Source organism: Malus sylvestris, chromosome 5 (assembly GCF_916048215.2).
Source record: "Malus sylvestris chromosome 5, drMalSylv7.2, whole genome shotgun sequence".
Classification (NCBI taxonomy): Eukaryota; Viridiplantae; Streptophyta; class Magnoliopsida; order Rosales; family Rosaceae; genus Malus; species Malus sylvestris.
In genome coordinates, this window is record NC_062264.1 from 24,589,686 (window position 1) to 24,648,293 (window position 58,608).

The window sequence follows — 58,608 nt, forward strand, 5'->3', positions numbered from 1 at the left end:
TCACATGTTCATGAAAACGACACAGAACAAGTGCCAGAAGTGACCCCTGAACAAGTGGAGATGGTTGACCCGTTATCCACTTAGGCCTCAAGATAAGAAGGCTTCAAAGAGAAAAGGGAGTGTTTCCAAGAATGATCATGCATAATATATGGAAGAACTTGCTCGCCAAGGTGAATTGACTTTGGCGAGGGAAATGGCTAAATTTGAGGTTGATAAGGCTAGATATGAGGCAAAAGTTGTAGCTGCTGAGAGATTATTTCAAGCTAATGAGAGAGAAAGAGAGCTACTTAGGCAAGAAAGTGAAGAGCTTAAAGAACAAAGAATGGCTCAACAAGATCGTGACATTATGAAGGAACCTGTAGATGCGATGTCTTTGAATTCTAAATATTTTTGGAATTCGGAGAAAGTGGACGTGGTGCGAAGGAGGCGTGCAAGAGATGAGAGAGCAAGTAGAGATGGTTCTAGCACCACAAATTGGTTAGGTGATGATTTTCCATTCACAAGGGACTAGGGAATTTGTTGTGTCATTGAAGCCCATAATTTTCCAATCACTTTGAGTTGTAATTTCGTATTTATTTAATTTGGTACTTTATGTAATTTCGTATTTATTGAATTGAGTACTTTATGTAATTTTGTATTATTTTGTTTGTACCATACTTGACCAATCGCGAAACTACCAAGCACCGGTCAACGTTATACCGTCAAGGACCTAGAAGAGTTTCCCTCCAACCAGGAGGCCAATCACAGCGCAACACGTGTCAACACCAAGAGGCCAATCACAGGGCGACGCGTGTTAACATCAAAGGCCAATCACAGCATGACACGCGTCAAGGCCAGGACAAAGCTAGAAACTCTCTTCTATAAAAGGAGATCATTCTCCCATAATAACCCCAAATGTCATTTGTACTAAATCATTCACTAGTACTCACTAAAGGATAGCTTAAATCTATGTACTTGTGTAAACCGTTCACAATTAATGAGAACTCCTATACTCCGTGGACGTAGTCAATCTGGGTGAACCACGTACATCTTGTGTTTGCTTCCCTGTCTCTACTTCCCTGTCTCTATCCATTTACATACTTATCCACACTAGTGACCGGAGCAATCTAGTGAAGGTCACAAACTTAACACTTTCTGTTGTACCAAAGTCTTCACTGATTTTGTGCATCAACATTTGGGGCCATTTGTGGGAAATGCACTTATTCCTACCTTCTTCAGCTTTGTCAAGCTGGTTTCCACCATTCGTACACTCCTTTTTGACCAGGCATCCCTCTTCAACATGGGAAGTGAAGGAAGCCACATCACGCAGAACGACACCCCTCTCGCACCTGGTGCGAAGCAACGAAAAAAGGAACAAAAGAAGTTTGCTCTTCAGGCTAAAGTCAATGAGCTGGAGGCTCAGAACAACAAGATAGCGATGAAGAATGAGATCCTCCAAGAGCAGTATGAGAAGGTCTTCGAAATGCTCCACGAGGCTAGATATACTAAAACACACAAGCTCATCACCTATGTGGAAGTCAACCATAAACTGGGTGCCCCCCAACACGGAGGGTCATTTGCCCTTGACATAGGTATTCATGTTGAGAAGTGAGCTACTCATCGAAATGGTGACCAACCTGAGACTTCTCTCAACCCAGCTGCTTTGACCTGAAACAGGAGGAGTGGAAGAAGACACCTCCTTACAGAAGGAGTGGAATGATTGAAAGCTGTCTTTCATGACTGTCGAGACTTCCTAAAGCAACGTCGAGATAATCTCATCCATGTAAGCTCGAAGATCAATAACCCAAGGGTCTCTAAAAGACTCGGTCTTATCCCATGTCCCAGGCTGGCTACCAATTTGGGGAAGGGGCAACAAGTCCTAGAGAAACACGAAGGTATAGGGGACTCAGAGATGTTCCGACAGATATACCTTGGAAGTCAGTACGGCGAGTCTAGGGAAAAATCACATGCTCTTGATCAAACCTTCCTACTTCTAAGAGGAGATAGAGATTTACGAAAGAAAGCTCCAGTGGTACATGACTCCACTCAGGACCCTCTTGTTCTACAACTCCTTAAGGAAGTAAACAAGTTGAAGGCCGAACAACAAGCTGAAATACCTTATTGGAACCAACCTAAGCCTGGCCCTCTTAGAAGGAGGATCCTCGACACCCCCTCAAAGCAAAGACAAAGCAGAAGCCTGGCTTGCAACTCTATACAGGAAATGAGGATTTTTACTCTCAGCAAGCCCATTACAACAAGAGGGATAAAAGTTCATATCAAGACAACCAGGGGTGAACGTACTGTCGACTATTATAACTATGGGGCCAAGCCTCACTCTTTCAAAGTGGAAGACTAGGTACTGAAGGAAATGCTATTATAAGAAGGCATACACATTACAAATGTTTTGACTCTCAACCGCTTGAGATCTTTTATCACACAAGCCATTCGGCAAATATTTAAAGAAGAGGGAATTCAGACAACTTTTTCTGAGTCTTTTTCATTCCTAGCACTGGAACACTTAGTCTATGCTGACCTACCTCTATACTCCAACTTAGAGCTTCAACATGCGTACTTTGAAACAAAGTATGTGATACTAAGTGTTACAACCAACATGGTTCACATATCGAAAGCATAAATCCCTTCATGCATGGCAAAACATTCATAAGCATCATTCATGTCAATTAACATAAACATCATACACTCCAACACATTCATACATAAACATCATACATTCCAACGCATTCATACATAAACATCATACATTCCAACACATTCATACATAAGTCAACTGTTCTTTGAAAGGGTTCAACATACTTTATATCATTCGACATTTGCTCAATGTGCCTTGGCACCTTGCCCTTATTCTCACCAAATAGGTGATGAAGGAACACATCTTCATACCACCAACTAGGTGATGAAATGTACAACCTGTACTCTCCTTCATGCCACCAACCAGGTGATGAAATGTACAACCCGTACTCTAATATTATTTGGCAACTTGCCACTATTATCACCAACCAGGTGAAGAAGGAAATCATCTTCATACCACCAACCAGGTGATGAAATGTACAACCCGTACTCTCCTTAATGCCACCAACTAGGTGATGAAATGTGATGAAAGGTGATGAAGGAACTCACCTTCGTACCACCAACCAAGTGATGAAAGCAACTCACCATTCATTCCACCAACCAGAAGACGAGTGGTACAACTTGTACATGTGAACTCCTAGCATTCACAAATAATAAAAAACCCTCAAGCTTTACAACTCAACTAAGGGAGCACTTATGCCTAACAAGAGTTATAGTCACCAACAAAGTCTTATTGCAAGCCAACAACGGCTTCAGTGCATGGTATAAGAAGATCAAGCTCTTCAACTCTCTTGCATCTACTTCAGACATTTCTCCTCTGTAACAATGCAAACACTACAACTCGTATAAAGCTTCACACACTCTTAATCAAGACTATTCAAAGCAAATTCAATTTATATAGTTCATCCAAACCTTCGACTGTTACAAGGTGTGGCTTGCATCACAATCTCTTGCTTAACAGTGTGGAAGCAAAATTTGTATATGTTGTCTCTCCCACATTTTCAAATTTCTAGTTTTCCAAAAAAAAACAAAACAAAACAAAAAGGAAATTGGGAAATTCAACAAAGCTTCATCAATGGAGGACAACTACAATTCTTAAAAGCTTCACACACTCTTGATCAAGATAGTGTCAAGCAAAATCAATTCATGGTACCCAACAAAGCTTCAACCTCAAAGCTTCACCTACAAAGCTTCAACTACAAAGCTTCACCACAAAAACTTCACCACAAAAGCTTCACCAACAAAAGCTTCAACTCCAAAGCTTCACCTACAAAGCTTCAACAAATGGAGGGCAACTACAAATGCCAAAAGCTTCACACACTCGTGATCAAGATAGTGTGAAGCAAAATCAATTCATGGTACCCAACAAAAGCTTCAACTCTAAAGCTTCACCTACAAAGCTTCAACACAAAAGCTTCACCTACAAAGCTTCAACTCCAAAACTTCACCTACAAAAGCTTCAACACCAAAGCTTCACCTACAAAGCTTCAACACCAAAGCTTCACCTACAAAGCTTCAACACAAAAGCTTCACCTACAAAGCTTCAACTCCAAAGCTTCACCTACAAAAGCTTCAACACCAAAGCTTCACCTACAAAAGCTTCACCTACAAAGCTTCAACTCCAAAGCTTCACCTACAAAAGCTTCAACACCAAAGCTTCACCTACAAAAGCTTCACCTACAAAGCTTCAACAACAAAGCTTCACCTATAAAGCTTCAATATATATATATATTCGAAAATTCAAAAAAAAAAATTCAAAAATTTGAAAGTTCGAAAAAAAAAATTTCGAAAATTCGAAAGGAGAGCCTAGGCCTCCCCTTCTTTGGGTCTAACAACTTTCATAACAAATGTACATAAAAGAGGAGTTTTGAGCTACCACTTAGAAAGGAAAATGGTGAAGTTTTGTTACTTTGGAAACTTGGCTACTAGGAAGACACCTCCTTCGTCAACTCCCTCGACCGGAGACTTGGGGGACTCCTACCATATGCTACTGTACCTTGATACTCGGAAGTCTCACTACCACTCAGTGACTTGGATTTCTCAAGTCTCCAACCGAGAAGTTTTCCTCACTCAGGAAATTAAGGGAACACTTCCTCAACCTACATGCTTCACTCACAAAGCTTCAACATACAAGCTTCAACAAAATAAAAAATTCAAAGAACTTAGTGAAGAAGGCTTTGGTGTATTTAACACAATACGTTGAAATGAAGCAAAACTTATTTATTGATATCTCCGATAAGTTACAAATATGTACATATTCATGTACAAATATGTACATGAACCAAAATAAACAAACAAAAGGGAGCATTCACAAAGGTTGCTCAGGAGAAGTCTCAGCAGTCGGCAAAGCCCCAGAAAGAAAAGGCACCGGAGGGTGATCATTCGGAGCCTCAATACTGGGTAGAACCCCAGAAGGAGAAGGCACCAGAGGTTGATCATTTGGAGCTTCATTACGCGGTACAGCCCTAGAAAATGAAGGCAATAAATACCTTTGGAATAAACCCACAAACCTTTGATGATCAAGTAAAATCTAACCATCAGATTCCTGCAGCTGGTCAAGCTTCCTCTTCATATTTGTAGCATAGCCATGTGCGAGCCTGTGCAATTGTTTATTCTTATGCTTGAGCCCTCTAATCTCCTGTTTGAGACTTATCACTCAGCCGCCAATGATTCAACTTGGCGGGTTTGAGCAAATAGGCGTTGGGCCATATTAGACACAAAACCTGCACACTGAACACTGAGAGCCAGAGAATCCTTAACAGCCAATTCATCAGACCGTTTGGAAAATAGTATGTTATCTTTGGGAGTGAGAAGGTTCTTGGCCACCACCGCAGCGGTCATATCATTCTTCATCACAGAGTCCCCAACGGTAATAGGACCAGTAGGGGATAAGAAAGATGGGCGCCATATGTTGTCTTGAGGAGGCATGGCTGCCTCTTCACCAAAGTTCAAGTTAAAACGACGATCAGATAGGCCAGACATTTTCAGAAATGAGGTCCAATAAATATCTGAAGTACAAAAATAAGGGGAAAATTCATACAAGCAATAACTCTCTGAACGTACTTCTTGCACACAATTGGTGCCCCTATAAAAGAAAGGGCAACAGGGTCATTTGTTCAAAAATTAAAGAGGCACTACTCTCCAGATTTCGAGAAGCAGATTTTCCTGAGTAAAATATGTCGACAATCCCCACATGCAACATCAGCTCCTCGGGTACCATAGATAACTTTGCCAAAGATCTCTGACAAAATTTAGACACATAAATTTTGAAGGTCCAGTTACCCTACCATTACCCACAAGGGTAAAGGAACAACACCACTGCTTGATAACTGAAAAATCCCTATGTGTGTCAACCAATGTGCTCTGTGGCAAGGCAGACTAGCAAAAATTGTGAAATCCCGTTCCTGGATTTCACTGTTATAATCTACATATTTGTATGATTGAGATTTTATATTATTTTTGAGAAATTATATTAATTTATTTGGATTTAGATTTTAATTAAATTAGTTATGAAGTTTGAAGTTTGGAAGGTAATTATCAAAAATTCGTTGACCTTTTGAGATCACAATAACGTTTTCGAATAGGTCTCGAAGCTACGAGCGCATAGGCGAAAGCCGTTTGTGAGTCCGAGTTATAACGGTATAGTTACGGACGTTTGAAATTGTGAACTATAGATTGTGGGAATTATGTAATTCTCACATGTGGGTTAAAGGTTAAGGGAGTTTAATAAAAGAGGGAGGGACCAATTAGAAAGGGGGAGTTTTCTGGAAAAAAAGAAAGAAAGGAGGGGTATGATTTTTTTTGACCCGTTTTGGGGCGTTTTCGACCCATAAAACCACAACCTTGACCCGCTTGTATCTCCTTCATCCGATCTCCGTTTTGGGTGATCTTGGTGTCCATGGAAAGCTCTTGACGAGCCCTACAACTTTGTAGTGTTAGATTTTCTATTTTCTTATCCATTTTTCCAGTTTGAGGCAGCAAAGTCCCGTGGGTTTTCCGACGGTTTTGTCATTTTTCCGGCGATTCCGGCAACCATTTCTTTCAAGTGAGGTATGAAACTTCATCTTCTCTTCATAATCTTCAAGTTGGTATGCTTAGTTTGTGATTTCGTATTCATTTTAGAGTTGGGTGTGTAGAACCTTAGAAATCCGGTTTTCACTGATGAATTTAGGCGGTTTCCGGTTAGAATTTGTCGTCGGCCTAGTTGTGAAATGTGTTTCCCTAGCTGAGCTCTAGCTACCACGTAAATTTGAGCTTATTTAGTTAATATTGAAAATTTGGGGTTTCTAAACCCTCCACCTTGACTAACCCGCGTGTGGCGGTGCATGGGACCGTCCACGAGTGTTGTTTAAGTACCAAATACCTTTTAGTGACCCTGTGAACCTATGTCTAGCCCGGTTTCTCGAAATTCAATTGTTTGGTGTGGTGATCAAATTGGACCGCCACTTATTTGTGTGATTGATAACAATCAATCGTTGGTTCGTTGTACAATTTTGTGAACACCCTAGTTGTCAGTTGTTGGACCTTTGAGAACTTACAGATCGAAAATCCAATGTACGGATCTTCTGGATTGAATAACCGTAGGTTGTTGACCTTAATGGACCTACCTTATCGACGGTTGATGTTCTAGTCAACATGCTCTACTCTAGGGTGTCACTTATCTCTAGTTTGTTGTTGAGGCTTGATGGAGCTTAGTTGGCTCATCACGATGACATGTCGTTTCCAGTTGACGTGTCTCAATATATGTATTAGCGGCACCATATTCAATTATACTTGTTTATTAAATGTACTTTATATTGAATTGTTATCTTTATTTTTTTTAGCATCGATCTATGTTTATTAATTGTGAATCGACTATAACTTGGAAACGTTTATGAAATATGGTTAGATATGTATGATTAGTATGATGTAAATGATTGTTTTTATGACGATGTGAACCTAAAATCTTATGAGAAGTTTATGTAGAACTTTTATGTTTGTATGATAAGATAGTGGTCATGAGAAGTTGATAGTGCAAGTGATTACGATGTAAATCATAACGGATGAGATAAGGGTACGTGGGTTGTGTGTTGATCTTACTACACCATGTAGTATTTGTACATTGATGGTCCTGCTTGGTATATCCGCATTGGGGGACCATACGCATTCTAAGAGTGATCATGCTTGGTATATCCGCATTGGGTGATCACTACCTACCTGATTATCTTGACCCTGCTTGGTTAATCCGCATTGGGGGGGTCACTAATGGTCCTGCTTGGTTAATCCACCTTGGGGGACCATACTATATATGGATCGCGCTTGGTTAATCCACGTTGGGAGATCCTTATGATCATGTATGCTTAAGAGTGATCATGCTTGGTTAATCCGCATTGGGTGATCACTTTCTAACAGTTGTAGGAGTGACTCTGCTTGGTTAATTCGCATTAGGGGGCAACTTCCTATTTGGTTGCTTATGTAGGCTTCGGCCAAACCGCGTCCCTCTAGCCCTAGTTTTTAATGCACTTATGAACGATGGTTTTTGGGAATCTTGGTTGGTTGAATGGGAAAAGCCGTTGGATGTTGGGTGACTCCTACGGAGTTTACAATGACTTGATTATGATTCCATAAAGCATGATTCTATACTTGATGTTTATAGATTGTGATCGATAGTCTATTTTTATTGAATATCTCATACTTGAATTATTGTCACTCACCCGAGCTCCGCAACTTATCCGAGTTCCTTTTGGCTAGTGCACCATTTCCATGATGTAGGCATTGATTTTACCTATAACAGGTCTGAGTAGATTGTGAGAAGCCGCTTAATATTTTGGTTTCGTTGAGTGGTCTGGAACCCGATGTTGTTGGATTCCGTTGAGTGGTCTGGAATCCTTACTTTTGCTAATTCCCATAAAATTAGTCTAGAACCCTAGATTCGAGTGAATGGGAATTACCCACAATGTATTTTGTGAATACAAATTAGAATTACCATGTTATTATTCATAACCCAAGTAGGGATTTATGTAGAGTTCTTTAATTAAATTCGTGAAATGATATGCTATCTCACTGATTGATAACGTAATTAAATATTAATATTGTGCTTCGTGATTCCTTGATATGTTACAAGCTATGGATTGAGATATAATGTTGGAAACATAGTGATTGGTATGATGTAGTGAAATGTGATTTGACTTGTGTATTGGAAATGGTTGTGACATGTGATTGAAATTCTTATTGAATTGCTTGGGTGATGTGAGGTCTAGTAATAGACCAATAACCCATTGTGATGGGGATTTGTTGCTCGATATAGTTTCGTTTCGTTTAGTCTTTGTGAATTGACTAACTTGAATCATGTCTTGTTCCTTCGAGCCGTAGTTATGCTTCTTGGACTTCCATTCGGTTCTGTTGAGTGGTCTGGAACTGAGTTCTGCTTGGATTCCGTTGAGTGATGGTCCGAAATCGTATCCTAATTTGGATTCCTTTTAGTGATGGTTCGGAATCCCTTCTACTCAGCAATTCCATTGAGTGATGGTCCAGAATCGTATCTTGATTTGGATTCTATTGAGTGATGGTCTGAAATCCCTTCTACTTCACGATTCCATTGAGTGATGGTCTGAAATCGTATCCTGATTTGGATTCCGTTAAGTGATGGTCCGGAATCCCTTCTACTCCGTGATTCTGTTGAGTGATGGTCCGGAATCCCTTCTACTCTGCGATTCCGTTGAGTGATGGTTCAGAATCGTATCCTGATTTGGATTCCGTTGAGTGATGGTCTGGAGTCCCCTTTGATGCTTTGATTCTGTTGGATGGTCCAAAATCCCCTTTCAAAAAATGTAGTCTTCGGCCAAACTGTGTCGCTCTAGCCCTGCATTTCGGTCTATGATATGTGATATTGATTGATGTGATTATGAATGATGTTGGTTGTGATTGTTGCCATTATGATTAGACTTGTTGACCAATGTGGCTAGATAATAACATTGTGCTTCGTTGACCGTTCTTTGAGATGTTGCATACTATGATTTGCGGTGATATGTGAAACATGATGATTTATGTGATGGATCAAGTGGAAATGTTAATCGTCATGTGGGATTGTTATGTTGGATATCATTGTATTTGTTATGATTAGACTTGTTGATAAATATAGCTAGAAAATATGTTGTGTTTCGTCGTTGTTCTTTGATATATCGCATAATATGCATTGTGGTATATTGTTGGGACAAAACGTTTTATGTGATGGATATTCGATTGTAGTGAAACAATGAACTACGAATGGCTTGATCCCTATTAAGGGTACGTAGGCAATCTAACGAGGAGGTTAGATGCAGCCATAAAATATACAAAAATTTCTATGAGATTTGAATCTTGAATTATGCTATTTACATATCTTGGAGGCGGGGTGGGTTGAGATACGGGTATTTGGTGATGTCATGTGTCGATCATGGATGTATGTCGGGATCGGGGCGTGATAAAAATGCCTAACCTTTACTCACATCGAGAAAACACTCCCAACAGGATTACTTTCTCAAAAATCAAAGAAGTACCGCTCCCTGAATCTCGAAAGTCAGACTCCCACCAGGATTACTTTCTCAAAAATCGAAGAGGCACCGCTCTCCGAATCTCAAGAGCCAGATCCCCAATAGGATTGCTTGTTCAAAAATCGAAGAGGCACCGTTCTCCGAATTTAGAGAGCCAAACTCCCAACAGGATTGCTTTCTCAAAAATTGAAGAGGCACCGCTCTTCGAATCTCGAAAGCTAGACTCCCAACAGGATTGCTTTCTCAAAAATCGAAGAGGCACCGTTCTCCAAATCTCGAGAGCCAGATCCCCGACAGGATTGCTTGTTCGAAAATCGAAGAGGCACCGCTCTCAGAACTTCGAAAGCCAGATTTCCTTGGATAAAGCTTGTTTGCAATCTTCACACGCAACATCAGCCTTCCAGATACCACATACCATTTTTTCAAAGTGCTCTGACAAAGTTAAAACACGTGAATCTTGCAACTCCCACTATATTGCTATGACCGAAGGGTAAATGAACAGCGTTACTACTCGTTGTTGGGACAATTCCTATATATGTCGACCTTTATCCTCCACAGCCTGGCAGACCTGCAAATAAAAAAAAATGCTCAACTTTTCTTCACATCCGAGAAGGCACTCTCAGCAGAATCTCTCAAAATACTCAGCTTCTTTTCCCCCCGATAATACATCTGCAAACATGCCACACCAGAGCAAAAGTATCTCATATCATCAGGGTTAAAAGCAAGAGTATCCCATATCATGCTTTTTCCCTGTCTTTTCCTTTGCCTTTGTTCTTACTTGCAAGATAAGGAGAAAGAAAGCAATCAGTCAGCACTTGGAATCAAGCTTCCAGTCAAGAACTGACTGCCTGGAACTCCTTGCCTAATTACTTACCTGGCATTGCTCTCGAGTACTCATTTTCAACATCTTATGCTTTCATAAAAGATACCACATCTGCCTGAGGAACAGATAGGGCAAGTGAGAAGGATACAAGGAAGCATGTGAAGACAAGAGCAACAGAACACATGCCGATTTATCTATTACTTTGTCAACAGCAAAAGTATCCCATATCATCAAGGTCGAACGCACTCTTAATTTGATGGACTTGTTCTGACCCTCAAATTGTTGAGTCGACATTATACTCTGGAGGAAACCAGAAAACCCTCCAGCCCAGTTCAAGAATAAGCATATGGAAACTTACTTCTTTAAAAGAAAAAGTATCTCATATCATCTCTTCTCCATGTTATTTTCTTTGTCCTTGTTGATGTCTACAAAACAAGGAGAAGGAAAACAATCAGCCGGAACACGAGATCAAACTTTCGATCTAAGACTGACTGCTTGGAACTCTGATTGCTTACTTTGTCTGTCACCTCTTTCGGTAGATCTCCTCGTTCAGAGACTTGGGGGACTCCTACTATAGGGTTTGTATCGCGCTTGACCAAGCCCGAAACTACAAGTAAGTTTCAAGTGAAATTGATACATTACCTTGTGCATCTCCATCGGTTAAAGATACCACCCCTGGATGGAGGAAAAGTACTTCCAGAGAAGATGTCACATCTACTTATGAGACAAATACAGCAAGTGAAAACGATACCACACTTCAGTACTTAGAAGTTTCATGATTACTCAGCGACTAGGATCTTGCAAGTCCCCAACCGAGGAGCTTCCCTCACTCGGGAACTTTGGGGAGGACTGTTTGTACCATACTTGACCAATCTCTAAACTACCAAGCATCAGTCAACGTTATACCAGCAAGGACCCAGAAGAGTTTCCCTCAAACCAGGAGGCCAATCACAGCGCAACACGTGTCAACACCAATAGGCCAATTATAGGGCGACACATGTCAACATCAAAGGTCAATCACAACATGACACGTGTCAAGGCCAAGACAAAGCTAGAAACTCTCTTCTATAAAAGAAGATCATTCTCCCACAATAATCCCGAATGTCATTTGTACTAAATCATTCACTAGTACTCACTAAAGGAGAGCTTGAACCTATGTACTTGTGTAAACCCTTCACAATTAATGAGAACTTCTCTACTCCATGGACGTAGCCAATCTAGGTGAACCACGTACATCTTGTGTTTGCTTCCCTGTCTCTATCCATTTACATACTTATCCACACTAGTGACCGAAGCAATCTAGCAAAGGTCACAAACTTGGCACTTTATGTTGTACCAAAGTCCTCACTGATTTTATGCATCAACATATTTAATTTAGTACTTTATTTAAACTAAGAGTATCTTTATTTAATATGGTACTTTATTTAAACTAAGAGAATCTTTATTCAAAGAACATAAACACACCAAACAAAATTACATAAACACACCAAATTAAAAAAAAAACACTAAATGAGCCTAAAAAACACACTAAATGAACTTATAAAACACACCAAACAAACTAAGAGCATTCTTCTTCCCCCACAAGCTTGTTTTTAAGTTTTTTGAGCTTGTTTCAATCCCCACAAGTGTTCTATCAAGTCAATTTGCATGGATTTGTGATAGTATAAGGATTGGAGTAAAGTATATTGTTCAATGAGCCTTTCATTATAATGTCCATCTCTTTCTAATGGCTCGTGTTCCATGGGTTCTTCGGTGGCATCATGAGCACAATATATTTGTGTTTTGGAATTGTTCATCGGGTCTGGTTCAAATTCATCAATGGCATCATAATCATACTCATCTTCCACAATCATGTTGTGCAGAATGATACAAGTCATCATGATAGATCAAAGCGACTCTAAATCAAACAATCTGGTAGCACCCTTGACAATCGCCTAACGAGCTTGGAGGATAACAAAACAACGCTCCACATCATTCCTACACCCCTCTTGATAGCTTGCGAAGTGTTTTTCCTTTTCACTTCGCGGATGTGGCACTGTTTTGACAAACGATGTCCACCTTGGGTAAATGTCATCTGCTAGGTAGTATGCTTCGTGATATTATGTCCATTGACCCAATACGTAACTTTTGGTGCTTTTCCTTGTGGGACATCGTTGAACAATGGGGATTGGGTAAGGACATTGAGGTCATTTTGAGCTCCTAGAACACCAAAAAAATCATATCAAATCCATGTATCAAATGATGCCACCGCCTCCAAAATGATACTTTTTGCTCATTTTTTTGTCCCCATAAGCTCATTGTCGTGCACTTGGACAGTTTTTTCAGGTCCAATGCATACTATCGATGCTTCCAATCATACCAAGAAAACCTAGCATCTCATCCTTCTTCAGAAGCCTTTGCAAGTCCATTGTCGTAAGTCTTAGAAGGTACTATTTGGTGTAGGTAGATTCGATTGCGGAGCAAAACCTCATCAGGGACTTAAGAATGGTTGATTTCTTCATCCTTGCTATCTCATCCACTTGGTCTGCATATGCTCCATATGCAAGCATTCGTAAGGCATCAGTAATTTTTTGCTCATGAAGGAGACCAACGACACCAAAAGCATCATTCTTTTGCACAAAGTAAGAATCATGGTTGCAAACAGCAATCACAATTTTATTGAACAAATGTCGTTGCATTCTAAAACGACGTCTAAAGTACATATCAAGGAATGCACTGTTACGGACAAAATAATCGTCCAATAGATCTTACCTCATCATTGCCTGCTTCTATCAATGTTTGCGGAATAGTTGGGCCTGGAGATCTCAGCCACAGCTTGGATGACTCGACAGGAATGTGAGGCTCTTTGGCTTCTTGCTTCGTCATCTTTCCTTCTACACTCCTCATCCTCTTTCTCCTCCATCTCATTTTCGCCCTCCTGGAGATTGAACATTTCTTCCCCTTACTTAAACAATTCTTTCTCTTGCTCATTGATTTCCCACAACATCCTTGAAGAAGACATTGTAAGAAGGAAGCAAAAAGTATGAATAAGGATAGAGATTTTGAGAGATTTTAATTTTGGTGTGTGATTTCTTAGGATGGATGGTGGGTTATATGGAGAAAAAAGAAAGTATCAGGTTAGAGATAATGTCATGTGGCATGTTGTGATTTGTTAAAAATCTTATTGAAATCTATCCTCAAAGATTCTAAACAGATTGTGACATGTGACGCGACGGGATTGTTTAAAAATTTTATCGGAAATCTATCCTCAATGATTCGAAAAAGGTAACGACACGTGGTGCGACGGAATTGGATAAAAATCTTATCGAAATCTATCACCAAAAATTGTACTTTCGAATAATGACAAGTGGCGTAACGAGACCGGTTAAAAATCCTATCCGAAATTACAAATAAAATTATTTTTTATTATTTTATAAAATAAAAATACTAATATTTAATTGCCTATTGTCATGGCTATTTAGTTTATAAGTAGATATGCAAAAGGCAATTACTGTTCATTGAAGACAGTTACTATTCAGTGGAGGGCCTTCCTACACTAGAAGTGCTCTAATGGGCAAGAAAAATGGATATAGGATGACGTCCAATTCCTTCAAAATGAGGAATTGGATTCCTTATTTTCTATAGGTCCCACCATTCGTTTTACTCTCCAAGTTTAGTAAACGAAGGCATATCCTATCATCGGAATCCAATTTCGTATTTTAATTTCGATTACGGATTCGTAAACACACCATAAGAGTTATTTTCCGAATCTAAAAGAGGATGCTTAATTTCAACTAAGAGGGTGCTTGATTTCAACTAAAATTTAAAAAGTGAATCATTGCCTTAATCTAACGAGAGAAACGATAGTTGATGGAGAAAAGCACACTTATACTTGTGAGATAAAGAGTTGATTTGCTTGACATATACTGATAAAATTTAAGTCTCAGCATGGTCCACCACCAACGTCATCAATGTTGTACCAACTTAATTAATCACCTAGTAAAAATTTTATCACAAAAGATCTCAATGATATTAAGGTCATGGAAAAGATATAATGTTGTTCTATTATCGCGCTCAAATACTGATTCATTTTCTTTTCTCTTTAGTTGTTCATCAGGGTTCCGATTCTTTCAATAGTCTCATAGTTGTATATGTGGTTTTGTAAAATTTCTTCTAAAACTTTTCTCTTTATTTGTCAGCATCATTGCCTGCAATTAAATTCCATAGCATGGCACTATTTTGCCCAAAAACAGGCATGCCCATTGAGATAGAAAGGCTCATAACAGCCACAACAAGTTTTACAAATTTTTATTGCCAACCATCCAAAGACTACAAGGCAGACTACAGAAAGCAAGACAAAAGGACCACAAAGTAAATTTAAAATACAACGAAACACTTATTTGAGAATACTAATTCACATTATTAACTTTGTGCTTGTTAAATTCAATAAAGTAAATGCTGGAGGAACCACAATTTTTATAATCACGTTAGTTTTGTTGATTTCATATGTTGAACACTCGTAAAAAAAAAAATCCCTTACTTCCATTGGGACTGTAGCAAAGATTCAACTACCCAATTTTCAATGTGTTAAGGGAGACTCTTGTCTATTATTGTTATTGATGTATCTTATTTACGGGAATCAACTAAGAGGGTGCTTGATTTCAACTAAAATTTATAAAGTGAATCATGCCTTAATCTAACGAGAGTTGACGGAGAAAAGCACACTTATACTTGCGAGATATATATAGAGTTGATTTGCTTGACATCTACTGATAAAATTTAAGTATCAGCATGGTCCACCACCAACATCATCAATATTGTCTCAACTTAATTAATCACTTATTACTAGGTGTTGAGTTTTATTACAAAAGACCCCACTGATATGAAGTCATGCAAAAGATATAATGTTAATTCTACTATCAAGCTTAAATACTGATTGATTTTTTTTTCTCTTTAGTTGTTCGCTAGGGTTCCGATTCTGTCAAGAAAACTAATCCTTCACAGATATTGCATATGCCACCTATTTTAACGTAAAACACTTTCTTGCTAATGACCAGTCTTCTGTGGCTGCTTGTAAGCAGAAGAAAACTCTCTTAAACGATGACAAAAGTTCAAAGTCACCTCTGAAAGTCCAAAGCCATGTTATTTTTGCAAAGAGATTGGTCACCTAAGGAAAGATTGCAATGGTTTTAAAAATTGGCTCTTTAAGAAGGGTAATGAAATCAATGTTTTTGTTTGTTTTGAGTCCAATTTAATTTGTGTTCCTCCTTTTAATTGGTGGTTTGATACTGGTTTCTCAATTCACATCACAAACACCTTGCAGAGATTCACAAAACTAAGGGAGAAAATAAAGATGTCCACAATGTTTTCGTTGGGAATGAAAGCAAAGTGGTTGAGTCCATTGGCAGTGTGCAACTTAAGCTTTCATCTGGTTTTATTTTTTCATTAAGTCTTCCAAGCAAGCAAAATCTCACCCCAAATCTTGATTTTAAAAGCCTTCCAGACTGCACCGATTGCTGTAAGGGAAAACTAACTAATACAAGAATAATGCGATCAACAGAAGTAAAATTCTTTTGGAGATCATACACATTGATGTGTGTAGTCCTTTTCCAAATAAAACCATCTGTGGCAACTCTTATTTTGTAACATTCATTGATGATTTCTCATGGTATTGTTATGTGTTCTTGGTTTCATAAAAATCATACGCGCTTGACTGTTTTAAAATATATAAAACTGAGGTGGAAAGAAAACTCGAAAAATATATTAAAATAGTGAGATCGGATAGGGGTGGTGAGTATTTTGGCAGGTTCACAAAAACTGGTCAACATAAAGGTGCTTTTGCAACATATCTTGAAGCATATGGCATTGTAGCTCAATATACAACTCCAGGGACTCCACACCAAAACAATGTTGGAGAAAAAAAGAATAGGACCTTAAAGGACAATGATTCAATCCATATTTTCAAGGTCTCAGTTACCACTTTTTAAAACAGCCAATTACACAGTGAATAGGGTTCCCAACAAGTCACTTCAAGTAATACCTTTTGAAGCTTGGGCAGGTAGGAAGCCTGGCTTCAATCATATTCACATTTGGGGCTGCCAAGCAGAGGCTCGTTTGTATAACCCTCATGAGAAAAAGCCGGATCCAAGAACTACAAGTTGTAGATTCATTGGATATTCTGAGAAATCAAAGAGTTTTAAGTTCTACCGCCTTAATTCCCATACCAGACTACAAGAGACCAACAATGCTGAATTCTTTGAGATTGGAAGAGGAATTGGTGCAGCATTCAAGTTCCGAGTTTGAAGAAGAAAGCAGCAATAAAGTACAGCATCCAAGTATCAAGTTTGAAGAAATAAGATGTGGTGAGAATGATTTGATTGCAGCACAAGACTTTTCAATTACCCTCCCTGTCATATTGGCCCCTGATAATGCAACTCTACCAAATGTGGATATGACAACGAATTTGGAAGAACTGATCCCTACAGACATTAATGATCACAACTTTGCAGCACAAGTCATTGAAGATCATGCAACGATGCAACCTGTAGAACCAGCATAAATGACATTAATGCATTCGACTAGGCAAAAGAAACATGTGTTATTACCTGATTTTGTGTATATGCAAGAAGTGGAGTATAACATTGGAGATAAAGATGATCCATTGTCATTCAAACAAGCTTTCAACAGCCATCAAGCTAATCTTTGGCATGCTGCCATGACAGAAGAACTTGAAGCAACGGAAAAGAATCATGTTTGGACACTGATTCCTCTTCCACCAAATGCAAAACCCATAGGCTGCAAATGGGTGTTCCAAACCAAAAGAAATGCACTAGAAGAGATTGAAAGAGACAAAGTCAGGCTTGTGGCTAAGGGATTCACGCAACAAGAAGGCATTGATTACAATGAGACATTCTCTCCTGTCTCATCCAAGGCCTCCATGAGAGTAATAATGGCCTTGACAACTTAGAACTGCATCAAATGGATGTTAAGTCAGTCTTTCTTTTGGTGATTTACATGAAGATAAAGTCATGAATCAACCACCTGGTTTTACTGAGGAAGGAAAATGATCCATGGTTTGCAGGCTCAACAAATTGACCTATGGTTTAAAACGATCCTATTGGCAGTGGTACATTAAATTTGATCAAGTTGTTACTACTTTTGGTTTTGAAGAAACAAGACAGATGACTGCATCTACCTTAAGGTCAGTGTTTCAAAGTTTATTTTTATAGTACTATATGTGGATGAAATCTTACTTGCGAACTCAGATTTGTCTTTACTGCACTCAACTAAAGGCATGCTTACTGAGAGTTTTGATATGAAAGATCTTGGTAAAGCTCATTTTGTACTAGGTATTGAGATTAAGAGGGACATATCAAAGAGAATGCTAGTTTTTTTCCAAAAGACCTATATTGATAGAGTAATGAAGAGGCTCAATATGGACAAGGGGTGCAGGTGGAGAGCTTCCCATTGCAAAGACAGACGAGTTCAGCACTGACCAATGCCCAAAAAAATGATTTGGAGAGGACATGGATGAAAGACAAGCCTTATGCATCACTTGTTGGCAGTTTTATGTACGCTCAAGCCTGTACTAGGGCCTGACCTAGCATTTGCTGTGAGTATGTTGGGTCGTTTCTAATCCAATCCTAGTGTTCTTCACTGGACTGCTGCAAAAAAAGGTACTTAAGTATCTTAAAAGGACTAAAGACCTTGTTCTAGTGTTATACACAAGTTCAAAATCTTGAGTTGGTTGCTTACTCAGACTCTGACTTGGCTTGCTGTGTGGATGATTGAAAATCAACTAGTGGATATGTTTTCTTGTTGGCTGATGGTGTTGTCTCATAGAAAAGCTCCAAAAAAAAGGTAATAGCTTCCTCAACCGTGGAGGCTAAATTTATTGGCTGCTATACTGCTACTAAGCTTGCAATCTAGTTAAGAAACTTTATCAAGGGACGACTGAAAGTTGTTGATTCAATTGAGAGACCAATAACTATATATTGTGACAATAGAGCAGTAGTCTTCTTTTCAAGGAACGACAAGAGACCTATTACTTGCAGGCTGATGGATATAAAGTATCTGGATGTTAGAGATGAAGTGAGAAAGGGTCTTCTGAATATTGAACATGTAGGCACTGATCTCATGACGGCTAATCCCATGACCAAGGGTTTGGCAGTTGTAGTGTTGAAGAAGCATAACTACAATATGAGTATGCGAGAGACTTTTGATTCTGTTAATGAGAAGGAGTAAAACACTCACATGTTCCTCTTCTCTCTCTTATTGTTATGTTTCCTTAAACTGATATGTTGGATTTCTTATACTGATTGTTTTGTTCTCACATTTTTGTTTTATTTGACAAAATATGAGCCATGCTTTTATTTGACAAAATATGAGCCATGCTTGCTTGAGTCTCAGTTCAAGAGTTGGTTTTCTGCTTATCAACCTGAATTAACGAAAGATGTTAGCAACATAGTGCTCATAATTTAATATTTGTGGTAATAGAGTACACATGTGGAAGCAATTACATGTTATTTTCTGTAATCCAATATTTAAACTACTAGTGAAAGGTTGTTAAAGGTATATTTGCAAATTTGAGGGACTCAGTGATCACCTATCACTTTAGTCAAGTAAGGATCATGTTCTTGGACACTCAAGGGAGAGAATGTAAGTTGTGAGTGTCAAAGAACGAGTGCTCGCTGTTTCTTGACATACAAGCAACTCGGCCAATATGAGTTTATAGTTGAAGAAATCATGGAGCCTTATCTAGTTAGGTTTAGGAGTCCTTATTTAGTGCAATTAATCTTGAAAACCTTAATTAGTTGACAAAGAAATCATTACCATTTAGGACTCTTATGATACCCTAATTGATATGGAATGTCTCATATAATCAGCTAATAGGTCAGATTATAGGGATAGTCATTAATATATTAGGAAGTCCCTGCACTCACAGTAATCATCTTTGCTTTGTGCTAAACCCCATTTCCCTAGCAAAAGGACTTACGACTGCTTGAGTGGAGAAGACTCTCCATGGCAGGAGCTTCCTCAGGTAAGTTCTCCATTCATTCTACGTTTCATGCATGCTCATGGTTGTCGTTCTTAATGTGTCGTGTTTTAATATACGCCTTACAATGATACCTTAAATTCTAAAGTAGATAAAAGATGAAGGGCGAAGGTCTAATTTTTGATGTGCATGTTGGAGTGTTTTTACTCCTCAAGCTTTTAGTCTCATAGTTGGATAAGTGGTTTTGTGAAATTTCTTTTAAAACTTTGCCCTTTATTTATCAGCATCATTGCCTGCAATTAAGTTCCATATTCGCATAGCACCATATTGCCCAAAAACATGCCCATTAAGATAGAAAGGCTTACAACAGCCACAACAAGTTCCACAAATTTTAATTGCCAACCATCCAAATACTGCAAAGCACACTACACAAAGCAAGACAAAGGGACCACAAAGTAAACTTAGAATTACAATGAAACACTTATTTGAGAATACAAATTCACATCATTAACTTTGTGTTCGTTAAATTTAAGGAAAAGCTTGAATAACAGAATATTGGATAGCAGGAACAGGTGTGATAGTGTGTCCACTAAAGCCAGCCCCCCCAAGAACATATTCCCATTCCTTCAAGCTCCTTTCTTTGCCTTTGTTAGTATGGGCAATCATCACCATATCTAACATCAATTTCAGATTTGCTAGCTTCTTGTCTTCTTTCTCATATTTTTCGTCGATAACGGCATCTATGATTATCACCTTCCCCGTGTCCTTAGGAACGGCTTCCCGGCACTTTTTAAGGATACGAATGCAGTCATCGTCACCCCAGTTATGAAGAACACCCTACAATCAACCAACTCGCACTGTGTATCATAACACGATTTTGTTGAGCAAGAAAATTTATAGCGAGATAATAAGAGAGCAAGGCTAGAAGAGCCACCCTTAACATTATTTTTTTTCTTCTCAAATTATGGCATTAGCAGACCACTTGATATGTGAAAGCTGACGTATTAATTAACATATGACGAATTCTATTAGTATTACCATAAACAAAAGTATAAATGCTTATTGCTTACCTTGATGATTACTGCATCAGCCCTTGGAACGCGATCAAACATGTCACCTCCAACATTCTCAACGCGATCACAATCCTGAGCAGCAGAGACAACATGCGGAAGATCAAAGTTAATGCCACGAATCCAAGGGCAACCCTCGACCAACAAGCGCAACATAGTCCCATTTCCCCCGCCGACGTCTACTATTGTCTCAAGGCCTTTGAACACCTCTATACAACTTTTAATCACTGCAGGCACAGCTTCCTTTACATCACAAGTCATTGCATCATTGAAAAGCTTGCTGTGATCAGGATTGGCCGCACCAAAGCTCCATAAGTCCTCCCCATGTACTTCCTCAAACAATTGATTGCTAATATTTCCTCGAATTCGGGCACTTAAGCCGTGCCATGGTGCCAGCATTACCGGACTACTCTCCAGCAAGATCAGCGCCACCATGCTATTTTCTCCGGATTTCAGTAGCCGGTGAGACAGAGGTGTTTGTGCATAACCTTTGGAGCCTAATTGGTTTGTGGTTATTTCTTTGAATATTTTGAGGTGGACTAGTACCCTCATGACGCGGTAAAGGTGAGAAGGATCACAACTTAGAGCAGATGAGAGCTCTAAGAGTGTCATGGGGCTTCCATGGCTTTCAATTGCTTCAGCTATTCCGAGCTCAATGGCACATTTTACCACCGCGATTTCAACAAACCCAAAAACATATTTCCACACATCCACCTTGGCATGTTCTTCTTCCTCTTCCCATGTTAACACTCTTTGAGTATCTTCCATCTCTCTATGTGTGTGTGTCTTGGGCTATAAGCTAGCACTGTATATATAATATTTAGGAGAAGAGATTGCAGTTTATGCTTTGGTTAATTACATGTGATTAGCATTGATGTAACCCATCAATTTGATTGGGTTTTACCAAAGATTCAATTACTATATGTTTAATATAAATTCCTATCATAAATAGTATATATCCCATGGAATCCTATGCGCGGTTGGTTCAAATCCTTTTCCACAATTGCTCAATCTTTGATAAAAAATTTACCAAAGTACTAGGTACATATGGAAAATGTGCTTGCTGAAAAAGTATGTGGTCTAAGAAAATTGGATTAGAGTAAATTAGTTAAGGCACTTTATATAAGCTGTAACATCAAGCTCCACAAGATACATGTGATGAGGTGGATGTTTTGGGAGTTTAGTAAATTAAAACAACAAAAAGGAAGGATCTATGTAGATACGGTACCGACTAGACATCACTAAATTGTAAATAAAGCTGATCAAAATAAAGCTGTTTCATGTTTAAAGGAAAATTATAACCGGTCCCCTCCCAATAATTTGTATATGCTATTTTGAACGGAAAGCACTTTTTCGACGATGCCTAGTGTCTGAAGAAAAGGGTTAAACTAAAATGCAATCAATGTAGATTTCGAAAGATTTGACCACTGAAACTTTTAGTCCCAAGGAGAATAGTTAGGCATAAACTACAAGAGGAGTGAAATAATAATGAATGCATCAGTTCCTACAAATGAACCTGGTATTGGCGCCAAGTAACCGGAACAATAAATAAGCATAGATGCGCAGGGCTTTGTTACTTGACATCAGTTAATGTGATCGAGCTACACGTGTTCGGATTAGGGTTTGGTAAACTGAGTGCTTCATTCATTCACCAGCAGCTAGATTGTGGGGGAAAAAGAAATCAAAACCAGCATCTACTTTGTGCAACGGAGCAAGCTGAGCTTAATTAGCGTCTAGAAAATAACTTTTGAAATCAACTTCACGCTCACAGCCTCATATCAACATAGAAAGCCTTCTGTTGAGTTTTTATCATGACAAAAGTATGAAATAAATTTAATCTAAAACGTCGGTATTCTTGGGCAAAGGAAATCCAATTTTGCTAATAATAACTCCAAACTGGTAGATCATAACGGCTCATGACGCATTACTATGAAAGCTTCTAACTAGGTAAATCAAATAGAACAATTACCGTAAGGCTAAGCTTTAAAAGAAAAGGAAAAGTTAAGTGGCCAAGTAGATCACGTTTTATCCTTTGTTTTTGTCTCAAAGGACATCAAAAGACAAAGCTAACGCAAAAAGACATTGGAAAAACTCATTTCCCAAAAATATTCCTACTGAGATAGAAAGGTACATAGCAGCCACAACTCATTTCATAAAATTTATTGCCAATCTTCGAAACGCTACATACAGGTTACACAAAGCAAGAGTAATAGGTAATTAACTTAACAATTTTGACAATCTTACAAGTTTCAACAGGAAAAACACCACAAAGTAACTAGAAAAATACAAGGAAACACTTATTTGAGAATACAAATCCACACCCTTAACATTGTATTCTTTAAATTTAAGGAAAAGCTTGAATAACAGATTGGATGGTATGAATAGGTGTGATTGTGTGTCGACTAAAGCCAGCCTCCCCAAGAACATATTCCCATTCCTCCATGGTCCTTTCTTTGCCTGTGCCAGTATGGGCGATCATCACCATGTCCAGCATCAGTCTCGCCTTTTTTAACTTTGAGTTTGCTTTCTCATCTTTTTCGTCAATAACAGCTTCTACGATGATCACCTTCCCTTTGTCTATAGGAATAGCTTCCCTGCACTTCTTCAGGATACGGATGCAATCATCGTCTCCCCAGTCGTGAAGAACCCACTGCAAATGAAGAAAACGTAAATTAACGTAACATATCTTGTTGAGGAATAACCCTCTTTTTGAAACTTGTTTGTACCATACTTGACCAATCCCGAAACTACTGAGCACCGGTCAATGTTATACCGTCAAGGACCCAGTAGAGTTTCCCTCCAACCAGGAGGCCAATCATAGCACGACACGTGTCAACATCAGAAGCCAATCACAACACAACACGTGGCAATGTCAAAACAAAGCTAGAAACTCTCTTTTATAAAAGGAGATCATTCTCCCACAATATTTCCTAATGTCATTTGTACTAAATCATTCACTAGTACTCACTAAAGGAGAGCTTGAACCTATGTACTTGTGTAAACCCTTCACAATTAATGAAAACTCTTCTACTCCGTGGACGTAGTCAATCCGGGTGAACCACGTATATCTTGTGTTTGCTTCCCTGTCTCTATCCATTTACATACTTATTCGCACTAGTGACCAAAGCAATCTAACGAAGGTCACAAACTTAACACTTTCTGTTGTACCAAAGTTCTCATTGATTTTGTGCATCAACATTTGGCCCCGTCTGTGGGAATGACACTTATTCCCACTCTCTTCAACTTTGTTAAGCTGGTTTCCACCATTCGTACACTCTCTTTTGACCAGGCATCCCTTTCCAACATGGGGAGCGAAGGAAGCCACAGCACACAGAATGACACCCCTCTTGCACCTGGTGTGAAGCAACGAAGGAATGAACAAAAGAAGTTTGCTCTTCAGGCTAAAGTCGATGAGCTGGAAGCTCAGAACAACAAGATAGCAATGAAGAATGAGATCCTCCAAGAGCAGTATGAGAAGGTCTTCGAGATGCTCCACGAGGCTAGATATACTAAAACACACGAGCTCATCACCCCTGTGGAAGTCAACCATCAACTGGGTGCCCCCAACACGGAGGGTCATTTGCCCTCGGCATGGGTATTCCTGTTGAGGAGTAAGCTACTCATCGAAATGGCGACCAAGATAAGACTTCTCTCAACCCAGCTGCTTCGACCCGAAGCAGAAGGAGTGGAGGAAGACACCTCCTTACAAAATGAGTGGAAGGATCGAAAGCCGTCTTTCGCGACTGTCGAGACTTCCTAAAGCAACATCAAGACAATCTCATCCATGTAAGCTCGAAGATCAATGACCCAAGGGTCTTTGAAAGACTCGATCCCCTATCATGTCCTAGGCCAGCTACCAATTTGGGGAAGGGGAAACAAGTCATAAAGGAACACGAAGGTATAGGGGACTTAGAGATGTTCCAACATACATACCTTGGAAGTCAGTACAGCGAGTCCAGGGAAAAATCACATGCTCTTGATCAAACCTTCCTACTTCCAAGAGGAGATGGAGATTTACGAAAGAAGCTCCAGTGGTACATGACTCCACTCAGGACCCTCTTGTCCTACAGCTCCTTAAGGAAGTAAACAAGTTGAAGGCCGAACGACAAGCCGAGATACCTGATTGGAACCAACCTAGGCCTGACCCTTTTACAAAGAGGATCCTCGACACTCCTATCCAAGCAAAGACAAAGCAAAAGCTTGGCTTGTAACTCTATACTGGAAATGAGGACCCGATTGAACACCTTAACCTCTTTGAGTCCACCATGGCATACCGGATGCACACCGACGAATAGCGATGTCTTCTCTTCCTCTCCACCCTCTATGGCGGAGCTCTAATTACCGTCTTCCACCTGAGACGGTAGACTCAGTTGAGGAATTAAGGAAACTGTTTAGTTCTCAACACATTTTGCCAGATCGATCACTTGCACTATGCGGATGACTTGTACACTATTCGCTAGAAGCCAGACAAGTCATTATGTATGTATGCTGGCTGCTTCAGCTATGAGTATTCCCATTGTGCCGAGGCAAACGACAAGACTGCCCTCAAAGCCTTCACGGTAGGCCTACATGATTGTTTCTTCAAGTACATAATCAATGCCAACACTTGGAAGACTTACTCTGAGGTGATGGCATAGGCTTACAACCATGCCTCCGCCGAGGTAAGGACATATCAAGGGAAACCCCTCACAGCCACCCCTTATCAACAAGTAGGGAGTGGAAACCAAATCCAACCAAATGAGAAGACCTCGACCTTCCAAACCGCAGCGATGCCTCCCCCTACCTTTCTTAATACTTCGCCAAGTCAACAGACATATCAACCTCAGGGCAAAAGGAAAGATTTCCATCCTCACCAGTCTCATTTTAGTAAAAAGAGTAAGGGACACTATCGCGATAACCAAGGGTATCACCACAATAATGCCCGTCCTCAGGCAGTCAACACAGTGGGCTAAGCACGTGTCAGGACAGGCCCTACCTTGAGGTATGAGACATGCACATCCTTAAATGCCACATGCGTGGCCATTTACCCTAGCATAGCACACCTGATACCGAAGCCAATGCCGAGGCAGTCGGGTTACAACCCCACAAAGAACACGGGCACGTTTTGCTACTACCACAAGCATAACGACCATGACGGCAAGAAGTGTATCATTCTTCGTGATCATATTGAAGCTTTGGCAGGTGAAGGAAAAATTGATCGATTCCTTCTTCACTCGTCAAGGGATAATTGTAACCAACGTCAAGTGAATGTGATATATTCCATAACCGGCAGCACACCTATATCTAAATCTTCCAATAGGGCCATGAAAAACAGCGAACGAGCTTTAAGGCATGGCCACCAAGTGTTTCACGTGGAAGACATCAGGGGAGGCAAGTATCAAAAGCCTAACTGGGATCCAATATGTTTCTACCCTGAGGAAGAAAGAGGTATCATCTACCCTCACAACGACCCACTGATCGTGGAGGCTCACATAGCCAACTTTGAAGTACAACGAATCCTGGTAGACACAGGGGCTTCGGTCATATCATGTTTGCTGAAGCTTTCAGGGCACTTAATGTAGCTGAACACTTGCTCGATTGCTCGATCATCCTCCGATAAGCTTTTCCGGTGATATTGTGCAACATTTAGGGAGCATACACCTACCTTTCACCATTGGTACAAGGCCCTTACACAACTACCATTACCACTAACTTTCTGGGGGTTGATTGCCCAATGGCATACAATGTTATCTTTGGACGCACAAGCATCAATGATCTCAAGGCCATGGTATCCACACATATGTTGTTGATGAAATTTCCAACCCTCTATGGCAATGGTTACATCAGAGGAAATCAACTTAGTGCACGGCCATGTTACAACACTTCGGTCAAGCAACAGCACCTGCCTGTGCCCAAGGAAACATTTTCTATACATGACCAAGTCATAAAGACTAGCCCGGACGAAGCCAACTTGGATCTTCACGGTGGCAACAGTCAACCTGACGATCCTCGAGATGACTCTTTCACCCAGCAAGCATAACCTGCTGAAGAAGGTTTTTATCTCAAAAGATTATCCATATCGCATGGTGAAGATTGGCACCACTTTGTCACCACCTATTCGGTTGGCATTGATCTCTATTTTGCAAGAGAACACTGAGGTCTTCGCCTGGTCATACGAGGACATGCCAGGCATTTCGCCCGATATCATCTGTCATCGCTTAAGTATTGATCCTAAGACCAAGCTAGTGAGACAGAAGCGAAGATCTTATAACGCTGAATGGTACGAGGCAATGAAGACAAAAGTTGAAAAACTCAAAGGCATGGGCTTCGTCCACGAAGTCAATTATCCAACGTGGGTAGCAAATGTTGTCCTTGTTAAGAAGAATCTGACCAAGGAAAGTCTTCTGCTCCAAAAGGTCTTATAGAGAATGTGTGTCGATTACACCGACCTAAACAAAGAATGCCCGAATGATAGCTTTCCTCTTCCTCTCATAGACAGACTTATAGACTCTATGGCAGGGTGTGAACTCTTAAGCTTCATGGATGCTTACTCAGGATACAACCAAATCCTCATGAACCCTTCGTACCAAGAACACACAGCCTTCACTACTGACAGAGGACTATATTGCTATAAATTCATGCCCTTCGGCCTAAAGAATGCAGGGGTGACTTATCAGAGACTAGTCAATTCGATGTTTGTCGAACAGATTGGGAAAAGCATGGAAGTTTACGTTGATGATATGCTAGTCAAGAGAAAACATGCTGACGTACACATCACCAACCTATCTGAAACTTTCACCATTCTAAAGAGGTATCGAATGAGGTTGAACTCCAACAAATGTGCCTTTGGCGTAGGCTCTAGCAAATTCTTAGACTTTATGATAAGCCAACGAGGCATTGAGGCTAATCTCGAGAAGATCAAAGCAATCCTTGACATGAAGGAACCAGTAACTTCAAAAGACATCCAGAGCGTTACCGGCAAGGTGGCAGCCTTAACTAGGTTCATCTCTAAAGCCACAGACAGATGTGCTCTTTTCTTCAAAACACTTAAAGGAAGTAAGAAGTACATTGCATGGACTGATGAATATGCCGAGGCATTCAAGAACCTCAAAGACTACATGAGTAAAGCCCATCTGCTCTCCAAACCTGAGATTAGTGACACTTTCATTATCTATATGTCGGTATCGGTTTCAGCAGTAAGTTCCGTTCTCATTCGAAATGATGGTAATGTCGAACGGCCTGTCTACTTTGCTAGCATGGCCTTACAAGATGCGGAGACACGATACTCCAACATTGAGAAATTGGCTCTAGTATTGGTCATGTCTGCTTGAAAACTTAACCCTTACTTCCAAGCACACTCTATCATCGTGTTTACCAATCATCATCTTTGACAGATACTCCAAAGTCCTGACACTTCAAGACGAATGATCAAATAAGCGATAGCATTGGGTGAGTTTGACATCTCCTACCAACCAAAGCCAGCTAAGAAGGGCCAAGCAGTGGCAGACTTTATCGTCGACTTTACATATCATGTTAACATTGTTTCTACGCCTAAAGAAGTGGTTTCATTACCCTCAGAAGCTCAGAAAATAGAACCAACAGCCCCAACATGGAGTCTATATGTTGATGGCTCGTCTAACCAACAGGGTTGTATAGCAGGATTAGTCCTTACGACCTTTGACAAAGTGGCGATGGAGTATGCTCTTCGTTTCAAATTCAAGGCGTCGAATAATGAGGCCGAATATGAAGCCCTCCTAACAGGCTTACATTTGGCCAAACACCTTGGGGTTAAACAAATTGATATCTTAAATGACTCCCAATTGGTGGTTAACCAGGTCACCAATAACTTTGACGCTAAAGATAGTTCTATGGCAGCATATCTGACACAAACACAATTGTTGCTCAAGCACTTCCACTACCGGATCACCTAAACTCCTCGAGCGGCAAATAGTTATGCAGATGCTTTGGCTCACCTCGCCTTAGCGGTGGAAGACAAGATTTGGAGAAAAATTCAAGTCGAATTGTTGGTAGCACCAAGCACCATGGCTGCAGAAATGTGCAACTTACAATGGGGGGATAGTTGGATTACCCCGATTTATAGATTCCTTGCTCATGGCACCCTTCCAAATGACAAAGTCCAAGCTAAGCAGATTCAATACAAGGCTACCCGTTACTTGATCATTAATGACCAACTTTACAAGCGGGGTTTCAACCTACCATACCTAAGATGCCTTACACCCGCAGAGGCAGAAACTATCCTTCGAGAAATACATGAAGGATTCTGCGGAGATCATGCTGGATCTCGATCCCTAGCATACAAGGCTTTTCGCCAAGGATATTACTGGCCAACACTCCACCAAGATGCCATCAGAATATCCTGCTCATGTGATAAGTGTTAACGCTACGCAACTATTCTTCACTCCCCTCCCGAGCCGCTCACTCCTATGATTAGCCCTTGGCCCTTCGCTCAATGGGGACTTGATTTGATCCGCCTAATGCTTGCAGGGAAGGGCAATGTCCGCTATGCAATCGTTGCAGTTGATTACTTCACAAAGTGGGCCGAAGTAGAGCCCTTGACAACCATTACTGAGGCAAAAATAGAAAACTTCATATGGAAGAACATCCTTTGCAGATTCGGTATTCCCAATGCAATAGTCACTGACAACGGGCGACAGTTCAACAACAATAAGTTCAGGATGTTTTGCTCTAAGTTCAACATCAACTTATGTTTTGCCTCCCCACCTCATCCCCAGTCTAATGGACAAGTTGAAGCCATCAACAAAATAATCAAGCGAACTTTGAAAACCAACTTGGACAAGGCTAAAGGTTGTTGGCCATAATTTGTACCCCAAGTTCTTTGGTTATACCGCACTTCGTATCAGATATCAACAGGAGAAACCTCATTCTCACTTGCCTTTGGTACAGAGGCAGTTGTCCCAGTTGAGCTTGAGCAAGCAACGTTCCAAGTCCAGAACTACGTGCAAAGTGAAAATGACAAACAACTTACCCTCAACTTAGATCTAGTCGAGGAACACAGAAATCAGGCTCACTTGAGGAATGTCGCCTACAAGCAGCGCATCTTCAACTACTATGACTCAAGGGTCAAACCTCGTTCTTTCAAAGTGGGGGACTAGGTATTAAAGAAAAGATTACTCTGCGACAAAGTACCGAGTGAATGAACACTTAGTCCAAACTGGGATGGATCGTTTGAAGTTGTTGGCATCAGTCGCCCTGGCTTCTTTAAGCTTAGAAGCTCTAATGGCAAGACCCTTGGCCATCTATGGAATGCTGATCACTTGAAGTACTATTACAAGTAAACTCACATTGTACAAGTGTTAAGCTGCAACCATTCAGCATCATATGTAACGAAGACTATTTGGCATGAATTCAATAAAAAGCTGATTTAGACAACTTGGTCATAATCCTCTTACATTCCTAGCAATGAAACACTCGGGTTCAAAGCTTCAACATGAATGCTTCCAACATGAAACAAAGTCTAAGTATATGTCAACAAGACTATACAAATAAACGAACAGCTTCACAGTATATTCGTTCAATCATACATTCCAACACATTCATACATAAGCCAACTGTGCTTTGAAAGGGTTCAACATACTTTGTGTCATTCAACACTTGCTACAATATGCCTCGACACATTGCCCTTATTCTCACCAACCAGGTGATGAAATGTGAAGAAGGAAGTCATCTTCATGCCACCAACCAGGTGATGAAATGTACAACCCGTACTCTCCTTCATGCTACCAACCAGGTGATGAAATGTACAACATGTACTCTAATATCATTTGGAAACTTGCCACTCATGCCACCAACCAGATGAAGAAGAGACTCATCTTCATGCCACCAACTAGGTGATGAAATGTACAACCCGTACTCTCATTCATGCCACTAACCAGGTGATGAAATGTACAACTCATACTCTAATATCATTTGGCAACTTGCCATTCATACCACCAACTAAGTGAAGAAGGAACTCATCCTCGTACCACCAACCAGGTGATGAAATGTGATGAAGGAACTCACCTTCATACCACCAACCAAGTGATGAAGGCAACTCACCATTCATTCCACCTACCAGAAGACGAGTGGTACAACTTGTACATGTGAACTTCTAGCATTCACAAATAATAAAAAACCCTCAAGCTTGACAACTCAACTAGGGGAGCACTTATGCCCAACAAGAGTTATAGTCACTAACAAAGTCTTATTACAAACCAACTTTCATCCTCCATGAATAGGCAGACCTGCAAAAATGCTCAACCCTTCCTCATATCTAAGAAGGCACTCCCAACGAAGCCTCTCGAAATACTCAGCTTTCTTCCCCCCCCCCCCAATAATACCTACGCAAACCAGCCACACCAGAGTAAGAGTATCTCATATCATCAGGGTCAAAAGCAAGAGTATCCCATATCATGTTTTTTTCCCCGTCTTTTCATTTGCCTTTGTTTTTACCTGTAAGACAAAGAGAAAGAGAGCAATCAGTCAGCACTTGGAATCAAGCTTCCAGTCAAGAACTGATTGCCTGGAACCCCTTGCCTAATTATTTACCTGGCATTGCTCTTGAGTACTCATCTTCAACATCTTATGCTTCCAGAAAAGATACCACATCTGCCTGAGGAACAGATAGGGCAAGTGAGAAGTATACAAGGAAGCATGTGGAGACAAACGCAACAGAACACATGCCGATTCATCTATTACTTTGTCAATAGCAAAGGTATCCCATATCATCAAGGTCGAACGCACTCTTGATTTGATGGACTTGTTTTGACCCTTAAATTCTTGAGTCGGCCTTATACTCTTGAGGAAACCAGAAAACCCTCCAGCCCAGTTCAAGAATAAGCCTGTGAAAAGTTACTTTTTCAAAAGCAAAAGTATCTCATATCATCTCTTCTTATTTTTCTTCTCTTTATCCTTCCTGCTGCCTGCAACATAGGGAGAATGAGAACAATCAACCTGAACTCGAAATCAAATTTCTGATATGGGATTGATTGCTGGGAGCTCTGATTGCTTACCTTGTCTGTCACCTCTTTCAGCAGATCTGCTAGCTCGATGACTTGGGGGACTGCTACTACATGGTTTGTATGGTGCTTGACCAAGCCTGAAACTACAAGTAAGCTTCAAGTGAAATTGATACATTACCTTGTGCATCTCCACCGATTAAAGATACCACCCCTGGATGGAGGAAGTGTCACATCTACTTATGAGACAGATAAGGCAAGTGAAAACAATACCACACTTCGGTACTTAGAAGTTTCGTGATTACTCAGTGACTTGGATCTTGCAAGTCCCCAACCGAGGAACTTCCCTCACTCGGGAACTTAAGGGAGCACTGTTTGTACCATACTTGACCAATCCCGAAACTACTGAGCACCGATCAACGTTATATCGTCAAGGACCCAGAAGAGTTTCCCTCCAACCAGGAGGCCAATCACAGCATGACACTTGTCGACATCATAAGCTAATCATAGCGCGACACGTGTCAACATCAGAAGCCAATCACAAAATGACACGTGTCAATGTCAAAACAAAGCTAGAAACTCTTTTCTATAAAAGAAGATCATTCTCCCACAATATTTCCTATGTCATTTGTACTAAATCATTCATTAGTACTCACTAAAGGAGAGCTTGAACCTATGTACTTGTGTAAACCCTTCACAATTAATGAGAACTCATCTACTCCGTGGACGTAGCCAATCTGGGTGAACCACGTACATCTTGTGTTTGCTTCCCTGTCTCTATCCATTTACATACTTATCCATACTAGTGACCGGAGCAATCTAGCGAAGGTCACAAACTTAACACTTTCTGTTGTACCAAAGTCCCCACTGATTTTGTGCATCAACAAAACTCATGATGTGTTAATAAATAATATATATATGATCTTAATAAGTAAGCATTACGGACACATCATGTGATTAACGAATACGTCAATTTAGATCTAACATTTCTTTTCTCTGTCTTTCTTTGTTGGACCATTCTTTATTCCTTTTTATCATGATTTAAATATTTAATTTACAAACTATAAACACTAACCTTGATAATTATAGCATCAGCCTTCGGAACACAATCAAACATGTTGCCTTCAACATATTCAATGCGGTCAGGCTTCTGAGCATCAGAGACAACATGAGGAAGATCAAAGTTGATGCCTTGAATCCAATGACAAGCCTCAACCAACAAGCGCAATGTAGTCTCATTACCCCCTCCCACATCTACTAGTGTGCCAACCGCTTTGAACACCTTTACACAGCTTTTAACCAATGCAGGCACAACCAACCTTGCATCACAAGCCATTGCTTCATTGAAGAGTTTGTTGTGATCAGGGTTGGCCACGCCAAAGCTCCATAGGTCCTTACCGTGTAGTTCCTCAAACACTGGATTCCTAAGATTTCCTTGAACTCGGGAACTTAGGCTGTGCCATGGTGCCAACATTGTCGGACTACTCTCCAGCAAGATCAGTTCCGCCATGCTATTTTCTCCAGATTTCAATAATAAGCGGGACAAAGGTGTTTGTGCATAACTTTTGGAGCCTAATTGGATTGTGGTTTGTTCTTTGAATATTTTGAGATGTACTAGAACCCTCATGATGCGGTAAATGTGAGAAGGATCGCATCTTAAAGCAGAAGAGAGCTCTAAGAGGGTCATGGGGCTTCCACGGGTTTCAATTGCTTCAGCTATCCCGAGCTCAATAGCACATTTTATCACCGCGATTTCAACGAACCCGAACACATATTTCCATACATCCACCTTCACATGTTCTTCTTCCTCTTCCCATGTTAACACACTTTGATTATCCTCCATCTCTCTATGTCTATGTCTCTTCGGCTATAAGCTAGCACGGTATATATAATAGGCTTTTTATTCAAAACGGTCCCTGAGATTTGCATCATCCATAAGTTTGGTCCCTGAGATTTAAAATCAATAGAAGTAGTCCCTGAGATTGTCCACCATCCATGATTTTGGTCCTTCCACTGAAGCTTTTGGCCGGAAGTTTGGGCAATTTCAAAGCTTCATAACTCAATCGTTTCTTAACCAAATTCGACTCATAATACATCAAAATGAAGATAGGAAAGAGTAGAATAAGATTATATCTATTTGGAAGCCCAATGATTGCCGGAGATGGTCAGAAAATAGCCTCAAAGTTGACTGGTTCGAGGGAAAACTGGAAAACTTGCCGGAAACTTGCCGAAAACTGGGTAAACTTTAAACATTCATAACTTCTTCAATACTCAACGCAATCAAGTGATTCAAAAACAAAAATCATACTTAGCAATGAGAAGAAGAGAATGGTACCTTTTTCAACTGCTAAATCGCCGTGGTTTGGCCGGAAAACAGCTCGAAAGTGGCTGTTGAAAAATGAGTCAGCAACTTTCGAGCCGTTTGCCAGCCAAACCACGGCTATTTAGCCATTTAAAAAGGTACCATTCTCTTCTTCTCGTCGAGAAGTATGATTTTTGTTTTTGAATCACTTAATTTTGTTGAGTATTGAAGAAGTTATGAACGTTTAAAGTTTACCCAGTTTTCGGCGAGTTTTCCAGTTTTCCCTCGGACCAGTCAATTTTGAGGCTATTTTCCGACCATCTTCGGCAACCATTGGGCTTCCAAATAGATATAATCTTATTCTATACTTTCCTATCTTCATTTTGATATATTACGGGTCGAATTTGGTTAAGAAACGATTGAATTACGAAGCTTTGAAAATTTCCCAAACTTCCAGCCAAAAGCTTCAGCGGAAGGACCAAAATCATGGATGGTGGACAATCTTAGGGACTACTTCTATTGATTTTAAATCTCAATGACCAAACTTATGGATGATGCAAATCTCATGGACCATTTTGAATAAAAAGCCTATATAATATTTAGGATAAGAGATTGTAGTTTTAATGCTACTCTAAGCTATTGGACTTCCACTAAAACCAATTGGACATAATAGAAGCCTAATAGTTTAGAGTCGCGTCAATTAGTAGAAGCCAAATAGTTTAGAGTCACGTCAAGTTTACTCTTTGGTTAATTACATGTGATTAGAGTTGATGTAATCCATGAATTTCAAACAAAGATTCAATTACTCAATATTTAATATAAATATTGTTATTATAAATGTATCCTGTGGAATCCTATGCGCGATTTATTCAAATCCTTTTCTTCAATTATTCAATCTTTGAAACAGTATTTTTTTCAAAAAGTACTAGATACATGTGGAAAACGTGCTTGCTTTAAGTATCTGATCCCACAATGTTGGATTAGTGGAAATTAGATAAGACACTTAGTGGAAATTAGATAAGACACTTTATCCAAGCCGTAACATCGATCAAGCTCCACAAGATATATGTGTTGAGGAAGATGTTTTGGGAGTTTAGTAAAATAAAACAATAAAAAGGTGTTTGCATAACTTTTGGAGCCTAATTGGATTGTGGTTTTTTCTTTTAATATTGTTAGACGTACTAGAACTTTCATGATGCTAAAGGCGAGAAGGACCGCATCTTAGAGCAGACGGTACTAGAAAATAGTCCTTGCCCTTCGAAATGTGGCCCGGCGAACCACATTTCGTGGGGTTAAGCAATTCTACCGGACGAAACCTTCATTTGATCGAGCAAATCTGATCAATATTTAGAGTTTTGCCAAAGTCGTTACACGGCGAAAAGTTTTCGTGGGGCAAGGATCAAATTGTCAAGCAAATTTTTTGTCGGTGGATTTCTTATAGGTCAATGTGACCCTTTGCCCAACGGTATAAACACTTTGTCCGACGACACGTTTCATCTAGTCGGGCGGTGGGCTAGCGCCTAGCGCCTAGACGGTTTAGTCGGATTTAGGTAAATTTCTTATATATCTTGTAAATAAGTGCATATTAACATTTCCAAAAAATTATACTTATATGAAATTCGTGGATAAGATAATAAAATAATGATAAAATACAAAAACAAAAAGTATCTAACAAATCCAAAATTTAAAAACACATTAAGCATATATGCCATATAACTTAAAGCATTTTGAATGATTATATCTAATTTTTAAAAAATAAAAGTAATAATATTGGGTTTGATGGTTCATAATAAACAGAAAATTTTGATGTCAATATGGTGGTTCATAATAATATTTTTTAGAGATCATATTAATTTATGTTGAATTTAAAGAGAAATAAAGGTGTTAAATATGTGGATGTGGAAAGGGCACACCCATCATTACCATCAATATATGTCAAATATGTGGATGTGGACGCATGGGAACTCTGCAATCTACACCAAGACTTAATAGTGACATCTTCAACCCGACACACCCATCATTTTTTAGGAGAAAAAACAAGGAACCGAACTGATAGCCTATGGCTTTTTACACAAAGCAAGCAATTTGATGCTAGCTGTTCAAATTTGATTGGAGAGAAACTAAGAAAAAAAATTAAATAAGAAGAGTGTGTGGTCACGTGGTGTGAAAGGAAGAGAGAGAACGTCTTCGTCTTTCCTCTTCCGCCAAATCGAGCGAGAACCAGAAGAAACCCAGAAAAATGCAGCTGATCTGTATTCTTGAAAACATAACAAAACTGAAATTCCTAGACCGCATAGGCCACTCAGTCACCCGTCTAGGCCACCCAAGGGCCGCCCAGGCTGTCTCGGCGGCCGCCTAATCCTTGTCCCGATTTTGCTCCCGATTTTGCGTTAATCCCCTCGGCCGACCACCGCCCAACGCCTAAGCGGCCATCTAGGCCGATTTTTAGAACACTGGTGTGTAGGGTTGGAAAAAATTCTCGAAAATCCTAATCCTGACCGAACCCAAATCAAAACCAACCTGAACTTTTCAATTTTTAAACATATTTGGTTCGGCTTTTATCCGGAACCATCCAGTTCGGTTTGAAACTTGGTTTAGAGCTTGTGAATTTTTGGTTCAACCGAACCGAACCAAAATTTATATATTTAAATATAACGTAAGCTAATTACCTCAAAAAAATGAAGCTAGATGGGCAAGAACCCATGACATCCGATCTTAGCCACTGAGCCAGCTTTCAACTTTTGCTATCATAATATAACATATATATTTATAGGAGTATTATCCACACACTCATTTTACTTCTCACACACCCTTTGTTATATTTTGTTTTTTGATATTTTTCAATTCATCTGATCCGACGGCCGAAAATTAGAAGGGTGTGTGAGAAATAAAAAATGATGTGAATATCACACCCCATATTTATATTGTTGGATAATTATTAGTTACGACATTTTTCAAACCCTAGTCGTCACTCTCTCATGATTTCACTTAGCCGTCAACCATCTTTTCCTTTTGAACAATACTTAGCTACTCAAATATGTAGGAACTCCTACTCAAAACTCTTAGTATTTTAATCACATAGCTTTGTACTTATAATCAGAACCGTTTATATTATGATCACAATGTAAAGATCAACTCCGCAAAAAATAAATTAAAATTAAGGTCGTTTAGTCAATCTATTGTAGCAAATACATAGGCGGCTTATAATGTTTTTACCAATACCGTTCATTTGTTTTTAAACAGTTTGATAACTAAACGACCTTAATTTTAATTAATTTTTTGCAAGGTGATTTTTACTCGATAATTTATAATATGAATGGTTCTGATTATAAACACGAAATTTTATAAATTGACAATGAATAATTTTGAGAAATTTTAAGTAAGAATTTCTACTTATCTTTAAGTAGCTAAGTATTGTTATTTCCCTTTATACTATTTTATCACTTTCTCACGATTTCACTTAGCCGTCAACCATTTTTTCCTTTGATGCTTTCTCTCTCTCTCTCTCTCTCTCAAGATTTCACTCAGTTGCAACATGCATCTTCTTTCTCAAACTCTTTTTCTCCCTATGTAGTTCAGCCGCAACAACTCAACTCACCCCTCTCTCTGCTATCCTTTCACTCACCTCTCTCTCATCTCCCTTCATTCGCCTCACATTCTATTCCCTTAAAGAATTGGAATTTGTGGTGCAACTGCTGGAGATTGGGCATTTGAAGGAAGCTGAAGGACTAGGGGTATCTTGTTTTTGAATTACGGTTCGATATAGGGATTTACAAATTGGGATTTGGGATAAATTTTTTATTTAGGGTTTTAATTTTGTTGATCACCAATTTGAGAGTAGGTTAGATGTGCTGCGCAGTTTGCGACCAGTTCGGTCAATTCAGAAGTGCACTAGTATGTATTTATTGTTTGCGATGAACGTGGCTAAGTTTGGATCGTGCAAAATCATGTTCTCTCCCTTTATGCTTCCAATTTGAGAGTTGGTTAGATGTTTCAAATATCGTCGTGCATTTGGGGAATCTAGGGATATCCTGCCGAATTTTTTACCATCAGAAATAGTTGTGTGAATCGCAAACCACAACACAAAAAATGCACTTTATGGGATAGGATCATTACGGGAGGCATAAGGGGGCGCTCAAACTGTGTGTCAAATTATTATGATGACTAAATTCTCCGAAAAAAGGCACAATGGACAGAGAGTGGATCAAGCTGCAAGGTAGAAGTTGTGATCAATACTTGTATGGGATTGACAAATTTATTCAATTTGCAAGCAACCCTTGCAGTGCTTAGAATCGTATGAGGTGTCTGTGCATGAAATGTAACAACTGTGTTTGGATGACACTAGACGAAAACCAATATCATTTGTATATGAATGGGGTGGTACACACTTACTCTAATTGGACTTATCATGGAGAATCACCCGTTACAATGTGAACATCTTCCTGCAGTGGGCACTTAGGCATGAACCCTCTTCATATGGCCTTGTTGATGACGACAAGTGATATTGAATGATATTTACCCTAATGCTTCGCTCAATATGGACAAAGATTCGTCCACAGATACAATAAATTGTTGAAAGAGGCTCAACGAGAAAGCATAGTGTACCATGACCAACCGGAACTACAATATGATGCTACAGATTGTTAAACGTATGCTTCTGAAACCAATTCATTGCTTCTAAATCATTCTGGCATGAAGAAGACGATGATCTCGAGTTGAGATATGACAAGATCCATGCATGCAAAAACAGTTGTGTGTTGTTTTACGGTTAATTCAAGAAGTTAGACAATTGTCCCAAGTGCAATGAGCCGAGATATGTCCAATGTTTCTTTAGAAAGGAAAAACGCCAAAGAAAATTAAAAAAGAACAGAAAAGAAGAAAACCAGCACGACAATGGGGCAGGGGAGAAGCGGCTTGTGGCTGCGGGAAGGGAACTACGGAGGAGGTGGGGAAGGGATGGCAGACTGGGCACTAAATTGGCGAATCTAACTCGAAGGAAGTTAATGATTTTCGTTTTCAAACTCAAGGAGAAAACTGTAGATACTTGAACTTCAACAGTTCTCTGAAGGAGCGTGTCAAAATCCAATGCTATTTCATACCGGATTTACAGAAGCTGGATCGAGCTTGTCAAAAGAATTCCTGTTAACTTTATTATGTACAGAAGTTGCCGGAGTTTTAGTTCAGTCGTCTACAAGTTAGAAAATTGATCAATCTATGCAAAAACATTTGATTGACCTAGCCGGCCTCTCTCTTTCTCACATACAAAAAAAAAAGCATACGAAGTGCAGAATTGCTCACGACAGATTGTTCTTTAAGGATGACTTTATCTTCTCCACAGCAGCTAAAAGTGAGGAATTTAATTCACAAGTTTCGTTCAGTAACTCGAGCCTCTTCTCAACGTCATTACCCACAGGCACTCCATCCTCGTGCTTGGTCTCATGCGGTATAGATGGCTTGTTATATTGAATAAGGTTCAGCATCATAGCCTGCGATTACATTACACATTGCATTAGATTCTCTCTCAAATGTTAGAAAGCAGTTTTGATATGAATAGTTATTATGGAATTACGTATTTATAGTATCATAATACGGCACAGTCCATAATCATTTTCAACACACAGGGAGTTCTGAATGAACATTCATGCTATACATTCAGTGTAAGAAGGCATATTTTGTACATTTATGTTTCACCCACTTGCTAGACACAACCTACTCTTTTTTTTTTTTTTTTTTTTTTTGAGAAGAAACAATTTTATTAAAGAATAGTGAAAAACATAGAAGTGGATAAGAAGTCCACCAACAAATTAGAAAGGAAAATCCCAATAGGATTTGGCTACAGTAGCCAATTCTAGACTTAGCTCACTTAACTGCTGCTAACAAATCCCACAGTATTTGAGATAGAGAGCAATTATTAAACTCTTTAGTAACCGAAGCCCAAAAAGATGCCCAATATTTTACTCTCCCCCAAAGTACATCTGCCCCCACTCCAGTATAGTCTTCAAAAATCCTTCTGTTGCGTTCCAGCCATATATTCCAAAAAATTGCCGATACCAGGCAACCCCACAAAGCTTTGGATTTTTTCCCTTTTCCAAGTGCCTTAAAATTGGTGCTTAGTAGCTCAAAACACCCTTTAGGAATGACCCAACTTACTTTAACCTCCTGAAACAGTTTCCACCATAGTTGGATCGAGTAGGAGCAATGAAGAAAGATGTGATTTACACTCTCCTCCTTAGCTTTACATAAACTACACCAATGTGGGGATAAACACATCAGAGGGTTTCTCCTTTGAATTTTGTCGCAAGTGTTGAGACTCCCAGTGGCCACAAGCCATACAAGTATTTTAACCTTCGGAGGAGCTTTTGATTTCCAAATCTGAGAGTAGGGTGGATAATAGTGCACAATCCCATTGTTGCTCAGTAATGAACGATAGGATTTGCATGTGAACAAACCTGAAACTTCTAGGTTCCACCTTCTGTTATCCATTTTTGATGGAGACAAGCGAACCACTTCCACTTTCTGTAATAAGTTGGCCGCCTCTTCTATCTCCATCTCATTCAGATTTCTCCTAAAATCAAAGTTCCAACTCAAGGAACTTGACGAAGCTTCCACAAAGCTAGAAATGTTATGATTATGCTTCCTCGATAATAAGAATAATCTGGGGAATTGCTCCTTCAGCGGTCCTCCTGCTAACCACCCATCCTCCCAAAACCTCACCCTCTCTCCATTGCCCACCTCAAACTTGCAGCATCCAAGAAACTGATTGGCACCACTCGAAATGTCTTTCCATGGGCTACGACTTGAAACCCTCCTTGGAGGAAGTGCATTCCATCCATTCACTTGTAGCCCATACTTGCTTCTTATCACCTTGTGCCATAGGGAATGAGACTCCCTTGGGAATCTCCACAACCACTTAGCCAATAGTGCTTCGTTCTGATTCCTCAAATTCCCCACCCCTAGACCTCCTTCCTCCTTGTTTTTAGTAACTAACTCCCATTTGACCAAATGGGATTTCTTACCTTCCTCCACGCCTTCCCAGAGAAACCCTTTCATTAATTTTTCTAGACGTCTTCTTACCCCGCCAGGAATTTTGAACAATGACATATAGTAAATCGGCAAGCTTCCCAAGACTGATTGAATTAGAGTTAATCTACCTCCTCTGGATAGGAAAGCCTTCTTCCAACTTTGAAGTCTTCTTTCCATTGTTTCTACCACTGGATCCCAAAACCTTATAGCTCTTGGCCTTCCCCCAAGGTGAAGTCCCAGATACTTTATAGGCCAACATCCTACCTCGCAACCCCAAGAAACTGCCATCCTGTTTAATTTCTCACTTTCTGAATTTATTCCTGCCAAAAAGCACTTCGCTTTGTTGATTTTCAATCCTGAGACCGAACAGAATAAGTTGAGCACTTGTAATAGGTTGTTCCAAACTTCCTCGTCTTCCGTCAAGAAGAATATGGTGTCGTCTGCAAATTGAAGATGAGAGATCTCCACCTTTTCTTGCCCGATACACAAACCTTTGATGAGATCATTTTCTTGAGCCTTTTCCATTAACCTGCTCAAAACATCGACTACTAAGGTGAAGAGAAAGGGTGACAGTGGGTCGCCTTGTCTCAATCCTCTTGAAGCTTGAAATTTTCCCCTAGGCCTCCCATTGATCAAAACTGAAAAATTTGCAGAGCATAAACATCCCTGCATCCATTTCCTCCTTCTATTGCCAAAACCTTTTCTTTGTAGTACTTCTTCCAGAAATCTCCATTCAACATGATCATACGCTTTTTCAAAGTCGATCTTGAGCACCAATCCCTTCTCTTTTTTCTGCCTTATCTCTTCTACCACTTCATTTGCAATGAGGACAGCATCCAAAATTTGTCGATCCTTAACAAACGCCCCTTGATGTGGAGAGACAGTGGTAACCAAAACCTCCTTCAATCTTGAAGCCAGTGTTTTCGCTATAATTTTATACAATCCAGTTACTAAACTGATGGGCCTATAGTCCGTCACCTTCAAAGAATCTGACTTCTTTGGGATTAGGCAAATGAAAGTTTCGTTCGTCACTGCATTTATTATCCCTTTCTCAAAGAACTCCTCCATGATCTTCATTATATCTTCCTTCAAAATATCCCAGCAATGTTGGAACATTTGCATAGAGAAGCCATCTGGTCCTGGTGACTTGTCCTTTCCACAATCGAAAACTGCTCTTTTCACTTCTGCTTCCTCAAAAGGCCTCTCAAGCCAAATTGCCTCAAGGGCGCTTATTGGGACCCAATTTATACCTTCTAAACCCCAACATGCCTCGTCGTTACTGCTAAATAAGGATTTGAAAAAATTTACAATATGCTCTTCAATCTCTTTTGCATCCTCTATTAATCCCCCTCCAACCGACTCCAACCTTTCAATATAGTTTCTCTTCCTTCTTCCATTTGCAACTCGATGGAAGAATCTTGTATTACCGTCCCCTTCCTTTGCCCATTCCACTTTGCTTCTCTGCCTCCATTTCACTTCTTCTTTAAAAGCTAAGTCTCCCACCAGGTTTTGGAGTTCTTCCCTTTTACTTCTAGCTTCAAAATCTAAGCCTTCCGCCCCCTCTCTCTTATCCAATTCCTCTATGTTTGCTTCCGCTTCTTTCAAGACTTTTTCGATTTCGCCGAAACTCTCCTTACTCCAGCTCTGCACCTTTTTTTTCATGGCTTTTAACTTGCTCATAAATTTATAACCCTCCCACCCCTCCACTTGCTCCGATTGCCACCATTCCTTGAATTTGTTCCTGAATTCTGGATCTTGGAGCCACATGTTTTCAAATCTGAAAGGACATGGCCCCCATTTCACTTTGTTGGTGTCTAGCTGGATTGGACAATGATCGGAAATGACCCTAGCCAAGGCCGTTTGTCTAGCCTCAGGAAAGATATCTTCGCAACCTGTAGAGCATAAAAATCTGTCTAATCTCCGACACACAGGTTCTTCTCTGAGATTTGACCAGGTAAATTGTGCATTGAGTAGATCCAAATCCTTGAGTTCTGTCTCTCGAATGAAATCATTAAAATTCCTCATGCTTTTAGTCAGCCTCCCCCCGTTTGATTTCTCATTTATAAATCTAACCACGTTAAAATCTCCTCCTATACACCATCTTGTTCCACACATACCATAAAGTCCCGCCAATTCTTCCCAAAACTCCCTTCGCTATCTATTTTTACATGGACCATAGACTCCGGATAGCCACCACTCCATCCCATTTGGAGCCTTAATTTTTATTGATGCAGAGAAAACACCGACCAAAGATTCGGTTACTGAAATGTGTTTTGTGTTCCAGATTACAGCTATACCCCCTGAGCTTCCTTGAGCAGGGACAAAAATCCACTCTTTATATCTGCTTCCCCACACGCTAGCCACAAGACTTCTGTCAATCAATGATTTCTTAGTTTCTTGTAGTATGATGATGTCCGGCTGTAACCGTTGGAATTGCTTTTTCAATGTTAGCCTCTTCCGTGTACTTCCCAATCCTCTAACATTCCAACTAATTATCTTCATTAACACTACTAGTGCCCCTGTGAAGTTTGCTTTCTCCCTTAAAACCACCCTCTCCCTTGCCTCTTCTGACTTTCCCATTCTTCTTTTCTTGGAATAGAGACCTTTTCAACGGAAACAAGGAAACCTTCATTTTAGACAAAAATTTGGAACTTAGATGTTGGGCCTCACGATTGGCTGATACTCCTGCCGATTTTTTCCTTCTACTGTACTTCAATATTTTCTTGTTTTTTCCTATTTCCTCAGTAACGGACTGCTCCTTGTGATTGGTTGCCTCCTCCAACGTTGTCACTGCTTCCAAATTTGAATCAATGAAGAGGTTGTGGAGGTCCTCACAGGATACTTTAAAATCGTCAGATATTTCTTTTTCCTCTTGATAGTAAGCATCCACCTCCCCATCAGCGACAGAAGATTGAGCGGAGAAATCTTCGTCGTCACTGTCTAACAATTGAACCGAATCCATGCCAAAATCCTCCATCCTTCTCCACCATTGATCTGCTGAATTCTTCTCACTCGACCCGCCCGGTGATCGGACAATGTCGTCATCGGCCTCGCACTCCATATCTTCCTCTAATTCACTAACTGAATCAGTGAATGTGAGGTTAGAAGACAGCGCTTCCGTCGGATTAGGCCATTCTAGGTGATTCTGACAAGAGCCAAAATCATGTGGTAGAAGAAGCTTTAGCCGCTTTCCGCCCCTGTCGTGTTGTCCAAATCTCCCAAAGAAACTCGAACTTATGCTCCAGGAAGGTCTAATTGGAGCGCCTGCTGCATAGAACTCCATCGCCCGAAGTTGCTGGGGATCTCCCAAAGCCATATACTGTGGCGCGGTATTCCTTAGAGTTGGCAGCCTTAGGTCCTCAAGCGGGTTCGAAAACGTTAGAGACTTACACAGAAAGTCCATTTCGGATTGTTGATGAGATCTCAGCCCGTGAATAGTTAGGGCCGAATTACCATTTATAATTGTAAATAAATGTTTGGCAGCCATAGGCCCGCTCACCACAATGTTATCTCCAATATTTGGGCTTTGTGGATCAAGGCCCGCTACTCCATCAAGTTTAATTGGAATAAAGTTGTTTTTATTGGGCCCGCTCCTGTCACATGCATTTACACTATTTCTAGTGAAGATCTCCACTCTTGTTCCATTAAAATACTCCCTGCTTGTTGAAATTTGTGCCTCCTCTGTACTAGAGCCACCGCCATCTTCTTTCCCATCTAATTCCAAACTTTTGCTTTTACCCGGAGAAATCATGATACTGGATCTTCCTTTCAATTTCGAAATCATTAAAAAATCATTTACCGCCGCTTCTATTGATTGACTCGCCGTAGCTGTCACGTCCTGTTCTTGAGATGGCGTCCCACGCTCTCTTTCAGGGAAAGTAAGGTCATAGATTGGGTTTGCATGCTCCTCGGAACTCGCGCCCACAGTCACAGACCTGTTGTGATCAAGCTTTCTGTCACATCCGATGGTGACTGGGCAGTCGAAAGCGCCTATTCGGAAACTGACGCAAGTCCCCGTCGTGTGAGCTGCCTTTCCGAGCTCAGCCGTCGCCGGATGATGTATTCCAGAAATCCTTTGTAATTGCTGATCCTTTTTCAGAGACCCAACTAAAGATTCCGATTTACCCCGATCTTCAGCCGAAAGCATAGGTCTCTTCGCTGGCGTTAATTGTCGGATCCTGACCCTGAAGACTAGGTCTCCGTCAGCCACTTCTACTACCTCAGGGATGAAACCAGTGAAGTTGGTTTTTAGTTTTATCTTTGCTTCAAGCAGAAAACCAAAACTAGTGGTTGTTTGGTCAATGTCCGCCAGACCTCCACAAGCCTCACCAATATCCTGGAAGAATTTTTTGGTCCAAAGATGCGGTGGTAAACCTTCCAATGCAACCCAACCTCCATAACTGACCGCCAATCTTTTATTTGAATTCAAACTCTCCCACCACCCCGCTAGTTCCACCACGGGATACTCCTTCATAGCTATAGCTCCAAGTAGTGCAATTTTTTTTGCTTCCTCCTCGTTCTGGCAAACAAACAGTGCTTTGTTGCATTGAAATGGCGAGAGTCTGATGTCCGTTCCCAGAAGTTTTCGAAGTGAGGCCTCCACCTCCCTCCAGGATTGATGCACCACCTTTCTCTCACAGACTACAACACATCCCCAACTGTAAGATTCTTTAGAGCAAGTCCTCTGATTCCAAGTGTGTTCTTTCCAAAAATCCTCTCTGGCACTCCGTGTGGATTCCTCAGTTGACGTCGACTTGCCTCCAATGACTGCATCCCTGTATGAGCCCTGAAAGCCGCCGCCCAAAAGATTTCTCCTAGGCTTAGTTCCAACCCGGTTCACCTTCCTCATTGTAGCCCCCGTCTTCTTTCCCCCTCGCAGGATCTCAGACATCAGCTCTTCCAGATTTCTCCATCCGATGCCTTTGAAACCTTTCGGAACGAAGATATTTCTGACAAAACCATCCTTTTCAGTTTTGGAAAGAACCAGGACCTCCCCGTTTCTGTTCTGAAATCCTTCAACCCAAAACTGATAGTTGTGACCCTTGTATTTTCTGAAGAAGTTCAGTCCTCCCGTGTCAATGGCCGCCTTTAACTGATCAGTGATCCATGCTGCACAACCCAAGTCAAAAGATATCTGATATCCTCTGGCTCTCGTTCTCTCTGTTATCCTAATCCTCTCGCCAAAAGACTTCTCTTCAATCTCTAAAATGAAAACCTTGTGCTCAACTTTAAAATCCCTGGACAAGTGTCTGTAGCTCATCTTGCTTTGTTTTCTTTCATACCTTAAAATGCTTTGTTTCACTTTTCTACCAGATCAAAAGTTGATGAAAACCTTCATCCCATAAAAATCCCCTTGGAAAAAAGGGACGACTTGGAACAGCTGTGTAAAGCTCAGCTAGGAAAGTCCAAAGTCACCAAGGCGTATGTCTTGATCTTTTGTCAAGAATGTGAGGGAGACACAACCTACTCTCTAGGCAGACTTACTGCAAGATAATCACAGACTTACTGCAAGATAATCACGAAGAGTTTTAACGATTGTAAGAAAAATATGCATACCTCATGTTGCTGCTTCAGAGAGTAGTCTCGCAAAAGAGACCTTGAAAGCTTATTCCTAAGCAATAGCTTGTCACCAGTGTATGAGTTGAAAATGAAAGCCGAAAGGTGGTGGATAACCAGTTTATATGCAAGTGATCCTCGACTTGCAGCCCTATCGAGGGCATCAGAAGTCCATGACTTAACGTACGCCTCCAAAATACCCGGATTATCGTGCACAAGCACCAGATTTGATAAATTTTTATCACCTTTGTCATAATAAGGCCACTAATTTTCATTCTCATTATTATGATTTTTATCTCGCACACGACACTCAAAACTCAAAACTGAATAACAAATCACTCAATTCTCATATCAAGTAAATACTGAATAGCACAAACAAGTCAATGACTAATCAGCGTACCTCAGCAGGTTCAAGGTACCCCTCTGCATCAGTAAAGCATTTCTCAAGAGGTGGCAGAAGTTCAAGAACACGAGAGTTGGTTAGTGTATTCCAGGCAGCAAGGCGCACAGGAGCTTCCACACAACGATGCAGATAAACTGCAACTTGCCGGCCATATATCAAATCACCATAAGATACAGCAGAAAACTGATCCACAAGAGTTTCAATAAATACTGAGTAACTCTCGTGAACCTCTGATTGGAATGCCAGAACGTCCAGGTTGTTTTCGTTTCTAGGTTCTGGCAATAAGGTAGACGGCCTTGCCTGATGAACAAGATTCCCATAGAGATCTTGTAAAGCTTCAAAAACAACCCTACTCTTCTCCTCCTCAACCACACCCATTCCAACGAGTAAGATCACAGATAGAGAATGCAATTTCCAAACCAACGAAACACTATTAACTGTGGATGGGACGTCAACTGGTAAGAAACTGGACAGTGCTTCAATACCCAAAAGGAAGAAAAGCCCAGATTTGGCAACTCCAAGAAAATCACCTTGATCCTGCATGAGGTCTTGTACATTGGAGAACTTCTTAAGACCAGCATGCTTGCTATCACAAAGGGTCGAGATTGGACTGAGAAACCAGGAAATGGGTAGTGGCAGTCTCTAGTGAGCCCACTCTGCAACTAAAGATGTGCAATTTTGACTGATCATAGGTGGTGTGTCCGATTCCTCGTATATGGTATTGAGGGAAGCTTTACCCTTTTTCAGTGATTTACTATCAGAGGATTTCATGCCATCACTATCTTTGAGCTTTTTCTTTACAGATAACCATCTGTCGCTGAAATGAGAAGCTAATGTTTTACTAAAGAGTAGGTAATCCTCTTCTTTATAATCCCAATCAAACAGTTTCATTCCCCCATTTGAGGAAAGAAAACGTCGAATACAGAGATCAAGATACTTAAGAACCGATACATCAAGCAAAATGTTTAACGCCTTTGTCACATAAGTCCTGTCTGTTGGTCCAGCACCTACACATACTACTAAAGATGAATTAATTGCCAGCATAGTAAAAGTCATTTCTTCTTCTGTGGGGCTATCAAAATTGGACACAAGTGTCCAAGTTTCAAGTAAGTAAACGAGAAATCTTGCATCTGCCTGTGATAACAAAACAGTACCAGACCAATATCCTCCACCAGAGGCACCCCAGCCAACTCCTACCCCGGGAGCAGGTCCTCCCCTGCCAAACATCTCAATGGACTGCACATGGGGCCACTCAGAAGCAACTAACTTCATAAAAGTATTTTGCACACTTCTCAATTCAACCAAAGACCCCTTAAGTAAACCATCCTTAAGTACTCTCTCTTCTCTTGATGAAGTGTAATTTTGGGGAGGTGTTTGGACGCCTGTCCTGGCTAACACTATCAATTTATCGATGCTAACAATAATCCCCACCAACCTCTGTAAGCAACATACAGAAGCTAATGATGTTTCGCAGTTACCAAGATTTCTCAAATGGCACAGTTTCTCAATGAAAGAGCCATCTCCCTTGGGATCTATTCCATATTTTGCATAAAGAGTATCTGAATGGCCCATAAACCCATTTTTAATCATTTCAAGTCCCACTTTAGGAACAAACTCTGGAAGCCATGGCACATGACCACCACTTTCAAGTGAGTGGACAGAATCATCTGGTATCACTCTTTCAAGCACTCTGAAAAGCATGTGTACTACAGCTGAATACACCCATAACAAGGAAGTGACTGATAAACCCTGGGCAGTAAGACCACCACGACTTCCATTTTCTCTCTCAAAGAACTTGCATATGCTGGGATCATTCTTCAAAACTATCCACTTTAGAGCTATATCAACCATTGGACCAACCTGGCTTCAAGACCAGAATTCAGTTCCGTAACCAGAATGCTCAGAGATTTCATTGCTCAGACACATCTGTGAGAACAGACTTGGGAGCCTTCTAGCCAAAGCCTCCAGAACAAGGTATCCCTCAGCAGAGATGGATGCAAATTCACAAAGTACATCATTCTCAATAAGTTTTTCAATAGTAGGTGCGTTCAGCCACAAGCACAAGTTACGGAAAATATCTGAGAAGTATGACACACAATAGCCATGCTGAATAAAAACCTTCCAAAAACGCAGTTGTTCAACCTTCAAAGCCGAAGAAAGTTTACAGTTTTCCTTTCCAGATTTTACCCAGTTGTCAAGGAAGGAAATAGATTGATACAAATGCCATGTCATAGTTTGGAAAGTCCCATTCTTTATAAAAGCAACACAGTTCTTCCGATCAGATTGAGCCAACACCTTTTATATACACAAAAATAAGGATAAAAGTATTAGTTTTATCCAGAATTAAATGCAGGCATAATTCCCTTATAATAGTTCATCAGGAACAAAATATGCGAGACAATTGGACATAAAAGTTGTACAGAAACTGCTGACCTTTAGAAGTCTAACAGACTTTATTTTAGAAGGCTGGATATCTACAGTGTCTTTTGCAATAAATCTGCTGATAATTGTTTCAAGAAGCCTTTCACAATTCATGATTGCAACCGCACATTTTGGGGAATGCCTTGCAATTGCAATAAGTATAGAGATTGTGTATTCTTCCAAAGCCGCCATAGGGTCTGACTGAAACCACATAAAACAATACACTTTAGGAGGAAATTGCAGATCTTTCCTCAAGTTCCTAAAAAGTCCTTCAGTATAAAACTTTTCTAGCAGCATCTTACTATATTTTTAACACTATTAATTGTTGAATCTGTGTTCTGTCATATACCACAAACCAACATTTACATCCATCCAACAATGGGAACTAAGAATGTAGTTCAGCCCTCGTTACCTTGATAGAAGAATCAGAAACAAATTGTGAAAAAAAAAATGTATGCGCACACACATGACACACCAATAACCTTGTGTTAAGACTTTAGGAATCCTTCAAGCTTGGCACTTATGCGCTTTCTGATGTGTTACACTCATGTTTAATGTTAAAGATGCCGGGCAATTTAGTAACATTAAACAAACTCTCTACATCAACTAACAAAAGATTAAAGACGTGCAATGAATGTCAAAGTCCCACTACGAAGGAAGGAGGTGAGGGTCTGAATTTAGATTAGTATTTGGTTCTCTATTATAAATCTTGGGAAGCTTGAGTGATTATCAAATCCCTGCATAGCTCTTATAGTTGTCCCGAATAGAAAGAAACTAAAGGACTAACCTCCAAAACATAGCGAAGCCGTGGAAGGATTCCCATCCGCACCAAACCTGCCGCAAAATCTTGTCCAGCAACTACAACATCATCCTGAATGGTACGTTTCCCTTCAGTCTCATCATTAATAATTTCCTCATCAAGAGCAAATATATTAGAAGGCTTGGCATTGTACTTCCAAAATCCACCACGAAGGAAACCAACATCAATCTCTGGTTTGCTTCTGAATACAGGGGCAGTAAATATATCCATATGCAGGGTTGCTATTTTCTGAGAGCAGAATATATTAAGCTTGAAGTAATAAAAAACTGATAGATTATAAACTTCATAAAAAAGGTCGTACCCAGTGCACAAGGCTCCCGCTTTACGCAGGGTCTGGGAGAGGTGAATGTCGGCTAGCCTTACCCCCATTTATGGAGAGGCTGCTCCCAAGTCTCGAACCCGAGACCTACCGCTCATGGGCGAAGGCACTTGCCATCGCACCAAGTGCGACCTCTAGATTATAAACTTCATAAAAGTAGAAAAAGAACAAAGAAACGTATTACCAAATCATGAGCCTATTGCCACAGCTGTAGATATCGGTTGCACGATTAGAATAGTAATAAGAACAGAAAAGAAAACCCTACCTCTGAGACGTCAAAGAAGCTCTCATTCACATCACAGCTTAATATGCGGTGAAGAACTTTGGCACAAGCCAGAACTAAATTATTGTGGTTATCATCGAGACATATCCTACAATAAATTAGAGATTAAATTGCAACAATATCCAGTAAAAAAAAAACTCATATAATCAGAAAGATGGCATAATCGTGTTTGCAATATCAACTAGTATGCAATAACACCACAAAACAATCGAACATAAGAGTAAGTATACAAGATGAAGGCGGACACTTTAGGTATGGCTGGTTTCAACAAAATTTTGGAACATAAGGATCCAGATATTATTCACCTAAGAGATAAAATAAGCTCAGGTTCTGGGCCAAGTGCATAAGCCCAAACGGCTTCCCAGTCAGCAGATTTGTCGAGTTTACTAGTATCTTTTCCAATAAACTGATCTTGTGCTTGAATATTTTGTAATGCCTTATCAAGCACAGTTGAAAGGAAATGCAAAGCCAGCGTCCGCTGTCCAGGAATCTAAAACCACCAAACAGCATATGGTAAAACAGGATAATTGAAATCAGGACGCAAACTTTACCAGTAGCAACAAGATTTGACACATAATATAATAGACCCACGGTCATGGACATAGTATATCATCAAATTTAGAGAAATTAAAAAAATTACATTATCAAAACAGTTGGTGTACTATTAAGAGACACTGCTTCTTTAATTGTATAACCAGCAGCACCGGGATCCCCCTCAGTACGCAGGTAGTCACGCTCGGATAAATTACCTGTACAATGGGAGAAAATTTTACCTGATGCTCTATTGAGGTATATTCATCATTTTAAAAGTAATATCATTCAGTGCAGTTGTGCTTCCCATACAAATAAAAATTACCGATGCTACAAATTTCATAAGGTCGTACCCAGTGCACAAGGCTCCCGCTTTACGCAGGGTCTGGGAGAGGTGAATGTCGGCTAGCCTTACCCCATTTATGAGGAGGCTGCTCCCAAGTCTCGAACCGAGACCTACAAATTTCATAGTAAAGAGAAAATTCAACTACAAAACTATGTCCCATGTTTGGAGAATATAAAACAGTAAAAATAGAAAACAAAACAGGAGTGATGAGGAGACCATGATCTCTTCAAATATGGAACGAAAAAGAAAATTAGCTTCTGCCGAAAAATCATATAAACAAGCATTAAAACTTACTACTCTGAGATATCTGGTGGAAGCCATTTATAATAACAGTTCCATCCAAGGAAAACCTTAAGTCCCTAACTGCCTGGACTCTCTCACTCCAAGCATTCCACAAACTGCCACTGGCTTTGCCTGAATTCTGCTCCAATCTATCCTTAACTGAAGTTTGTGTATCGTTTGAAGTAATTTTTGTAGCCACATGAGACGGCCCACTGTGAGAGCTAGAGGAAGCTTTTGGTTCATTGTTATCTGAGCTGGGGCTTCTTTGCTTCCTCAATTTCTCTTCACCCCTCCGTTTGAGTACTTGGAGCAATGCAGGGTCTCCCCATGATCTCCGCCTGTGCTTCTTCAATCTCATCTGCAGACATCCCTTGCAACCGTGCATGGTTCTCTTCATCAATCTGAGCCTCAAGTGACACAGATTCCCCTTGTTCATTTCGAATATTATCAGGCATGGAATTTGCATTCATGTCCGCTTCAATTTCCATGTTGTTAAACACAGATTCTTGTTCACTCTTCGAGTTACCCAACACAGATTCTTGTTCGCTCTTCGAGTTACCCAACACAAATTCTTGTTCAATCTTCAAGTTACCCAATGCAGATACATGTTCATTCTTTTGCCGGGAAAGCAATTTATTTGACTCAATTTTTCTAGTACTAAATTCCATTGTTTCCCTTAAAGTTCTTGAGCTATTATCATCAAGCTCCTTCTCTGCCCACTTACTGAAGTCCATATCCTTCTTCTTCTTCCTCTCAACCCGTATAGCGAAATCCCTGATGTGTTCGAAGTCCATAACATCTTCATCATCCTCATCATCCCCTTCACCACCATCCTCCTCACCACCCAATTTACTATTCACCGGACCCCAATGCTGTAAAATCAACCAAAACCAATCACAATTCATGTATATATTCACCATTTTCCCTAAATTATCAAACTTTCTTATCAACCAAACAAAAAAATCAAAAATTTTCACCTATGTGACCAAATTATCAAATTTTAAACTTTTCACAGTGGCGATCATAGTAACAATCTTGCAGGGCTTACAGGGCCGGCGGAACGGTGGCGAGCGACGGGGAAAGGAAGAACCGTCGGCCGAGGCGGTGGAGTGGGGCCCAACAGCGGCATATCGGAAATACCTTTCTCGACTATGCCACCGACTAAGCTCGAAGCTCCATCGCCGTCGCTCGTCTGAAGTGCTTTGGTGCCAAATATGACCTTCGGCTTCCTCTTGGTTGGACCGCTTGCTTTGGTGCTTTCCTTCACCATGGCTAAGAGCTTCTAGGGGTGGGTTGAAAAAACCGAAAACCGAAAACCGAACCGAGACCGAAAAAAAAAACCAAACCGAACCGAATTTGGTTGGTTCGGTTTCGGTTTCTGGGGTTTGGAAACCGAACCGAACCGAAGTTCTTCAAAACGATGTCGTTTTGTAATTTTTTAATTAATTAATAATAAAACTATTCTAAACAGCATCGTTCTACACTTCTACTTCTACCGTGTAACCCTAAGTCCCTAACCCTATCCGCATATTCCTCTTTGCTCTCTCCCATTTTCCCAGTTTGCCTCGACACCTCCTCTCTCTTGGCCGTCATTCTCTCATCTCGCCGTCAGCTTATTCTTGCCGTTTCAAGTCTCGACAGCAAAAGGTTAGTCTCACACTCTCACTTCTCTGTGTTTAATTTTCTGTTCTATTTATTTGTTGAAATTGGTTCAGTTTGGACAAGATTAGAGAAGGATTCATTTCATACTTTGCATTTTCTATTAATCTGCCGGTTTTCTGGGTTTCTTTCTGCAACAATATATTATATGTGTAGTGTGGTCATGTGAATTTGAGATATTTCAATTTTCAATAGATTGTAATTTAAGATTTTTCTGGGAGGGTTTTGGTTTTTGGGAGGGTAAACATTTTGGCCGTACTGGGTTTTGGTTTTTATAGATTGTAGAGAGAGAGGGTGGAGAAAGAGAGACAGATTGTCACTGTGAACTGGCCCGTCCCCGTCATTCAGCAACCTTCATGCCAGAGAGATAAACCCGACTCTGAATCATTAAACAATTAGTAATGCAAATGACAAGCGTGCCAATTAGTCATGCAATACTTTGTTCGTTAAACAATTAGTAATGCAATACTTTGTTCTTTTTGATACAAAACATACGCACGCACTGAACCCACGGAAACATAAAAGATCATCTCGTTATCTACTATTCTGAAGACTAACGATGTTGTTTGCCATTTTTTGTTGCAGTAATCTGTTTAATTCATTTGATACAGCTAAGCAAGGCATAGTGACTCTGGATCTCAACCAGTTTGTCTACTGCAGTGAGTGCCTTACTAAATATGACACTGAACCCCATCTGGAGGTCACTTTAAATTTACAGTTCTTGGTTGCTTAACGAGTATCTTTTCTTCAGGCCACATCTGGAGGTTACTTTTCGAATTTTGGTTAGAAGGATAGGACTTTGTCACTCCATATCTGCCTTAAAAATTCAGTGTGATTGTTTTTCTATTTTCTGGATTTTAATCTTGCTAACTAAAAAACAGTAGGCTAATTTATTGCCGGACCAAATTCTATATCAACTGTATGTATATCATGTGAATGATATCATGTTCAGAGTAAGAAGATACTGAGTTCAGGACCTCCAGTACCCTCATTAGAGTGAATGTTACAGTTTGCAATTAAGATAGTGAATGTTATAGTTTTAATTAACGTTTACTTTTGTATAAGTTTGTAGTACTAACTACTATCCTCTTATTATTTTGATGTTTATTTAACTTTGGACTTTGGAAGACTTGATTGTAATTGAACTTTGAATGTTTATTTTCATTGTTTTTTATTCTATTAGAAATTTGGAATGCTTATTTCATCGATTATGTTGAAATGAGACTTTGATTTTATTTATACTCCTTTGGAAGATGTATTACAAAATGGCTGCAAGTTGTTTTTTTAGAAATTTTTTTTGCTATTGAGAGAGAGAGAAAAAAAAAAAAAAAAAAAAAAAACCGAACCGAGAAAAACCGAACCGAATACAAACTGACAGAAAATCAAACCGAACTGAACCGAACAGTAATTTCGATTCGGTTTCCGATTTTGGCAAAAAACCGAACCGAATGGAACTGAACCCACCCCTATGAGCTTCACTCTCAACTCTCATAAAGTAGGGTTGGAAATTTGGGCAGGCTCAATTTAATATATTAACCAGCAAGTCTTGGAGAATACACACAAGTTAGCAATTTGATTTATTTTTATTCTTTGGAATTAAATGAAAAAGATTATTTAACCGAATTTTTCAATAAATATGAATAGCTTCTATTATATTCTTAAATAAAAGGGTTAATCTTTGTTTACTACTATGAAGTTTCGTGGTTTTCAACATTTTATACATGAAGTTTTTTTCATCCCAGAGTCATACCTCAAGTCTTAAATTTGGAACAGTTTCATACATCAGTTAAGTTTTCCGTTAGAGCTTCTGTTAACTGATGACATGGTGCCCACGTGGACAATAACTTAGCGTCACGTGTTAATATAGGTCAACTTTAATAATAAAAAATTAAAAAAATACACAATAATAAAAATTATAAATAAATAAAACTTGGGTTATCTCCTACTTCTCCCGACCTTCCCTCCATTCTCCCTTCATTCTCTCATATGCACCCTCACTCCTCTGATCCTTCCCTCCACCTCACCGCCACCCTACCAAACCCATATCCTCTGCACCCTCACTCCCTCACTCCCTCACTCCTATGATCCATCCCTCTACCTCAACGCCACTCTACCAAACCCATAACTGGTTTCTGTGCCCCCTGCCTCAACGAATGCCTCGCAGGCCTTGACTCCGTCGTCGCCGCTTATCAAGAACCCTCGACCCATAACCCCCATTCTGGGTATGAGCTCCAGAGAAGCAAGTTGTGTTCCAGAACGAGACCCGAATCGTCATCGACCAACGCCCCGGACCCGACCCGGCGCAAATTGTGCAATGTCAGGGCCTGGAACACTCTGTCCAAGCTCTTTAACATCGACGACGACCGCAAATGAGTGCCGAGAAAGTTCCATGTCAAATTGAGATATGGAGATAAGGACAATGGTGGAAACGAAGCTAGGGTTTTGAATTTGCATGCAGATGCAAATTCGGAGTTCAAGATGGGCGAGGGTAAGGATTCGAAGGAAATTGCAGGCAAGATGAAGAAGGCTGAGCAAAAAGGTGAAGCAATGGTGGCGGAAGTAGAAGACGAAGAAGGCTGAGAACGAGGGTTTCGTAGTGGAGAAGATAAGGGAGACCTAGTCCGAAGTGGGAAAGTGTGCATTCTCCGGCGATCAAGCCCAGCAACCCTTCCGTCTTCCAATCCTTCAAAATGATAATTTGGGCGTCGAGTTGGGATTTTTGCTTTTAGGTAGAAGACGGGTTGCAGAGGGAAGAAAGGAAGGGGGGTTGGGGGAGGTAGAAGACGGGTAGGGGATTTTTTGTATTTTTTTAGTTTTTTAATATTAAAGTGGACCCATATTGACATGTGGCGCTCAGTTATTGTCCACGTGGGTGCCACGTCAACAGAAGTTCTAATGGAAAGCTTAACGGATGTATGAAACTGTTCCAAATTTAAGACTTGAGGTATGACTCTGGGATGAAAAAAACTTCATATACCAAATGTTGAAAACCACAAAACTTTAGGGTAGTAAACATAGATTAACCCTAAATAAAATGATGATAAGAAAACAAAATGAAGGGGTTAAACAATTAACAATTTATCAGAAAAAAAAAATCGAATGTTGCTCATACTGTTTGACGAGAATCTAACGAATGATTGTAATGATGTTTTATTGTCAATAATTGAAGGTTTTTTAGTCAATATAATTTCTGAGATTTGTCTAACTTTTAACTTTGATTCCTAAGATTTTAAATCAATAGGAGTAATCTCTAAGATTGTCCACTATCAATTATTTTGGTCATTCGGTTGAAAATTATGTTAAATAATGATCCAATGACACAATTACCCTCAATATAATAAACAATAGGGCAAAATGATTTGACAAAAATTAAGGGTATTTTTTCATTTTATCCTTATTTTATTTAGATTTTTCACGAAATGACCAAAATAATTTATTGTAGACAAACTCAGGGATCAATTATATCGATTTCAAATTTCAGGAACCAAAGGAAATAGTTATACAAATCTCAAAAACCATTTTGGCTAAAAATGTCAAGTTCGATGTTGAGGATTGACCTCGACATAGTAGCTCCATTTTTTTTTTCTTTTCAATGTTTAAGGCCTTGGTTGAGATAGCAAGCACATGCTAAACTCTTGACTCCCTATCTTTCCAATTTAATTAAAAATTCAACAATTTTAGTGAAGCTACATACAACCCTAAGGCCTCGTTTGGCATGCTGTATTACACACGGATAATACTATATAATGCGAATACGGTGTTTGGGGTGTGATGTATCATTTTAGTACTCGAACTAAATCTTCGGGCCCACTACTTTAGTGCGCTCCAGGCCTGCTTAATTATCCCACCCAAAGCCCATGGATAATTAGTCGGGAGAACAACACTATGCTTCTTGAATTACTTCCTTCTTCCATCGCATGGCCGTTCGTGAATTCTTCCTCCGTTCCATCGTCTTGGAGTCTGAACTCCAGAAATTGTTCTTCTTTTCTATGTTCTTTCTCGCACACAGTTTCTCTCTATCTATCTATCTTCCTCCCCCTCTCTTTCGTTCTTCCATCTCTCAAATTTTCTTGCAACTTCATGTTTTTTCTTGCTTGATTTATATAATAAATCAAACTAATAGTATTATTATCCCCATTTCAATTGATTTGTAATCTTGGTTTTTTTTAATTAAAATTAGGGTTTCTCATTTATTTCAAATCTAAAAATTTAAGACAAATTGAAAAATTCAACATTGAATTTTTATGTTTTTTTTGTTGCTTTTTATGTTTTTCAGTTGATTATTGTTTCAGATTTAGATTTTGTATTTGTTCGTGTGTGTGTGAAAGAGGGGCGCGAAGCAGGGGATGAGGGGGACAAGTCCTGGGCATTTGCTTCCTGCGGTGAAGATAATTTGCCTTGTGAGTTGTGAGGTTGTTGCCGGACTTCATTAACATTTCAATTTTGATGTTTGGACTCTAAAGTTCATTATTCTTCTATCAAGCATCGTTTAGTACGTCGTATACCGGATAGGATTATTAATACGGAATCGGATATTTGGTGCACTCTCGTATTAAATTGGACCGGACTAATTTAATTCAATCCTCTTATTTTATACGGTACACACCCTCGTAATAGACCCGTCCAAAAAGAGTGTATAATTTAGTCGGGTCCCTTCTCTCTCGCTTGAACTAGGCTCTCTCTCGCTTCCCTTGCCGTTTCCTTCTCTCGCCGATTACATTCTCCCGTCTCCTCTGGCTGGCTATGTTCTCGTCGTCTCCCC

The 58,608-nt window shown here is 40.0% G+C and overlaps 2 protein-coding genes and 1 pseudogene across 3 annotated transcripts; all 3 read right to left on the minus strand.

Moving 5' to 3' along the window:
• Positions 1-20,203: 20,203 nt before the first annotated feature.
• LOC126622036 (acetylserotonin O-methyltransferase-like) lies at positions 20,204-21,806 on the minus strand. 2 transcript variants are annotated; one of them, XM_050290687.1, is made up of 2 exons: positions 20,947-21,806; positions 20,204-20,733 (listed from the first exon to the last, which is right to left on the minus strand). In XM_050290687.1, exons 1-2 carry the CDS (start codon positions 21,712-21,714, stop codon positions 20,626-20,628), a joined length of 876 nt encoding a protein of 291 aa, XP_050146644.1. In that variant the 5' UTR covers positions 21,715-21,806; the 3' UTR covers positions 20,204-20,625. The 2 variants fall into 2 exon arrangements, with proteins under 2 accessions (XP_050146644.1, XP_050146643.1); XM_050290686.1 differs by having other exon boundaries at positions 20,204-20,713; positions 20,947-21,794.
• A 1,272-nt stretch (positions 21,807-23,078) lies between these two features.
• On the minus strand, positions 23,079-33,774 carry LOC126622037 (acetylserotonin O-methyltransferase-like). The gene is made up of 2 exons (XM_050290688.1): positions 32,977-33,774; positions 23,079-23,596 (listed from the first exon to the last, which is right to left on the minus strand). The coding sequence occupies exons 1-2, from the start codon at positions 33,742-33,744 to the stop codon at positions 23,291-23,293; spliced, it is 1,074 nt and encodes a 357-aa protein (XP_050146645.1). The 5' UTR covers positions 33,745-33,774; the 3' UTR covers positions 23,079-23,290.
• Positions 33,775-39,276: 5,502 nt separating this feature from the next.
• LOC126622040 (transcriptional elongation regulator MINIYO-like) lies at positions 39,277-53,464 on the minus strand (annotated as a pseudogene).
• Positions 53,465-58,608: the final 5,144 nt, after the last annotated feature.

Bases quoted from the DNA above. Each gene is read 5' to 3' on its own strand.
- LOC126622037 (XM_050290688.1), bottom strand. From the start codon at position 33,744: ATGGAGGATAATCAAAGTGTGTTAACATGGGAAGAGGAAGAAGAACAT. The intron at 23,597-32,976 runs GTTAGTGTTTAT...CTTCATTTGCAG, and splicing joins CTGATGCTATAATTATCAAG to TGGGTTCTTCACGACTGGGG.
- LOC126622036 (XM_050290686.1), bottom strand. From the start codon at position 21,714: ATGGAAGATACTCAAAGAGTGTTAACATGGGAAGAGGAAGAAGAACAT. The intron at 20,714-20,946 runs GTAAGCAATAAG...GGTTGATTGTAG, and splicing joins CTGATGCAGTAATCATCAAG to GGTGTTCTTCATAACTGGGG.